The 72,089-nt window shown below is 45.6% G+C and overlaps 3 protein-coding genes and 1 pseudogene across 3 annotated transcripts; 1 reads left to right on the top strand and 3 right to left on the bottom strand.

The window, feature by feature from the left end:
* Positions 1–31,552: 31,552 nt before the first annotated feature.
* LOC105279888 lies at positions 31,553–32,315 on the bottom strand. Its single transcript, XM_011339994.2, has 2 exons — positions 32,125–32,315; positions 31,553–32,012 (listed from the first exon to the last, which is right to left on the bottom strand). The coding sequence occupies exons 1-2, from the start codon at positions 32,313–32,315 to the stop codon at positions 31,553–31,555; spliced, it is 651 nt and encodes a 216-aa protein (XP_011338296.2).
* Positions 32,316–46,641: 14,326 nt separating this feature from the next.
* LOC113563441 lies at positions 46,642–47,499 on the bottom strand. The gene is made up of 2 exons (XM_026975097.1): positions 46,944–47,499; positions 46,642–46,844 (listed from the first exon to the last, which is right to left on the bottom strand). Exons 1-2 carry the CDS (start codon positions 47,497–47,499, stop codon positions 46,642–46,644), a joined length of 759 nt encoding a protein of 252 aa, XP_026830898.1.
* A 5,023-nt stretch (positions 47,500–52,522) lies between these two features.
* Positions 52,523–54,420, bottom strand: LOC113563440. The gene is made up of 2 exons (XM_026975095.1): positions 53,919–54,420; positions 52,523–53,346 (listed from the first exon to the last, which is right to left on the bottom strand). Exons 1-2 carry the CDS (start codon positions 54,418–54,420, stop codon positions 52,523–52,525), a joined length of 1,326 nt encoding a protein of 441 aa, XP_026830896.1.
* Positions 54,421–59,220: 4,800 nt separating this feature from the next.
* LOC105282372 lies at positions 59,221–60,779 on the top strand (annotated as a pseudogene).
* Positions 60,780–72,089: the final 11,310 nt, after the last annotated feature.

The raw sequence follows: 72,089 nt of genomic DNA, 5'->3' as shown, positions 1-72,089 counted from the left end.
ACCTTGTGTATTATACTTTAATGCACTACTGTAACGTTTCTTATTAATAATAATTATTCATATACCTTAACCTATTGATTAGTTGTTATATTAATGCTAGTCATTATAATATCTTCCATTAAATAAAATAATGAATTAATAATTCAATACAAGTAATATTAAAACAATTAATAGCATTGCAATTTAATGCATTATAATTGTTTCTTACTTCACAAATTAGCAACTTAATGTTACAAAGCGCATGAAGTCCCTTAACCACTTTAAAGTGTTTGAAACATTACAAAGTGTACGAAATGTTGTAAACGCTATGTGGTCCATATAATATAACTAAATGCCTAAGTTTACAAGTTAACGCATCATTATAATGTTCTTTATTCTACGATTAATAATCATTCATATATTTTAACTGATTAACTAAATGTTATATGAATTTTAATGATGGTATAGTTAAATAATTACTCTTATTAAATGAATAATGAACCATAATGCCACAGCGAGCTAATAACTAATAATGTAATAATCAAATGCTTATATTAATTGATCTATATGTTTTTCGCAATTGGTTTTTCGTTATTCATAACTAATTATTAATTAATTAATTGATTTTAACTTAATTTATTTAAATCCATATAACTTCTAAACTACTGATAATTTATTAAAATCTTCTACACCAAACGTATTAAAAAATAATGTATATTTGTTTAAGGAATAGTGACTTTTCAATTTTTGCAATATCTCGTAAAGTAATAATGTTAAAACGAAAATTTTTCCACAGGTACCATTAGACTGGCGAAAAATGGTGCTCAACGAAAGTTGTTGGTCATTTCTAAATTAATGAGTTTTTCATAAATTTGATGGTACCGTTGAGTTCCTCTTATTACCCACAATAACGCTATATAATTATAAAAAATTATTTCCCAACGGTTAAGATTTTCATTGCTTAGTTAACAAATAAAAATTTTGACAATTTAAAAATTCCAAATTCCTACGGTCCTTCGATATGGTCCATGGACCATTGTTATATACTTTTTATTCATCTAACCTTATTCCTTCAATTATTATAAACAATAACCTATGGTTTTTTCATAACAAATGCACTCAAATGTTCTATGCATTTTTGTTATACTCGCAGATGACTATATAATCGTATAATTAAATATATCATGAATGCGATTGTTATTATAAAATTTGTTTGTCTATAACAAAATTTTATTATATTCAAAAAATTTAATTTACTCCTATATTTAATTGATCTCCTTAATGTAACAGTGTACATAAAATATATTGTTATAAGGACGCCCTAAATTATTTATATGTATATAGTATGTCTAATAGCTAACGTTATAAAATATCCAAAAATTACTACAATTACAGTATTAAAACGTATTATAATGGCTTTTCAGTGGATTTTCATTTTTATGCATGTTTTTATGGTTTTTTCATTCTTTTATATATATATAAGTATCTCTTCCCGTTCATAAAAGGCTACTACGTAACTTATGTAATAACTATGATTCTAAAGTTAGTATATTGTATTGGTTTTACTCGTTTATGTGTTTTTTGGATTTTTCCTTTTTCCTTCTTAACTATTGATTAGCAACATTAATGATGATTAATAAAATAAAATAGTAATATGTTCAATATAATAGTTGGTACCTATCGAAGGTCGGTAATTGGTTAAGTAGTGAATATGCGTTTGCCGGTAACCTGTCTTATATGGTTATACATTGTCGGTAACAACTTATGATGTACTTTGGTTGACGATAAATGTCAATGGTAAGTCATAATATTAACAATATGTTGGTAGTTTATACCATAATTCTAGCGATTAATTCATAAATGCGTTGAATAAGCAAAAATAAAATTTTTAAGGTTATTGGACATCGCAGGATGTCACACTGGTCCGACGATAAAATTTTCAGTCTGATACTCTGTTTCGGACGTCGAACAACATCGAGCTTGAGATGGCGCACCTACATTTTCCCGTGGTTATCCACGATGCGGATTACGCGTATTTTAATTTTAATCGAAGAACGACTTCTCGAGTGCGGTTAGAGCGGCACCTTTAATCGACATTTAATTAGCGCCACACATGTCGCCATCGCTTCTTCAGCGAAGCAGATGCCGCACATGTGATAATTATTGATTTACCGTGCGTTTCCGTAAATTCTCCGACGCGTTTGCAGCTGAGCGAGGCCCAGCTCGGCGGATAAGCAGCGCTGCAACTTTGAGTTTCTGCTTTGTGTATCCGTAAATACCAGCAAATCTCGTCAATAGTGTGATTGCTGCTCAAGTATAGCGCTTTTGTGCGAGGCTTTCGATTTGACGGAGTCGCTTCTCGCGCTGTGAATGATTTTTTGAGTAGTCTATTGTTCAGGTATTTATTCAAAAATATTAATTCTAAAAATGTTTTCTCTTTTATTAATTTGCAAAATGCCAGATTACATACGAAATGAAATTGTTGACATTCTTCTAGTTCTCGGAGAATGCCGTGGTAATTACCGTGCAGCAGCACAATTGTATCGTCAACGCTTTTCTAACAGATATCAGCATCCAGCTGATGTAGTGATTGCCAGAATCGAGAGGCGTGAGAGACAGCGTCCTCCTATAAGCCGACAATGTCGTCGTGTAAGTGAACGAGATGATCCACGAGTTCTTGTTGTGTTGGCTATGCTAAATCTAAATCCCCATATTTTTGTGCGACAAATTGAAAGACAATCAGGTATTCCAAAATCCACTATTCAAAGAATTATAGCTCTCCACGGTTTCCATCCTTACCACATAACTTTAACTCAGTGCTTAATGTCTAATGATTTCCAACGAAGGCTAGCATTCTGCAATTGGGCCCAAACGATGATACTTCATGATTCAGATTTTTTTAGATTACGTAATGTTCTCTGATGAAGCTACTTTCCACAACAACGGCCAACTGAACCGACACAACAGTCATTATTGGTCCGTAGAAAATCCACATTGGTATCGTGAAGTTAACCATCAACTCGCTGAAGTCTTGTTGTGTGGTGTGCAGTTGTGTTGAATGGCTATTTGATTGGTCCGTATTTTTTAGAGGGAAACGTCAACGCAACCGACTATTTACATTTTCTAAGACATGAATTGCCAATTCTTTTGGAGAATGTTGACCTGCAGACAAGACAACGTATGTGGCTTCAACACGATGGCGCGCCAGCCCATAGGAGCAGAAGGATTCAACAATTTTTACATCGCCGATTTCCAAGAAAGTGGATAGGAATTCGAGGACATGTTGAGTGGTGCCCCAGATCTCCAGATCTGACTAGTCCAGATTTTTTTCTATGGGGCTACTTGAAAAACGTGGTGTACGCAGAACAACCGACTACTAGGGAAAACATGAGGCAACGGACAATTGATAACTGTAGAAATATCCCTAGAAACATACTTTTGTCAACTGTTCAAAACTTCGAACGACGAGTACAACTATGTATACAACTATGTATTGAAAATAATGGACGAATTTTGGAACAGTTGTGACGTGACGTTTCAGGACGTCCGTCACAAGTTGCGTGACTGAGGAAGCACAACTATTCCGCCAAGATCGTTCCTTTCGTTTGAGGGGGAGCGATCCTTTTACCGAGTAACGGCGAGCGGTGTGCTAATCCTTTTTGCGAGTTCGCAGAGTGAATCCATAACTGGAAGATTGTGCCGAGGGCCATCACGGAAGACACCGGAGGAGCCTGAGGCGTTTGAGAGTCGCGGGAGCCTGCGAGGGTCCAAGCCGCAGGAGAAGATCGAGGCCGCCGACCGTCCGAGCTGGTGCAATATACCACGCAAAGAGGAGCGAAGCCGCAGGTGACATCCGCAGCAGCAGAATCCCGTGCCGAGAGACCGAAAGGAGGAGGGCGAACCCGAAGCCTAGGATAAGGTGAGCTATCCTCCTGTCAAGACTTCTAGACCCCCCGTCTGAGCCTGGTCAGCTCGACGAGGAAAATCAGGAAACGGAGGGAGTCGGCACGGCCAGCACGTAAGGAGCACCTGGAAAGCGGCAATCCGTCCTACCTACAGCGAGTGATAGCAGCGAAGGGTGCTGCGATGGCTCGAGGGCGGCTCGGTGGTGGATCGATGCGCGGATCGATGCGCGAGCGGGAAAGGACCTCGCGACGCGCCCCGCGATTCGTCACTGAGAGGGCTGCCGATGGGAACGATCGAAGCGGAAGGGCCCAGCGACCGGACTACTGCGGAGAAAGGACGAGAGTCATCAATGTAAGGTCCACACTCTGCGATATCTATTTCCAGTACACCGGCTAAGACGGCGCCTCGTGATCCAATAATACTGTAATTGATGTTACTGTGAGTAATTACTGTCGCGTAATGGTCCCGTGTGAGTCCCGAGGACCACGGACGAGAAGCGAGGCTTGTCCGCCCCGGTGTCGTGTAAGGGGAGAAACTCACGCTCCGAAAACCAGCTCCAGTCAGATGTAGCGTATCGTTATTGTATCGTTAGTATTAGCGTAATTTTCGTGTCGTCGCATCCTCGAATGTGATTTCATTCTAAGGGTATCTTCGAGTGTGACACCACGCGGTTGAGTCTCGTTTTCGTTTCCGAGCGGAGTGTCGTTCGTGCGTTTCGCTATTCCGAGTGGTCCGGCGTGGAAGGCTGCTCGCGATATTGTATCCGGTCACGTCTCGAGGAGGAAATTCGGGATTGAGGCGAGGTCGCGAAGCGGAGAAGGATTTCGGGCCCGTGGTGTCGGACGTTTCTTAGACCGTTCTCGCGGAGACTCGCACAAATCACCGAGGGAAGTCCCGAGCGTTGTACCATGCGAGATCGAAGGTGACCTAGCGATCGAGGAAGCCGAATCGTATGCTTTACTCGCGTTATCGTTTCGTTTTATGAATTGCGCGTTAGCGTTTGTCGCGTAATTTCGACTCGCGTAATTGTGAAGTCGGTGACGGTTGCGGCTGAAGTTCGGTAGTATCATTTGCGTTTGAGTTTCGGACTGTTCAAATCGTTAAGATCGTTGGTTGATATCAGTTACGTTTGCGTTTCGTCAAAATCGTTAATCTCGTTAAGACCGTCTGTTCATCGTTAAGATCGGTTGTTGCGTTTGAGTTCATTAATTTTGCGTCACCATTGTGACTGGTTTCTTGCGGTGGCGAACCGCTGTATCGCCCGGACTACGCGTCCGACTTAAAGGAAATATATTCTTTTATCTATATAAGTGGCGTCTGTTACTGTTTTCCCTTCCAGTGGCCTCGTAATATTGAAACCCACCCTTTGCCGTCGGCTAGTCGAGTTTAGAGATATATCGCGTGTTTTCGTGAGTGGCGCAAGTGATTGCGCCTGGCGCCCAATTAAGTATATCGCCCTCGGTATTGACGAACTCGATCCCGAGATTCCGACAGTGGGAGGAGAAAGTACCGAGCGGAGTTTCCGAGTGTTTCGAGATTTCGTTATTTCGTGAACTCTCAGATCTGCGACGCCGCGCCTACGCGTACGGCGGACTGTAGGCCAGTCGCGTCGTGCTGGACAAATAATCCACGTCGCACAGTTGTTAAGATAAAACGGTAATTCATCAAGGCCCTGCTTTCGACAGTGATCTTGCCTTAACTGGCCGAATCCACGACGGTCTTGCCTTCACTGGCCGGATCCACGACGGTCTTACCTTCACTGGCCGAATCTACGACGGTCTTGCCTTCACTGGCCGAATCTACGACGGTCTTGCCTTCACTGGCCGGATCAGTGATCGATTTTGCCTTAGTTGGCCGGATCAGTGATCAATCTTGCCTTAGTTGGCTGGAAACGCACGCACGAACGCACGCACGTACATGCTGATGGTAAACAGTAAGATACTAAAAAAAAACTTCAGTGTCTGTTATAAAGCGAGTATTATCATTGTTCCGCCAAAGGTTGAACCTGAGTTTTCGGGATAAAGAGGGCGTTTTAAAAAAATGTTTCAAACGAAAGTTACTTACTTTTTGATAGAGAATCAGAATCTGCAATAAAAAGGTGGAGTTTCAATTTAAAAAACAAAGTTGACCTTCACATGTCCTTGACACGTTCACTCAAGGTCAAACCAATGACGCCTTCTTATGTCCTCCTTCGAACCAAACAACTTTTGTCTGAAACATTTTTCGATTGAACGCAGTGTTTTTGAGAAATTTGAGTGCGACTTTTAAAATGGGACACCCTGTATATATTAATATTATACATATATATATTATATATGTATATGTATACAGGGTGTTTCACTCAAAGGTTTAAACCTTCCGCCCACAGGTAGATCTGGTCACATTAAATAAAAAAGTCCTATACCATTTTGCAATTTATCACGTAAATTTCGAGTTATTAATAAAAGATACTGAGCGAATCAATACGCGCGAGCCAGAGCGAGGGGGGTAAGTGGGTATAACAGGGCTTGCCGCTCGCGCGACGCGATGGCCGCGAGTATCGGTTTACAGCGGCAAGCGGCGGCAGACGATACGACGCGTGGACGATAATTTCTCAGCATCTCATTCACGCGCGCGAGTTGCGGAGGAAGTATTGTCACGCATTTTTTGTTCTGATATACGTATAAGTGTTAGTTATTAATATTAATAATATTAATTAATATTATTAATAAATAAAATTTGTGTGTACATCAGAAAAAATATGATTAATATTAATTAATATTATTAATAATATTATTAATTAATATTTTGGTGCTATTTTTTCCACACCACTTTGTAGTAGATAGCATGGTACGTTTTCTTTTATAGTGGTTTCCCCAAATAGGCCTAATCCACTCTAATAAACTAATGTAAGAATTGTTCGAAGTGCCGTCCTCCATCTCGTATACAGATTTCGGCTCTTCGGCCGGACATGACGCACCGTGCGACGCGCAATATTACACGAAGAGAAAAGGCGTTGACAAGAGCAGAGGTGTACGCAGATCTCTTCATCGGTAAGTATATAACATGTAATCTCCAGTCACTTTGTCTTGTGTTCTTTGTGTTTGTGTCGCGTAATATTCAGCAGGGACGGCTTACAACATGTTTTTACATTAGTTAACTCGTTGGCGCGTTGGAAAAAGTGAGCGAACACCTTCCAAAACTAAACCGTCGTTGTTGACACTTTGTGTCACAAGTCGCGTAACACCGCTAGTCTTGTTGTGTAGCGGCTCTCCCTTTAACATCACCGCCGACGGCTTTGATATATCCGCAAAACTGCGCGTATGTACGACTGCGCACACGACGACTCGCGACGGCTACCGAAGATGTCCGAAAATGCTATGTTTTATCCAACATGGCGCCGTTCATATCGACACAGAAAATTTCGGTCTATCCACTATCCAGTTATATTATACGGGGTGTACGAAAAGTCCCGGACCCCATAATTATTTTGAAAACTAAGCATTTCTGAGGAAAATGTTTCATACGAAACTTGTAGGGTTTTAAGTGGCGCATTACATAGTTATATTTGCGTGACCTTGAAAAACGTTGCCAAGGTCACATGAAGGTCACCTTCAATTTCTTAAATGGAACCCCCTATTTTTCAATACATATTCTTGTAGCTTACCTTGAGAGCTTTTCAAAACACTAAAATTAAGTTACTTCTCATTAAGTACTTTCCGAGTTATGAGGCTTGAAAGTTACAGTTACCGCCGGCATTAGTATTAACCAAGGTGTACCGCGTGGAAGTTGCACGGTCGGATTTACACCTCTTGTGTGTGTGTGTGTGTGTGTGTGTGTGTGTGTGTGTGTGTGTGTGTGTGTGTGTGACAGCAGAGATAAGGACCCCACGGTTCGTCACTCCCGTAGTATTTAATGACTCCAAACCCTCTCTGCTGTGCGTGTATGAGTGTATAAGTGTGTATGAATGTGTGTGTGCGCGCGTGTGTGTGTGCGTGCGTGCGTGCGTGCGTGCGTGCGTGCTGACGCGTACGTTGATGCGCTTCGGCGAAGCACATGTACGTATCTTTTCTTTGTATGCGTATACCTCCTTTGATTCTCGGCAAGTTATAACTGGTACCACTGGCATAGGACCATCCGTCTGCTCCGTGCGCGCTCCGAACATTACTTTTTCTGTTTTAGGGAATGTTGTAGAAATGCAGTGTTAAGTTTCCATAATTGTTTAGCACATTGTCAGAATTCAGAGGGCAGAGAGGGTTTGGAGTCATTAAATACTACGGGAGTGACGAACCGTGGGGTCCTTATCTCTGCTGTCACACACACACACACACACACACACACACACACACACACACACACACACACACACACAAGAGGTGTAAATCCGACCGTGCAACTTCCACGCGGTACACCTTGGTTAATACTAATGCCGGCGGTAACTGTAACTTTCAAGCCTCATAACTCGGAAAGTACTTAATGAGAAGTAACTTAATTTTAGTGTTTTGAAAAGCTCTCAAGGTAAGCTACAAGAATATGTATTGAAAAATAGGGGGTTCCATTTAAGAAATTGAAGGTGACCTTCATGTGACCTTGGCAACGTTTTTCAAGGTCACGCAAATATAACTATGTAATGCGCCACTTAAAACCTTACAAGTTTCGTATGAAACATTTTCCTCAGAAATGCTTAGTTTTCAAAATAATTATGGGGTCCGGGACTTTTCGTACACCCCGTATATCAGTGGTACTATATTATCTTTTCGTTTTGTTGTAATTGTGTAATGATGCCATTGATTTTTTTGTATAGAAATTTTATTATTATGCACTATTTTTTGAGTATTTTATTATCAATAATGCGTATATTTTTATTCATAACTATATTTTGTTCATATAGCCTACGACATACTTGCGCCAGAGGTTTATTAGCTGAACGAAGAAGACGTTTCATATTTCCAAGTTTATTTTCGAATGGAAAACAACTTATTTTACTTAAGGAGCAATTGAAATTCGTCACGTCATCAGCTACATGCAATAAATTGTGTACATTTATAACTTGAGATTGCGGTCCATATAGATACGGCATCATAACAAATCTTTTAAAACATTTTTTGCTATTGCGTTATGGATTAAAGCGAATTTTTCACTGCATACTATTCAACATGCAACATGAAATAACAAAATGTAATCGTATAATGTTTTTTAAAGAATGCCTTTTAAAACAATTGGGCCACAATATAATGTAAAAAATCTAAATTCTGTTGCTTTCTATTTTAAATATTCAAAAATTGTTCTCGGCTTTCGTTGAAATTCAGAAGGAATATGAGCGTGGAGATGCAAAAGTCTCTTTGAAATTTTTATTTTTTGAAGTCGACTTATTCTAATACTCAACGGGCCTCTCATCCATAAATCTATTAATTTTTCATAATTCCATTAAAAAAGAGGTGCATATGATCTAAGACAAATACTTTCGTAAAATCTATCTGAGGAATTATATTGACAAGTGGTGAGACACCGGTATGATGACCACGATCTTCTTGTTCAAAAAATGATAATTTTGTACATTTCGGACACTCCAAATCGGGATAAATTATTCTTGAAGAGTTTCCTACTCTAATTAGCTCTCTAGTAATTGTACACCGTTCACAAGCATTATATCCGTTATGCCCTTTAGTACATTTCAGAAAAGCCCGGGCTGGAGTGTCTGAAATAAATGCCAATAATTGAACTGTAAGGCTTCCAATAAAATGTTCGTGACTACGGTACTGGGCGTGATACGTGTCGCCCTCGAAGAGACAAATATTATAAGCGCTATTTATCCGATGCCGAAATACCGAGCGACACTTGCCGTTACGACGTGTCAGCGTGCGGAAGTCAGAGAATCAATTGTAATCCGTGTTCGTACATTATTCAAATAAACTGTTGTATTTCTTAAATTGAGTGTTGAAACCTACAGTTTTTATATCAGAAGTGGGATCGGGATCGCGAGGAAGATCGCCGGTAATCCAATAGAGATCGCGAGATCGAAGTCGTATCGAGTCGGGAGAGAGATATCCGTGGAGAAGCGGACCGACGGAGGACGTGACGATTTCGACGCGATTAGAGTCAGTGGTGAATGGTGCGAACACGAGCCAAATCCAACATGGATCGCGAAAGATTGGAGCACCTGTCGCTGGAGGACCTCCGTGAGGAAGCACGGGGATATGGTCTACTAATAGCTAGCGAAACGAATTGATTGACGCGATCATGTCGCATATTGAGAGAGCTAGCCCTTCAACGGAGCATCTAGGAGCATCGGAGGAAATAGAGAGGAGCCAAGAAGGGAACTGGCTCCGGAGCAAGAACGTTTTCCAGGAGGAATTCAGAGCGATCAGGCCGTAACCGTTGGGATGTTCCAGCAGTTTTTACAGCAGCAGCAACAACAGTTTACGTTATTGATACAATTGTTGGCCGGAAGAGGAGGAGTGAACCCGGCTGGCCCAGAGACAGGAGCACGGTACGTCGATGGCAGGAGAGCCATCTTCGGATTCCGTACAGCCAGCTAGGTCTTCACCTGCGAGTTTGGGAAGGACCCGGACATCGGAGAGTTTGCCATCCGGGAATTTGGTCACATGCCTGGCGACTCAAATACCTGAGGTCGCAGGGGCGGAGGAGGATAATGTAACCGCATGGATCAGAAGAGTCGACAAATTAGCTCAGGTGCATGGAGCGCCGGGCAGTGTCACATTGTTAGCGGCGTCGAGCAAATTGGTGAATACTACACGCCGTTGATATGAGATGCAGAATGGAGCAGCGCTCGAGTCGTGGAATAGTCTCCGACGGGAATTGCTAAAACTGATTGATAGAAAAATCCCGTTCTATAAGGCTATGCAGAAGATCAAGGCAAGGAGATGGATTCCAACCAAAGAATCATTCGACCAGTATGCGATAGAGAAGCTTGCTCTCATTAACAGATTAGACCTACCAGAGAAGGATGCGATACATCTGCTCATCGGTGGAATCAATCAGGCTTTGCTTCGAGCTACCGCGTTGTTTATCGCAGAGGAGTCAGTGGTTGTTTTCCTGGACAGAATGCGTCAAATCTCGGAGGGTGCCATTGATCCGGACAGAAAATGGTCGAACGTGGCTGGATCGAAGCAGAAGCAGTCGAAGGAGCCGAAAGGTGGTTGTAAGAATTGCGACAAGGAGGGGCACACCTATCAGGAGTGCAAAGGAGCGCTTACGTGTTTCAACTGTAAGGAGCAAGGTCATCGATTCTACGAATGTCCTGCACGAGAGAAGAAAGGAGTCAAGCAGCTGGCACCGACGCAATCTCCGAGGGTGGTTGCAGCAGCAAGTGTGAAGCAGGATCCATCGGCAGATGATACTGTGGCTGCAATCAACGAGGCGGAGAACAGGCTGGAAATCGAGAGTCCGTACGTGAAGGTGAACAAACTAGGCGACAAAGAATGTGAGTTACTTGCTTTGATGGACACGGGAAGGCCCGTTTAATTTGTTAGCTTTAATGTGTACAAGAGATACGTGGAACATACGGGCGATAAATTAATTCCGGTAACTAGAAAATTAAGGAATCTGAGTACTAATCCGATAAATATTGTAGGCGTATCGCGAGCAGAATTCTCGGTCGTGGAGCTAGGAAACGTTAAATTTAAAATCGATTTTCACGTTTTGAAAAACGACGCGTTCGAAGGGGACATAATATTAGGTCGAGATTTCTTGCAGAATGAAAAACTAACTTTAGTATATAAGCCTGCGACAGACAAGGATCCGGGAAATATAAACTTGTTTTCGTACTTGTCTCTCTGTGTTGACGAGGATTCGACGAATCAGTCGTTAAGCGATATAATAGACGATAGCGTGATAGATTTCGAGCAAGAACACAAACAGCGGTTGAAAAAATTATTTTTAGATATCGAGCAGCGAGAAGTAACGCCGATAAACGATGATTACGTAGTGCGAGTAAATTTGAAAGATGATTCGATTTATGCTTACGCGCCCCGACGGTTGGCGTATAATGAGTGAATTGAAATTTGTAAAATAACAGATGATTTATTAAAGCGAGGGATTATTCAACCAAGCGCTTCGCCATATTGTGCCCGGGTAGTACCGGTGAGGAAGAAGAACGGAAAGATGCGACTTTGTGTAAATTTGCGACCTTTGAATAGCAGGGTACAGAAACAGAAATACTTTTCTGTTGATAGAGGATTGCTTGACGGGTCTGTCTCACAGGTCGGTATTCACGTTAATAGATTTGAAAGATAGCTTCCATCAGATCAGAGTACTCCGGTTGTATGATCCGTCCGTTGAGACAGAGTTGCACACAGATGCTTGCAGCTTAGGCTTAGGCGCAATTTTACTGCAAAAGCAGAAGGATAACTCATGGGCGCCAGTAGCGTATTATAGTTGATCGACCAATACTGCTGAAATGAATTACCACAGTTTTAAGTTGGAAATGTTAGCAATAGTAAAGGCTGTGGAAAAATTTCATTTGTATTTATACGGTTTATCGTTCACGATTATAACAGATGATATTCGACTTTTGCATCGCAATATCTCCGCTCGTAGGACACGTAGTAGAAAAATGAAAACACTTTTCTTATGCAAATCGAACCCTATCCATTGAGCCTACTCTGAACTTGATCCGTTCAGCGGTTATTGAGATCTAATAATCTGAGTGTCTGCGAAAGCGTCGCTTCGCGTAATAGTGTCACGGTGCGGTCTCGCTGCGCGTATACTTGGCACGAGACACTACCGTGTCTCTTGATAACATTCTAGACACTTTATGTCAAAAGTGAGTAGTATGAAGAATAGCTATCCGTTAAATACGTAATCAGAGGTTTCAATGACGAAATAAATTTTCAGTTATCTGGAAGATAGCTATTGAAAGGTATGAAGAAACCGGGCATAAGTGGAGAATGAAAAAGGAAGAGAGATATCAGTCTGTTAGTTATCTCTGAAAGAGTTTTTTATTTTCTATGGATATTGCGGATACAAGTGTTGTATAACGATAATTTTGTTTTGTTCGCTACCGCGTCGCTTGAATGAACTTATTGGATTGGATATTGTCGTGCAACATTGTCGTCGTTGACATGGTGCAACGTCGTCCCAATCGCCGTCCGGCGACGTGGTGCAACATCGCCCCGTCATCGTCCGGCGACGTGGTGCAACATCGTCGCCGTCGCCGTCCGGCGACGTGGTGCAACGTCGTCCCCGTCGTCGTCCAGCGACGTGGTGCAACGTCGTCGCCGTCGCCGACCGGCGACGTGGTGCAACGTCGTCCCTGTCATCGTCCGGCGGCGTGGTGCAACGTCTTCGCCGTCGCCGACCGGTGACGTGATGCAACGTCTTCGCCGTCGCCGTCCGGCGACGTGGTGCAACGTCGTCCCCGTCGTCGTCTGGCGACGTGGTGCAACGTCGTCCCCGTCGTCGTCCAGCGACGTGGTGCAACGTCTTCGCCGTCGCCGTTCGGTGACGTTTAGAATAAAATAAAATGAGTACCCTATATATTAAAAAACCTACATACACCTAAATACATTTGAATTTTATTTTATCATGTATTTTTGGCCTTGATTGCCCTTGAATGTTTTTATGTAATGTATTAGGTTGTTCATTAAGTTCTGCGGTTTTTTTGCCCTAAATTAAAACATAAATCTATTGTACTTACACATTTATTCAATCTAGAATGTATTGTTCATCTTGATCGACCACCTTCTGCCAACGTTCTGGAAGGGACATAATGCCGCGTTTGTAGAAGTCGCGCGACTTCTGCGCGAAAAAGTCCTTCAAGTACGTTTGAATATCGTCCACTGAATTAAAGCGCTGCCCGTCGAGATTGTTTTGGAGTGACCGGAACAGATGGTAATCCGACGGCGCAAGGTCTGGGGAGTACGGTGGGTGCTGCATGACTTCCCAGCCAAAGCACTTCAACTTCTTCTTGGTCACCAAAGCAGTGTGGTTTGGCGTTGTCGTGGTGGAAGACAACGCCCTTCCTGTTCGCCAATTCCGGCCGCTTCTCCGCCACTGCCTGCTTCAATTTTTCTAACTGAGCGCAATGCTTCTCGGCGTCGATGGTCTGACCGCGCGGAAGCAGCTCGAAGTACAGGACGCCTCGCCAATCCCACCACACACTCAGCATCACTTTCTTCGGATGCAAATCCGCTTTGGCAACCGATTGTGACGACTCACCCGGACCGTACCATGACCGCTTGCATCGAATGTTGTTATATGCCACCCATTTTTCATCTCCCGTGACCACCCGTTTGAGAAAGGCCTCCAGCGAGTTCCATTTCAGCAGGGATTCACAGATCATGACGCGGTCCAAAATGTTCTTTTCGGTGAGCTCGTGAGGGACCCAAACATTTGCTTTTTTCGACATCCCAAGCCGTTTTAATCTCTGCGCAACCGTTGTATGGGCGATGTCGAAACGCTCCGCGATCTCTCGCGTCGTCAGGTGTCGGTCTGCTTTGATTGCGGCCACGATTTGGTCGTCGTCAGTGATGGATGGACGACCGGAGCGAGCAGCATCGGAGACGTTCACATCTCTGGAACGAAAGCGCGCAAACCAACGCTGACAAGTGTCAGCGCTTATGGCCGAGTCCCCGTACACGCCACATATCTCACGTTGTGCGTCCGTCGCTTTTACTCCTTTGCGGAAGAAAAATAGCAAAATGTGCCGAAAATGCACCTTTTGATCCTCCATTTTCAATGAATAGCGCGTACACGTAACACGTCAAAACACAACAAAGACTCTGGCGAAATGTCAAGCGTTGTCTAACCTGTCACGGAGTATGCGGCAATTCGCGGTTCAGGCGATGCATGCTATTTTTTTCAATGGACAAACGCTATCTATCAAGAAAACCGCAGAACTTAATGAACAACCTAATATTATTGAATTTATATTAAAAAGGGCTACTATCCTATAAAATAAGAAATACAGCATCTCATTAAAAAAAAGAAGTTGACTTTGAAATGTCCTCAACGCCTCCACTCATGAAATAATCGTATCCGTTATATGGTGTCCCCCTTTGTACTGAACATATCGGTATAAACTCTTTTTTCATACGTCTTCAAATTGCACTAATAATTAAATCGGTCACTTAATACGAATCACCCTGTATACAGGGTGTTAAATTGCAAACGTAACAGGTGGAATATCTCGTACACAATGTACTTTAGAAAAAAATGTTTTCTACAAAAGTTATAGGGTTTCGGAGGGAACATAACATAGTAATATTCATATAACCTTGGGCGGCGCCTCCAAGGTCAAGTGGAGGTGAGAATGAATTTTTTAAATGGAAATCCATATTTTTTATTATTACATCTTTTTCTACTAATTAATTTGAACAACTTTTGTCTAAAGCATTTTTTTATTGACCTAATATTTTTTAAGATATTCAAGAAAAACTTGATAACTCTTTCAACATTTAGTTTACGATATTGAAGATTAAATGACGGAACGAAAGATTCAGAAAAGAAAAAATAAAATAATTAATGAAGCAAATAAGAAATAGACTTTATTAATAAATCTTCATTCAAAATTGAAAGAATTTGGTTGACTTCGTTACTTTTTCTAAAAATTCTTTTTGCAAAAATTCTTTCATTTTTGAATGAAGATTTATTAATAAAGTCTATTTCTTATTTGCTTCATTAATTATTTTATTTTTTCTTTTCTGAATCTTTCGTTCCGTCATTTAATCTTCAATATCGTAAACTAAATGTTGAAAGAGTTATCAAGTTTTTCTTGAATATCTTAAAAAATATTAGGTTAATAAAAAAATGCTTTAGACAAAAGTTGTTCAAATTAATTAGTAGAAAAAGATGTAATAATAAAAAATATGGGTTTCCATTTAAAAAATTCATTCTCACCTCCACTTGACCTTGGAGGCGCCGCCCAAGGTTATATGAATATTACTATGTTATGTTCCCTCCGAAACCCTATAACTTTTGTAGAAAACATTTTTTTCTAAAATGCATTGTTTACGAGATATTCCACCTATTACGTTTGAAATTTAACACCCTGTATATGTATATATAGTATATACAGGGTGTCTCAGACCTACCGTATCACCGGTTAATGGTAGATTCCTGAGGTGATTCTGAGACGAATGTTTCTTTTGCAAAATGTCGAGAGTGGCGTAGTTTCAGCGCTACGAAGGGTTGTAGTTATCCTATCCTTGTGTAGAATTTTCCCGCGTTCAGTGACGGTGGGTCGAAGGAGTCCCGCGCATCGCGCACACTTCAATTTGATCTTAATTTTTCGCGGCTGTTCAAATTGAAGTGTGCGCGATGCGCGGGACCCCTTCGACCCACCATCACTGAACGCGGGAAAATTCTACACAAGGATAGGATAACTACAACCCTTCGTAGCGTCGAAACTACCTCACCCTCGACATTTTACAAGAGGAACATTCGTCTCAGAATCACCTCAGGAATCAACCATTACCCGGTGATACGGTAGGTCTGGGACACCCTGTATATATATTTCGTCTATTTTATATTTTCTATAATTTTTCATATTTTATATTAAGGTTCACTAAGCGATGGAAGTGTATGGAATAACACAGATTTTGCCAAAGGTTTGGAAGAAGGATTAGTCGATATACCTCCTCCAAACAATTTGCCGTATATGGATATTACAACACATTATGCTTTTATTTCCAATGAAACGTTCCCCGTTGAAATTATACATGTTACGTCCATATGTAAAAGACAATCTGACAGATGAACAACATAGTTTTAATTATCGTCTGAGTCGTGCAAGACTAGTGATTGAAAATGCGCTTGGTATTTTAAAAGTGAGATGGCGAATTCTTTTAAATACTATATTTCTTAGTCCTGAAAATGCTATTGCTGTTGTCAAAGCGTTGATATTACATAATTTCATAATAATCACTGACAAAGAAATGAATATGCCTAATGGGCAATTGTACTGCCCTCCTAATATGAATCAAGAAAATGGAGAGTGGCGTAACATGAGAGGAAATAATTCTGTTCTTGCCGAGATAACACGTTTGGGAAGTAATAATGTATCACGAAGAATAGAGCAGCAAAAGATTTTAACAGACTACTTTCTCTCACCTGTTGGAAAGCACAGGCACCATGGCAGTATAATAGTGCTTTTAGAGGAATAAATATTAACTTGCCACAATAATATGTTTATTTTAAAAATACAATATATAACAAAACAATTCAACTCTTGTAACACAATAATGTAACAACATTAAGCTATGCAATGCCAAACATATGTAATATAAGTTTATTGGAAAGAGAGATACTCGTAAGTAATAAGTATTCAAATATTTTGGTACTTTTGGCGTATAAGTCGGGATTCATTTTCACTTTATTTAGTTTATAATATCGGTTTCAGATATTAATGGCCGCTTGCCTTTTCAATATATTTCACTAACGCGTAACACGTCTATCATGAATAATAACTTACAATCTTCAGGAATGAATTGTAGTGCTACTTTAAACGTTTCCATATCACTTCCTTTCTCTTCTTCTTTCTCAGATAGTTGAGACATGCAATTAGTAGCTAAATTTGCAAAGCTATTAACATTATTTGCTATTAAGTCCAATGCCTCATTCTTCTTCCTTTTCCGTATCACGTTGCTGGGAGGTACCTTGTTCTCATATTTTATCGTCATCTTTCGCCGAATATCTGACAATGAAAATAAATTTAATATATAACCGAACATTAAAGCACATATTTTTTACCTGAAGATTCTGCTGTTGATTCTTCGTACATTAAACTATCTGAATCACTGATTATATCACATATTTGAATCAAGTGCATCTTTGACCATGTTTACATTTATAGGAATTTGCGTAGCACCAGCTGTCATTTCAACATTCTTGACTGTGCTCGTGTTCAATTCTAATGGAGCATTTTCCTTCTCGTCACATTCAGATAAACTCATATCACATAATTGTGATGATACCCCATATTTGAGTAGGTTCTAAAATTTAAATGATTTTTGCATAAAATGTAACACAAACTTCAAATATAAATACAGCATCGCGCTTCAAAGCTGTGTTCCTTTGCGAAGGGACCGAAACAAAACTCAATGCAAAAAACAAAAGAAAAAATTATAAAAAGAATTTCTTTATAATTCTGTTGTCATAGATATGTAATAATATATATGTGACTATGACAAAGTAAATCGCATTATAAGAATATTACAAAGTTAAGAAATCGATAACACTTAATTATTAAATTTTGCAAAACGTGAAATAAGATCTTAGCTTATTAGACAGACTAAATTTACTTTCTTGGCTCAATATGATCTGCTAAAAAGAGCAGATCTAAATAAAATTCCCATGTAGGTTTATATTGTGTGCAATTACCAGTTCCAGACTTGGGTTGCATAATAATTTTCCTTCTCTCTTTGCAAAAAATATCTCTTAATGATTTAAATTTTCTTGCTACTTCTTCTCCTAAAGAAAAGAAACAATAATTTATTGTTAAAATTAAGATCAGCGAGGTTAACAATCTAATTATTCCATTAAAGTTTCTAGAAAAGCTTTACATCTCGGAATAAAAGTAATTCAAGTTATTTCAGTAGACATTTATAATAAATTTATTTGCCAGAACAAGGAGGACGAAACGTTTTTCCTATCTCTGTCCAGGCCAAGTTTTTCTGATTTTGATTTTTATATATTTTGGCACTTTTGACATATAAGCCGGGATTCATTTTTACTTTTTCAATTAACTCGCGCGTTGCTACGAAATCCCACTTATATGTCATTTTTATTATTTCTTAGATTACAGATTATACAAGGAAACATTTAATCTTGACAGGTATCCTGTCACGATCCTACGATATGTATCAAATGAAAATAGTCGATAGTCGTAATAAGATACGTCTTGATTGGCTGGCCGCTTCGACGCAGGACGCGAAAGGTAAAGTTCAGATAACTTCTATGCGTCCTGCGTATTGCACTCTGCGACCTGTGCGACCCAATCTTGAGACCTGCGACTCGCGTTCTGCGTCTTATGTAGACGAACCTTAACGTTGTGATGTCAACATTATCGGTATTCATGTATAATATATATTCATATATAACATATATGTCATATATAACATATAACATATATCGGCATAAAACTTTATAAATCTTTGTTTCTAAAAATTAAGAGTACGATTTAAAATTGCTTGTGCAATTTAAAATGTTTTTTAAGGATAATAAATGAAGAAGAAAATTTTTTTTTAAAGAAATGAAGAAGAAAATGTTTTTATTAATCTTGTACATTACAGAAAAAGTTATTTTATTTCTTGTACACACAAACTACTATAAATTATTACAATATACAAAATAAGTTATTGTATATTAAAAGGATTCCTTTATACACTACAATCTCTACAATCTACAAAAAGGTTTTACTCTTAAACAGAGATTCTTTAAAGAGAAATTGAAATTTTATTATTTATCTCTCTTTCTGCTCCTTTTGTGCAAGAATAATATTTTACATGTGAGCGTGTATATTACATTTTATTATATGTTGTTCTTTTTTATTGTTCTTTATTGTTCTTTTTAAATTTGTTTTTAATAGTAGAATAATTTAGGGTAATTATTTAGATTAACGGAGCAACCTCGAATGACCTTAACATATGTTATCAAAATCACCCTTCTGAGTGACCTTCAAAAGGTTTTAGCCGTCGCTCATTGTTTATTAAAAAGTTATTAACAAAAGAAATTTCGAAAATATAGTAGTTATTTTGAATATTGAAAGACAAACGACGAATATGAACGAAGGAAGGAAAGTGATTTAGCCTAACTTAACCTAACCTAACCTAACCTGGGTAGGTTAGGTTAGGTTAGGTTATTGTTACGTCCAGAAGACTCCAAGGTTCCTCGCTTCCATAGGAAAAATATTAAACTTAGAAATAAGAAAAAGTAACAAGTAAGAATTAGTCCCCTCTAACGGAAAGAACGACCGGACGAGCGCAGGAGCCAAGTGGATAGGCGTTATGCAAATCACAAGGTTCACGGTTTTCCAACCCCAGCTGTGCTCGGACGGAACACTCGATAGGCAATAAACAACCGAAGTCAGTAGCAAAAAATCACTTAACGAAGACCGCTCCTGATCTAGGAAAACGAAGCGACACTTGGGAAACGTGATCGCTGACGGGACATAAAGTAATCCACCGAATTTAAATACTGAGAAATCTGCATACATGGGGAGATCTAAACTAAAGATACAACGCAAATGGACTAAAGGAAACGCAAGTATGGATTGCAATATGGTAAACGGAGGGGTCTTCACAAGTGCCGCACTTTAACTTTCAAGAACAAAATCATAAATCTATCGGATACCAGCTGCAATTCGGGAAAAACAAGCGCTCCAATAGAAACGAATTTGTTTTACTTTTCTTTTCTTCTGGGAAATGAATAACCCCCACCTACACTCTTTTAGCCTTATATAAAGGGAATAATTTGGTCATACGCTCTCTTCATCTTTGGTCAGCCTACAATTGCACATCGTACTGTTATGTTCCCGTAATCGGGACGTTGCGTTTAAGTAATAGAGTCAGTGTTGGACGCCAACCGAAGAATCTCTGGCCAGGTTAGTCCCTTCAACGAATCGAAGAACGACTCCTACCGAAGACCAACTCCATTAGAAAAGCAGTACCACCAAAAGTAAGCCTAAGTTTCATATCAATTTCATTTCACTCCCCTCCAACCGTCTTCGTGGTTTCATTTTGGTTTCTTGGACAAAGAATCAATTTCGTTTTATTTCGTTTAAGTGTCAAATTTTAATCGCGGACGCAGTAATACGCCGACAGAATCGTTGGCAGAACCTGTGACGTGCAGCCAAGGGCCATCTTACTCCGAACCAACAATTCAACACAATTAACCGATAACACCGAGCGTTACTCACCCCTTTTTGTAAATATTCCGTCACCTGGATCTAGCATTATCGCGAATCCACCTTCTACTCCCGGCCACTCCCCCCTTTCCCTCCCTGATTTGTCTCCACGGTGGTATTCACCCATCCCCTCTCCTGAGTTCGGGCAGACCCCAAACTTGCCCATCCTTTCCTCTACACCCGAACTGAATACCTTCCCCCACCAACTTCAGTCCCTGAGAACCCCGATTTTTCCGGCCTGCCCATCCCTATCATTCCAACGTTAAGGGAGTTTTCGCAGGGCACTTTCCGCCTATTATTAGAGTACTTCCTAGATTTCTTTCCCACCTATTCTCTCCCACTCCCTTCTAACACTATAACCTGCGGACCAGGACCCATAAATATTCCTGCTCTCAGGATCGCAGTCGAGAACGCTGATCCCGACACATTTATACCCTTCATAACCCACCACCGCGTTCACCCTGTATTAATCCCTGCGATTTATATTATTAGAGAATTTATTTTTAATTTGGACATTTAGGTATGAATATGGTAGATTTCTTTTTTTTATCATTATAGTTTTGAAATTTTGAATATGTATCGATGGTATAGAGAGTCTTAATGCGAGCTATTTTTTGAGAATTTAAAAATTATATAAACAACCTTATATTACTGTTCATTATGCGTTCGAAATTATAGTTACCTTATAAACATCCGTACAAGGTCCATCGGTATTTAATTCATCACCTTTTCGAATTATCGAATTTATAATTTAGATTTAAGTTAAATGCGTTCTACGAATATGTTTCCGTTTTACATTGATTCTGTATTCCGTTTGCAAAATTATAAACCTTTGTATTTGTAAGAGTTATTTATTTGAATATACCATGTTAATTAGTAGAAATTACCCAAATTTTATTTAATTAAATACCCTCGCTTCACCCTCTCCTTCGACAGATCGTACAGGTCCTATCCTTGGTAATAGGGATTCATTTCCCTTACCTAAAAAGGACCATCGAGTTGACCGTCTCGAATAATAGGGTAAAATCGACTTTGGTCGTTGACCCGAAAATCGAAGCGTATCGGTCGGCTCGAACACACGAGGTACTGCGGTTGCGTGCTTACGTACCTCGAGAGGCGTCTGGTTGCGCCCTTTCTCGAGCTCATGGAGCTCTGGACGTAACATTATATTTTCCGAAACTGGAGCCCCGGATACATATACGCTCGTTTTTCAGCCCGCTTCGCGGGAGAGTGAGGGGGGGCTTCGCCTCTTCCTCCCGCCGGGATTCGTGCCGTGTACCGGTGATCAAAATCTGTAGGGTGAAATCTGTAACACCGGCTCCGGCGGAGGGAGGGACAAAGCCCTTCCCCCGCCCTCCCGCGAAGCGGGCTAAAAACGAGCGTATGTGTCCGGGGCTCCAGTTTCGGAAAATATAACCTAACTCAAACCTATTTCTGATTTAAAGGTAAAATTCCATCAAATATACTCTTTCGTAAACGTATATGATATCGGAAAATTATGCTCTATTCATTAAACTTTTTTGTTAATAACTTTTTAACAAACAACGAGCGACGAGTGAAACCTAGTGCGTGTTATTCGGGAAGGTGACTTTTGTAATATATGTCAAACTCAAGTCCTTGCTTCGCGTGGACAGCTGAAAATTCGTGCAAAATCATTAAACTTCTTTTGTTAATAACTTTTTAATAAACAATGAGCGACGGCTAAAACCTTTTGAAGGTCACTTAGGAGGGTGACCTCTATAATATATATCAAGATTAAGGTCATCCGAGGTTGCTCCGTTAAACTAAATAATTACCGTTTGTCAAGTGTTTATTTTATAATTTCCAGATGTCTTCAGAAAATATGGAATAATTTAGTTGATATGGAATAATTAAGTGGAATAAGTTCCACTTACACAAATAGAGCCTTCGGTAAAAAGAGCAAGACTTTCATTTTTAGCAGAATCGGATATTACTGCTTCTACATCATCTTCTTCCAATGAAACAGAAACTTCTAATACCGAAAATAAGACAAAGGCTACTAATAAATGGTTAATATTGTATTGAAAAATATGATGTTATTAATTTTGATATAAAAAACCTATTGAACAATCATATTATAGGAAGAGCTATATTATTAAAATATGAAAAAACAAAATCTTTGAACAACAAAGATCGCAATAATTTATGTGATATTATTATATGTCATTTTTCAAATAAAGGGAAACGATTAAATAATGAAACGATTGGCTGACAAAATAATTGAAATTGTTCAAGAAGAAAAAAGATCTACATATTATGTTACTCCTATTATGAAAAAAGAGATCACGTCACAATAGACCAGAGGTTGATGACGACGACGACGATGACGTTGATGTGGTGCAACGTCGTCGTCGTTGTTGTCGCCGTCATCAACGTGGTGCAACGTCATCGTCGTCGTCGTTGACGTGGTGCAACGTCGTCGTCGTCATCGTCGTTGTTGTCGCCGTCATGAACGTGGTGCAACGTCATCGTCGTCGTCGTTGACGTGGTGCAACTTCGTCGTCGTCATCGTCGTCGACGTGGTGCAACATCATCGTCGTCGTCGTCGTCGTCGTCGTCGTTGTTGTCGCCGTCATCGACGTGGTGCAACGTCATATTAGTTAGTGAGAAAGGGATTGACTGCACCAATACCACGAATTTCATTACATAACGTCGAGCGCTATCACATTCATTGCATAAAATTATAAAACTCATAAAAATGATTTATGTGATAGTAAAGCTATATTGTTAAAGTTATAATAAAAAATATTGTAAATCACATAGAGAAATTTTGTTAGCAAAACAGAAAAAAGTATAAAATATATAAAAATAATTTACATTATATAAAAATCAAAAGATTATTAATAAAACTTATTACAAATTGCATCGGAACGATGTACGTGTTAGCATGCAAAATAATTGATAATAAAACATAAAAAGAAATTATGTAATACTAATTATATGTTCAAAAGAATGTAAAACTAAAATATAGTCAAATTTTAAAAATTTACAAAAAAGAGAGATCCCTAAAAAACCTTTTTTAAAAAAGAAAGAATATATACGCCAAGTACATAAAAACTCCCAACTTGTCAAAACTCAAAACTAAATATGAAATCAATAATTAATTAGCCAAGTATCTAGAAGCAGTTTGAGTATTTTACTCAAACGTTTTCCATGCATACTCTCTTATCGCATGACGACATAGAAGTACTTGGCGTGCCCGAATCACCTTAAAACGTCCTGTCCTACCTATAAGAGACACAAAATCATTTGCGAGTCATTATTGAAAATCATGAAGATACAAGATACAATACAAATTAAGATATTGTACAAATTTACAAGAATACATGACCACTGCGATTCGGGCACGCCAAGTACTTCAATGTCGTCATGAGATAAGAGAGTATGCATGGAAAACGTTTGGGTAAAATACTCAAACTGCTTCTAGATACTTGGCTAGTTAATTATTGATTTCATATTTAGTTTTGAGTTTTGACAAGTTGGGAGTTTTTATGTCCTTGGCGTATATATTTTTTCTTTTTTAAAAAAGGTTTTTTAGGGATATAATATTGTCTTTTAAATTCTGAACTTTATAGTTTTTCAGTTGATCAGATTTTTATAACAAATTACTTTTATAATATGAAGTATTTTATTGACCACACTGGCAAATAATTTATTGATGACCAAGCGTAACGTTTCGGCCGAGATTCCAGCCCTTCTCAAGCGCAGAATACAAATAATTACAGAGTCATTTTCTGGAAAACAATTGATCGTTAATAAATAAAGCATTGACTATAAATTAAGCAAACACTTACTGGCAGAAAATGACACTATCGTTTAAAATACACAAAACTGAGAGAACAGTCACCAAGAAGACAAAGACGTGAGCATCTCGCTGAGACAAGCAAACAAGTGACACAACGGAATCAGTACCACATGTTATTGAGAACAGTGTCGTATATACCGGACCAGTTCTCGGTGTCCCTTTGGAGATTAATTGAATCAAAACATCAATTGTTGGTTGACAGTACAAATGATGAGGCTCACTCTAACCCAAGATTTAAGCAGTAGAGACTTGTCCATTCCATATTGGCGTATGATCCTCTCAAAAAATCCAGATGACACCATGATGAGGTCAACGGTGTAAATTAGGTAAACAATGATTGGAATCTCGGCCGAAATGTTGCGCTTGGTCATCAATAAATTATTTGCCAGTGTGGTCAATACAATACTTCATATTATTAATCTTCCTGGCGATCAATCAATCATTGTTAAATTACTTTTAATTAAGGATAATTTGGATAATTGTACAATCAAATAAAAAATTATGACATTAGATTAACACTTGTATATTTACATACAAGTTATAATTAAAAAATTTAAGTTAAGATCTAATTTAAAGATTTTAAATAATTTTCTTAAGAATATTTTAATATACATTCTCATTTTAATTATAATTATAATATATAGAGTATCTCACTTTATCTTATTATAATATACAAGGTGTCGACTTTGGATTATAATATATAGGAAAATATACACAGTTGATTGAAACTACTATCTTTCTTTGAACTCTTTCCATTAACATGACGTATTCACGTTAAAAACTTGCGGCCGTGTCTCGACATAGCCTACCTGAATTTTTATACTATTTGCGATTTATATCTTTATCGTAAAATAAAACATTTCCCATGTATTATTAAAATTATTTTTAATTCATAATAAATTAAATCATGCATGTGTGAACAGCAGCTTGAGGGACAAAATCGCTTTGCATGTGTATGTGCGAATATACGTACGTGAGTATGAACCAGAATACGGAAAACGGAACGTCACGATTCTAACGTACGATTATAATATCTTAGGATTGACTGCACCAATCTTATTCGAATTGGTCGCGATCAAAAGATCGCATTCACATTTTATTATACAAGTGCCGTAGATTTTTTATTACGGCTTTAATTCCTGAGATATTTTAATCATAAGTTGATATGACTTGTCAAATGGCATGAATTCCAGATAAGCTACTTGATAGCGCGCGACGTTTATTCAATGAAATTGGTAACACTCGATATTATACAGTGACTCTCATTGTTCGGAACCTTATTTTTGATTATGTACTTGGCGTCGCGACGCTACCGCGTCGCTTGATTTAATTACTAATTAATATATAGACATACTTATTTGTATTGAAATAATTCTTTCGCATTCGTATTCAATATCATGTATGTATATATGCATATGTCTGTATGTTATATAAATAGAACCAATTCAGTTTGAGGATTTGTAATTTGAAATAATACTTGGCGTGCCCGGGTCGCATTGGACATGCATTCTTCTAAATTTGTACTGCCTTGAGTATTTTCAGTAATGACTCGTAAATCTTTGTATTTGGTATTAAAACAAATACGTTTACAGTTTTGCACATTAGCGGATTGATTATAAATATCCCTTTTCATTACTCACTCAATACAAATACTTTACACATAGAGTTTATACAAATTATAGGTAAGACGTACGTTTTAATGCGACCCGGGCACGCCAAGTATTATTTCAAATTACAAATCCTCAAACTGAATTGGTTCTAGGTCTTGGCTAGTTAACTATGAATTTCATCATATTTAGTTTTGCTTTTTAATGTACTTGGCGTATTTTTTTACCTTTGTAAGGTTTTTTAGAGGGATCTCATTACTTTTTGTAAAAATGTTTTACATTTCATTAATTTTAAATGTTTTTATGTATTTTTGTATTGCCACAATAATATGTCATTTTATTTCTGTTGTGAGATCTCATCAAACATAGAAATGTTGGATAATAAAGATTTATCTAATCGTGCAAATCTTCTTAATACTTCTAATTGTCAAATATAAATTGTGACAATTTAAAATTTTCTCTCTCTCCCTCTCTCTTTTTCTCGGTTTCATTCTATGAGTATAAAATGTTCCAACTTATATCTTAAATTGTCATAATTTATATTTCAAAATTAGAAGAATTATTTCCTTATCATTGCGACGTTATCACGATGATTTCATTTAAAACAAGTAATTTTTAATTTTTTATATAATAGTTTTTACGATTTATATCTTAATCGTAAAATAAAATATTTTTCATGTATTAAAATCAGTTTTAATTCATAATCAATTAAATCGTGCATCTGTGAACGCACCTTGAGTGACAAAATCGCTTTGCATGTGTATGTGCGAGCATACGTACGTGAGTCTGAAACTGATTTCGGAAAAGGAGGAAAACGAAACGTCAAAATTCTAACATTCAGTTACCATATCTCAGGATAGACTGCACCAATCTTATTCGAATTGGTCGTAATCGAAAGCTTGCATCCATATTATATTTTTAAAGTGCCGTTAGATTTTTAAATAAGGCTTTAGTTCCTGAGATAATTTAATCAAAAGTTTGTTTGACATGAATTTGGCATGAAATTCCGGATAAGCTAACGGTAGCGCTCGACGTTTATGCAATTCTTTCCGAGCAGTTCTGAGTTGTTGATAACATTAATTTTTATATTGCCTAGAGTTCTCTGCTATTGAAAATACCGTACACTCAGAAATGAAAAAGTTCTAACCGTTAGAAATTTTTTCTTTTTCCGAGCAGTACTGAGTTGTTGATATCATTATATTTTATATTGCCTAGAGTTCTCTGCTATTGAAAATACCGTAAACACAGAAATGGAAAAATTCTTTAACTGGGAAAGATTTTTTAACTGCGTCTATGAATAAACATTTGCAAAGACTGTTCTAACTAACATGGATTTTGGATTGCGATATGGAGATCCACGCGAGAGGGTGAGAATCCCTCAAGGAGCCCCGGACAGAGACGCATCGTTTTCAGCCCGCTTCGCGGGAGGGCGGAGGGCCAGGGGCTTTGCCCCTCCCCCCGCCGGGATACCTGCCGTGTACTAGGTGATCACAATCTGCGGTGAAATCTGTTACATCGGCTCCGGCGAAGCCGCTTCTCCCCGCCCCCCACCCCGCGAAGCGGGCTGAAAACCGAGTGTAATACTTCGTTGGTTAATAACTTTAATAAAGGTCAAGACCTGACCTGACCTGACCTAACCTTTTTTTAGAAGGGGAACCCGTCATGGGCCCCCTCGCACCCCTTAGGCGGGGTGCGAGGGGAGTGTGAGACTCGTACTCACTAAACCATCTTCCGCATGCCGGCCCTGGTGTATTGAGCTAGCGGGGCTCAGGAATCACCTTTGGAATAACTCCGGGCCCCACTCACTCCACCTGCTTTGACGGCTGTCAGTGCCACAGTCCGCACTGCCCGCTTAATAGCGGGTCCGTGCCCCTCCAAGGAGCGAGGCTTGCCATCGCTCTAAGGAGACCACCCGCTCATAGGGGGTGGTTTTGGGGGCGGACGTTGAGGATCCCAACTCAACGTCCGCCCTTCCCTCCCGTCGTCATGTGCGGAGGTCGCCGGAGCCCTTGAAAAAGGGGCCCCTTTACGACAATGGAGACCCGGGCGAGTGCCCCGCCGGTCCACCACCCGAGTGCCCGGGCAAGTACCCCGCCGACACTCTGTCTCCGCCCATGACCCACTGTTCGCGAACACTTCCGTACGCGCCGACCTAGTTGAACGACTCCTCGCGTCCGGGCAAGTGCCCCGCCTACACGAAATAGGGAGTCGACCGCGATTCCGCAGTCTCGTCCCTAGGGTGCTTCGATAAAGGCACCCTGTCGTCCAACCAGGTTCCCTCCCCGGGGGGCCGTTGAAGACGGTCACCCCCTTCCCCCGCGACGCCGCAATCCTCCGGGACGCTCGGGTTCCCGGAGGCGAATTCTCCATGACCTCTCGCTCTCGGTGATCGAACTCATGACCGCCGGCAGCGAGAGGTCCCGTCCAATATAATGGACCAGGACACGGCGCTCGTCCGCCCACGCTGGACAATGTTCCAGCGTGTGCTGCGCCGTGTCCTGGTCCCCGCCACAATGGTGGCAGCGCGGCCCGAGCTCGCGCCCTATTCTGCACTGGTACTCACCGAAACAACCATGTCCGATGAGTACCTGGCCCATCCGGAACGTGACTCCGCCCCATCCCCTGTCCAGCCACTTCGCCAGACAGGGGTGGATGGCCTCGGCTACTCTCCGACCCGATGTGTCATTCGGATCGGAGAGTTGGCGCTGCCATGCTTGCAGCGCCATTTGCTGGGCCTGTCGCCCGAGGACCTCCTTGGCTCTCGCGGTCAGCCAAACCCCCTGATCCTTTGCCCTCCGCGCCCGCTCGTACGCATCTGCGTACGTGGGCGCCAGGAGGGCAATGGGGGCTAGCCTCGCGAGAGCTGTCGCCGCCCTATGGGAGACGGTCCGGTAAAGGCGCGCGACTCTGGTTGCCACCCTCCGCTCAAAGCGGCGCACCACTAACTTGGCGCGACGGGTGGCCTCCAGGTCGCTAGCCCATACCGGTGCCCCAAAAAGGGCCACCGATCGGACCGCCCCCGCATAGAGGCGACGAGCCATCACTTGTGGGCCCCCAAGATTGGGCATGAGACGGCTTATAGCTGCCGCCCCACGTTCCAATCTGGGGGCCAACTCCACAAAGTGGTCCTCGAACGACCATTGGCCATCCAGTGTGAGGCCCAGATACTTTATCTTGGGCCCCACTGGGACGGGCACGTTCCCCACCATCACTTGTGCTGGAGGTGGGGCCCCACGGAGGCCGTCGTGGAAAAAGACGGCCTCGGACTTGTGGGGCGCCACCTCCAGCCCTAGGACGCGCATAGCTCGGGCCACGCAGGCCACTCCATCCTCCGCAGTTCTCACCGCATCCCCCCATCCTGGCCCCCACGCCACCAATAGCACGTCATCGGCGTATGCAAAGCATTGGCAGCGTGGGGGCAGGGGAGCCCGCAGGATCTTGTCGAATGCGATGTCCCACACGGTCGGTCCAACTACCGACCCCTGTGGGACACCGCGCGACTGAGATCTGATGATCTCTTCGCCGCTTCGACCGGTGTACACCAGCCAACGGTCCCGGAAGTAGTCCAGGACCGTCGCCTCGAGATAGGCAGGGAGGCGCTGATACTCCAGCGCCTCCACCACGGCCGGCCAACTGAGGGAGTTAAAGGCGTTAGCGAAGTCTAATGACACCTCCACCGTCACTCCCTCCCCAGCCGCGGTAACGGCCTCCGTGAGGGCCCGAACGTCCTTGATGGCGTCTACCGTTGAACGGCCCTCACGGAACCCGTACTGCCCCTCACATAGTCCCGGACACTTCCGGGACATGTGTTGGACGAGGCGGGAAGCCACCACACTCTCGAACATTTTCCCCACCTCGTCCAGCAAGCACACCGGTCGGAACGCCGAAGGCGATCTGCGGGCTTCCCCGTTTTAGGAAGAAGGACCAACTTGGCCTTCTTCCAGGATGGGGGAACCTACCCTGCCTGAGGCAGCTCGTGAAGAGCTGCCTCAGGTACGGGGACAGGACCTCCAAGGCCTGGGCCCACGCATTGCCCGGAATCCCGTCAGGGCCGGGGGCCTTATTGCCCCCTAGGCGCTTCCGGGCCCGGGCAATCTCCTCCAGGGAAACCTAACCTAACCTTTTTTTTAGGAGGAGGAACCCGTCATGGGCCCCCTCGTGATCCTGGGGTGGATCTCGAGGGGAGTATGACTCTTACTCACAAAACCTACCTCCACGTGCCAGCCCTGGTGTTCGCAGGGGAAGCCTTGGAACCGCTACGGATTCTTCTAGCTTCCCCCCACCAAGTATACGGTCCCACGCGCCGTGGGAGCGCGTGCCCGCAAATGCGGGCCCGTCCGACCCCATGGAGCGTGGCACGCCACCGCTCTACGGGGACCCCTCGCATGTAGAGGGGTTTTGTTGGACGAGAGCTGACTAATCCCAATCAGCTCTCGTCCTCCCGTCCCACCCGTCCTTGACTGGGGTCACGGTGTCCCTGAGGACATTGCGACAGGGAAGGCCCGGGCAACTACCCCGCCGGTTGACCCCCGTGTGCTCGGGGCAAATGCCCCAGCGACACACAGCTCAAACCAAGGACCCACCGCGTCACGGCATTGCGCGAGAGCAATGCCGCGTATGAGATCGGGAGAGTGAACGCCGGGCCCGGGCAACTGCCCCGCCGACCCGGCTCCCCGTCGCCTCTGTCCTCCACCGCGCCGAGCGGGATCTTCCGCCTCGCGGACCCACTCCGCCACCTCCTTCCGCGACATCACTTCTTCGCAGAAGAAAGCGAACGCGCACCAAGACCTCTCGCTCCCGACGATCGCGCGTACGACCGACGGGAGGGAGAGGTCCCCACCTATCCTGTTTACCAGGACACGGCGCTCACCTGTCCACGATGGGCATGCCTCCAATGTGTGCTGCGCCGTGTCTTGGTCCACGCCGCAGTGATGGCAGCGTGGTCCAACTTCGTGCCCTATACGGCTCAGGTACTCCCCGAAACAACCATGTCCGGAGAGCACCTGAGCCATTCGGAACGTCACACCTCCCCATCCCCTGTCCAGCCACTCCGCCAAACAGGGCTGGACAGCCTCGGCAAACCTCCGGCCCGACGTGACGGTCGGGTCCGCGAGGTGGCGCTGCCATTCGAGCAGTGCCCTTTGCTGGGCTTGTCGCCCGAGGATCACCTTGGCCCTGGCCGTTAGTTTGACCCCCTGGTCCCTCGCCCGCCGGGCCCGCTCGTACGCGTCGACGTACGCGGGCGCAAGCAGAGCGATGGGGGGTACCGGCCAAGGCTGTCACCGCCCTGTGGGAAACGGTCCGATATGTGAGGGCTACGCGGGCGACCACCCTTCTCTCGAAGTGCCGGACGGATTTGTCCGCCCGGCTGGTGGCCGCCACATCGCCCGCTCACACGGATGCCCCATACAGGGCCACCGATCGGACCGCTCCCGCATACAGGCGGCGAGCCTTCACATGAGGGCCCCCCAGGTTAGGCATAATGCGGCTGATCGACATGGCTAGACGCTCCAACCAGGGGGCCAATCCTACAAAGTGATCCTCGAACGACCAGCGGCCGTCCAGTGTGAGGCCCAGGTATTTTACCCTGGGCCCCACTGGGACAGGGACGTTCCCCACCATGACGTGGGCTGAAGGTGGTGCCCCGCGGAGGCAATCATGGAAAAAGATGGCCTCACACTTGTGAGACGATACCTCCAGCCCTAGGGCGCGAATTGTACGGACCACGCATGCCACCGCTATTTCGGCCATGCGCGTCGTCTCCCTCCATCCTGAGCCCCCGGCCACCACCAGTGTGTCATCGGCATAACACACCAGGTGGCAGCTTGGGGGCAGGGCAATCCTGAGGACCCTGTCAAATGCGAGGTTCCAAAGTAGGGGTCCTAACACAAACCCCTAAGGAACCCCGCGTGACAGGCGCCTTCCGCGTATTTCACCGTACCGACCGGTGTATTCCATCCTACGGTCCCGGAAGTAGTCCAGGACCGTATCCACCAGGTAAGCAGGGAGGCGGTGATAACGCATCGCCTCCACCACGGCCGTCCATGGTCGATCTCACGGAAGCCGTACTGCCCATCACACAGTCCCGGACCATTCCGGGACAAATGTTGAACGATGCGGGAAGCCACCACTCTCTCAAACATCTTCCCCACATCGTCCAGCAAACACAATGGTCGGTACGCGGAAAGCTCGTCCGCAGATTTGCCCTTCCCTTTCGGGATGAGGACCAATTTGGCCCTCTTCTAGGATGGAGGGAATTTCCTCTTCCTGAGGCAGCTCGTGAAGAGCTGCCTCACGTGCGGGGACAGGAACTCAAGGGCCTGGTCCCAAGCCTTGCCGGGGATCCCGTCGGGGCCGGGGGCCTTATCGCCCCGCAGCCTCTTTCGGACCCCGGCCATCTCCTCCAGGGTGACCCCCGAGACCTCCTCCGCCTCCCGTTCTGGAGGCGGGTCCTGGGCAAGGGGGGGACGCCCTCTCCCGCTGGGAAGAGCGCGTCTATAATGCCCTCCCTCACCTGGGGCGTCAAGGACTCCGTGATTGGGGGCGCCCAAGGGCGAAGCTTGCCTATAACAAGCTTGTAGGGGCGCCCCCACGGGTCCTCATCTATGCCCCGGAGGAGCTCATCCCAGGCCCTATCTTTGGCCCTGCTGATCGCCCGCCGTAGGGAGTCCCTGGTTACCCGGTACTCCCCATAGGCGACATCAATCCTCGCGGCAATCCCGAACCGACGGGCACGCAAAAAGCGCCTTCTGGCGCGAACGCAGGATCGCCATAATTCGGCGATCTCTGTGTCCCACCAATATGCTGCCCGTCGGCCCTGAGGCCCCCTGACTCGGGGCATTGATGCGTCACACGCATCCGTGACGACACCCCGAAGCCAGGTGGCCTTCTCCTCCACATCATCGGCCGGACACCTGTCCGGCCACGTCGCTGCGAGGAGACTGGCGATCAGCGAGTCCCCGCACATCTCCTTTACTCTCCACCGCCGTGGTCGGTCGCCTCCGGCCGGGCGGCAAGGGGGTGGAACCACACCTAATGGTGGAGTCAGGGACATCGAGATGTAGACATGGTCTGATAATGTCTCGAGTCCCGACTCCACCCTCCACCCCCGCACTCTGCGTGCGGCAGGGGGATTAGCCAGAGTCAAATCAACGATTGACTCCCCCTGCCAACGCACGCAGGTGCTCTCTGAGCCCGTGTTTAGGACACACAGGCCCAGAGTTGCCGCCCAATCGACCAGGGTCTCGCCCCTGACGTCGGTCCGCGGGGAACCCCAAACGCCAGACTTGGCGTTGAAGTCCCGCGCGACCAGGACCGGGCGGGGGAGGCATCATTGGACACACTCCCCCACTCCGGTCAAATAATCGTCAAATGCGGCGAGACCCATTGCCGGAGACGCGTAGCAACCGACCACGGCGGTGTCGCCCCACTCTACTGCCACGAACCCCTCCCCAGACTCAAGAAGAGACATGGGGGAGAAGCCCGTGGCGGGGCACCAAGTAATTGCGACGGAGCCACGCCTGTCGGCGACCCAATGTGGGTGATCGACAAGCACGCGATGTGGCTCCGCCGTAACGCCTAACGCAAAACCACGCTCCGCCAGGCTCTGGACAAACAGGTCCTGAGCCCGGCGGGCGTGGTTTAGGTTGGCCTGGAGGAGTCGCTCGGTCGTTACGTATCGGCCATTGCGACCTCCTCCAGATCAACCACCTCAACTTCCGGGGCCACAGACACCCCGGCTACTTCTGTCGCGATGGGGGGGAAGGCATCCCCGTCCCCTCCACCAACCGCTCTGCTGGCTCCGTTACCGGGGGGGGGGCCAATCCCCTGGCAACTTCCGGGCCACCGCCTGTTGACTCGGCGGCCGGGGGAGGCACTCCTCCCGCCGCCGGTCCACTGCTAGTTGGGGAGAGGGACGGGAGTCCCTTCCCCTCTCCCGCCACCTCTTTACGGAGGCGTTTTGGCGGACGCTGTTCTTTGGGGGGCTCCACGGGAGTACCCCCCGACCTTTTCGCACCGTCCGTCCCCTCCTCCACCTGCATCGGGGATGGGGACCGCGCGGGCGCGGAAGAGACCACAGTTGTCGCCGTCGCTCCCGCCGCAGCCCTCCCGCCCTTCTTCTTGCTGCGGGCGCATGCCGCCCCACCGAGGCGGAGCTCCGCGGGCCTCCCCAAGTCCGCACAAAGCGGGCAGCGGGGAGTCGCCGCGGGTGCAGTCGCGTGCTCGGTGGCCGGTGTTCCCGCACCGGTAATACCGGTCACCCCGAACCTCCTTGTTGGGGCAGCGCTGCTTCACGTGTCCCACCTCCAGGCACTTAAAGCACTGGAGGGGGCGTGACTCCAACAGCGCTACCCCCACCCGCGTCCAGCCAATCTGAAGCCGAGCCTGCCCTGCGACCTTGGATGCCGCGGTAGCCGGGCACCGGACCCAGATGCGGCCCAGTCCGTCCGGTCCCCTCTTGATGGGGCCCGTCTCAACGGCCGTGGGGCTGCAGCCCCCGGCCACGGCAACGGCTTCCGCCACCTCGCGAGCAGAGATCGAGTTCTCGAGGCCTCGGACCGTCAACTCCGTTCGCGTGGTGGGGCGAGCCACTTTTGCCGTTCCGCCCGCCAAGGTCGCGCGGATCCGTTCCGCCAAACGGTCCGCCTTCCCGTGGGCGTCCGGGCCGGGCACCTCCAAGAGGCGGCCCCCCGTGACGGCCTCCTTCATCTTTCTATGGGGAATGTCAAAATCCCCCAAATTGATCGCCGCCTTGATGGCCGCGAGTGCCACCGCGTACTGCCCATCGGGACAAGTGAGGCCGATCGCGGCCGATGAAGGCGGTTTCGCCACCTTCAGTGCGGCCTTGGGGGGGTCGGATTTGGGGGGGCGGGCTTAGCTCCGCCCCCCTTGGTCCTGCCTTACCCCCAGAGGGTGGGACCGCGGGGCGGGTGTTCGCCCCTTTTTTAGCGGCACGTGCCGCTTTACGCCCCACCACTTGGGACCACACCTCCACGTGTGGTGCCACCGGGGGGACCGGGGGAGGAGCCTGGCGCTCCTCCCGCCGGACCGACGAGGGGCCGGGGCGGGGTGGCGGCCGGTTTGAAGTGGCCTCCTGTCCACCGCCCCCACGGCCCTTTCCCCTCGCCCATTTCTTCTTTTGGCCTGCTCCTGGCTGAGTTGGGGCAGATTCCGCCATCACGCACCCGCCAGCCGGTTGTGGTGGGGGCTGGGAAGGATTCGTCCCCCCCTCCACCCGGTCGGCCCTGCCGGACGAATGGCGGCCGGACCCAGTCGGCGGTCCAGTAGGGCCTCGACTCGCGCTATAATGCTCTCCTCGAGGCCCCCCGGACCGTCCGAGCCCTCCACCCTACGCCGGTGTGAGGGCATATCCGTCCTCGGCGGCGTCGGTGGTGGGGGCGGGGGCGGGGGTGTGCCACGCCCCTCCCCCTCCTTGTCTCCGCTCGTGTGGCGGGGATGGGCGGGACGGCACCTCAACGAGTCCACCCCCCCTCTCGGTTCATCGGGGATCGTTCGGGGGGATGACATTCCTCCCCTTCCCCACGTCCCTGAGAGCCTCACGCAACTCCCGCACCTGGCTCTTCAGGGACTCCAGCTCACGACGGAGGGCGCTGTTCTCCTGCGCCCCACTGTCGTCCATCCGGCCCATGAGCACGGCGAGGGCCGACCTCACCTTAAGGGAGGCTTCGCGGAGGGCCTTTACGTAGGTCCCCTTGAGGTGACCCGAAGTTTCTGCCACCCTCACGACCGTGCTCATGCGCTCCACGATGGAGGCCGCGAGGTCCGCCGACGGCGCAGGCGCCAGCTCCCCCATGCGTGCCTTCTTCGCTCGGGCCAAATCCCGAAAGGCACCTCGCGCCAGGACGATGCTTGGGGGGAGGGAGTCGCGACTCTCCCTCTCCTCCTGCAGCTCCATCTCCTTGCGCTGCAGCACGAGGAGCGAGCGCTTCGCCTCGATGAGGCCGCTGTATTCTCTAGTGATGAGGGGGCGGCCCCGTCCGCGCTTTTGCCCCTAGTTCGTCGGAAAGCTCGTGACCGACTTCTCCGACTCCGTGTCGGAGATGGCCTCCGCAGCCCCGACCGAATACAGCGACGGAGCGGGCGATGTAGCCTGACTCGCCGCACTCTTCGGCGTTGCATAGCCGGACGTACCGGCTCCAGCGCCCGCACACTTCTTCACAACGAGAGGGGAGAGCCTCTCCACTCTCGGCACGCAGAAGCGGATCTTGCCTCCCGCGGCGCCTCCTCTCTTCGAGGACATCATCGGGAAGACCGAGGTGAGAAGAGCTGCCACTAGCCCACCATCCCGTGCTGCCTCCACCCCGTCATCCCGCTCCGTCCTCGTCTCCACCTTCCTGCCACCGTCCTTTAAATTGTCATTCATTTTTTGTTTATCCCACCACCTTGCACGGCTCCTGCCCACCAGGGTATACCCCCACCCTCGCAAGCAAGGGGCCCCGAGTTCCCCCGGGGAGTGGGCGGATGTCACGGGCCGGGGAAATAAACATCCCGGCACAGGACTCCAGCCCCTTACTCACCACTGGACCAGGAAATTCCCAGCCCAGGGCTTTCAGGGGTCCCGGGCCTCCGACAACTCGGGCACCGTGCAAGGCGCCGCCACGCGGGGGGCCCCACGGACGGTACTGGTCAGCGTCGCTACAACTCGGCGCGACCTTTCCCGCCGTGGGCGCCAGCATACCGTGTTAGATTAGGTCGAGAGTAAGGTTTTCCTCGCAAGGAGGGGGGATGTAGTCCCGTACTCCTGACCCCTCCCCCCTCGGGCCCCGCCTCGAAATATGTCCGAGCGGCCCCGCTTCTCATCCCCCAGGCTCTCCCCACTCAGTCGCCTCGGACCGCGTCCAAGGGTGCAGCAACTGAGTGAGGGGGATCCACACGGCCCCGTCTCCGTACCACGTACGGTCGTGAACCGCGTGGACAAATCCGCTCCCGTCGTATGCCGGAGTACCGGCGTGCAACCACGGGTGCGGGTGTCTTCCACCCTGACCGAGACGGCATTCCTGCCCGACCAGGACAGAAGACAACCCCCCACTCCCCACAGTGCACGGAGGGAGGATAGAAATCCTCCCCTGCGGTGCCGTGCCACCGGGCGTTTGAAGTCAGGGTCGCCGCATCCCCTACCGACGATTGGGACGGAAAAAGGTCCTTATCGGAGTCGCCGGGCTCCGTGCCCCCTTCGGAGGCTGTGCGCACTTGGATCCTATTCCTCGCCCCAGGGCCTCCCCATGGTCCGAGGACCAATCGGTACCGCCGCCAAGGGTCATCGAGACAGGGAACCCTCCCTCCACGTCAAGGTGGCGCACACGGGAGAGAAACCTTTGTTTTTTTTTGTTAGACGATAGAAGCTTTATGACCATCCCTCCGGGTCCGGTGACCCTTCGGGGGTGTCCGGGGACTCACTCTAGGACGCGAGTCGGCCAAGGCCCGATTCCTCGCCAACCAGAGCATACCCCGGTAAACCACCGTCACAGGGCCTGCCCAAGGTTCAAGGGTCCCGAGAGCGCCGCCGAAGAAACGTCCCCAGAGGGCCCCCCTCCCCTCGGTCCGCGTTTCGTTGAGGGCGCACTGAAGGTAACCCCCAACAGCCCCGTGTAGGGCCTGTTCCCCCCGTAGCAGAGTGAGGCCAGCCACCACTCCACCACGACCTTCCATTCGAAGGATTTGCGACCTCCAGCTAACTCATCCGGGTTAACCAAAGGTAATCCCACCCCGAGGAGAGGAAAACCCACCCCACGGAACCCCAACGCGCGACCGGCTCTCGCCCCCGATCCCCCCAGAGAGAAGCCCCAGCACGGACATTGTATCACTCAGGGCTCCCCCAGGAATAGACAAGGACAAAGAATCGTAAGGATGGAGAGGAACAAGAAGGTAGGAATAGGATTAGGAGTGGGATTCACAGGTAGGTAGGTATCAACAAGGACCACATAAATATTGTACATATAGCTATTGTAAGTTATGTTTGCTGTGTCGTTTCTATTGTCGTTTTTTGTTTTTGCGTTTATTGTAATCTCTTTTCTTTCTTTCAGGTTCCAGTGTTCCGGTCTATAGGTTGTTGCAGGTAAATGTTTCGTTCCAGTGTTGCAGGTAAGTATCTATTATTATATGTTCAATATTGTATATTAACTATTGTTTCTTTTTTTGTTTCAGGTGCTGTTCCGGTCTGTCAGTGTCCAGGTGCGGTAAGTAATAAACGAAGTAACAATGCCTATTGCGATAAAAATTAAGTTTTCCTATTTCAGGGTAACGGTTCCGGTATAGTTGATATAGGTAAGTACATATACACAAACACGATCCTCCATCCTCCGCTCTCTCTTTTCCCCAATAGTTTCCCATCGGTTATCCCTCGTTATCTCCTACTCTCGCGGAGTTCTCTCTCTCTTCTTCTTTCCTCCTTCTCCTTCTTCAGCATTACATTTGACGCGAATACGCTAAACGCCGTCCATTTCTCTTTTGTTTCTAAAATCTCCTCTATTATATTGTCTAAGGTAAGTGATCCCTTTACTTTCTTCCTTAACTGCTTTCTTTCTTCTTTCCATGCAGCACACACTTCGATTGTATGCTGAGCTGAGTCCATCGGTGATATACAATAATAACATCTTCATTCACACTCTTTTCAATTTTGAGTCGATATTCCCCAAAAGAACCATGTCCCGTTACTATTTGCGTCATATGAAACGTCATCTTGCCGTGTTTTCGCTCTATCCATTGCTCAAAGCACGGTAGTATCGCCTCTCTGACACTTTGTCCCGATTTGCTCCCTCCCATCAGTCGTTCCTTCCATTTTCTAATCATGTTAGCTTCCTCTTGTTTTTTAATAGCATTTATCGCGCGCTCTATTACGGCTTCCCCTCGTGTAACAATCTCCTGTTTTCTATCGTACACTTTTCGCATTTTCTTCGCTGCTAGATCTATTGATAGTAATCCCTCGAGTATTTCGGCCGCATCATACGATACCGTCCTATATGCGCTTATAATTCTTAACGCTAGTTTCCGTTGTAGTTTCCTCATCGTTACCTTCATTCTTTTGTTTGCCTCTAACTCGTCGGCCCAGATCGGGGCGCCATATAGTAATATCGCGTAGATAGTATTCGCGTAGAGTTTTCGCTTTTTGTCGCTCGGACCCTTTAGGTTTTTCATAATTCTGACTAGTTTAAAGGCGACCGCGTTCGCCTTGTTCATTACCGTGTTAAAATGTGCATTAAATGTCCATAACGGGTCTATGGTTACTCCTAAGTATTTTATGCCTACGTTTGAACATTCGATTCGTGCTCCATCCATTTCGATATGAACCTTTTTGTTCCATCTTTTCCTATTTTCTGATGGGAAGACTATAGCTTCAGATTTGTGTGCCGATATTTCGAGTCCCAGCTGTCAAATTCTGCGAATTACCCTGCTCAACACCATGCTTAACTTAAACATCGCTTCTCGAATTGTTTCCGCTAATACCAAGACAATTGTATCGTCCGCGTATACCGTCATATGTTCGTCCTCCCCTAGTTGCATGTTCGTTATATATTCGTATACTAACAAGTAAACCTACGGAAGTGTCACTCTCCGATTTTTCTGAAATTTGGATATGTTATAATACATGAAAAACTAAGGGACACGTATTTTTTTTAGCGGCGGAAAAACATATTTAGGGGGTGAAACGATCCCCCAAAATGGGGGGTAAAATGGAAAAATTGCGATATCTTTGAGACCAGTGAAGCGATTTTAATGATTTTTGGTATGAAAGTATCTTTCGATAGAAGACGAAAATCGGCCTAGGTATGTTAGAAGGGGAGTGAAAATTAGGGGGTGAACTACCCCTAAAGTGACCAATTTCTTGCTGCACAAAATCAGTTTTGATCTGATCGAAGTAAAATCTATTAAAACTTTAAGAGGAAAGCTAATTAAGAAACACGTATTTTTTTGTTTTGTTTTATATAAATATTCAGGGGGTAAACAATCCCTAAAGTGCCGCGTTCGTTTGGCATTGCGCATGAAACACCTTGTGAAACTATATTTTTTAACTGTTCGATCTTTTTAATATATTGGTTTTTTAAGTCGCTGAATCCGAATCTGAAATCAGATTTTCAAAATTCAATATGGCGGATCCAATATGGCGGACGACAACTCGAAAAATTACTTGAATAGACAGTAACTCGACATGCGACTTTCAAAATACAATAAAATCAACTTTTGACATTTATTGTTAGTTATGTGAAGTGAATTAAACATGTTAAAAATATTAATCGTTTATAACAAAATTGTTTAAACAATGTAGCTAAAAAATGAAATGAAAAATGATTAGAGTGAGTCGTCCCCTTACAGAAAATAGTGAGAGGCAAGGGGACTCACTCTAATCATTTTTCATTTCATTTTTTAGCTACATTGTTTAAACAATTTTGTTATAAACGATTAATATTTTTAACATGTTTAATTCACTTCACATAACTAACAATAAATGTCAAAAGTTGATTTTATTGTATTTTGAAAGTCGCATGTCGAGTTACTGTCTATTCAAGTAATTTTTCGAGTTGTCGTCCGCCATATTGGATCCGCCATATTGAATTTTGAAAATCTGATTTCAGATTCGGATTCAGCGACTTAAAAAACCAATATATTAAAAAGATCGAACAGTTAAAAAATATAGTTTCACAAGGTGTTTCATGCGCAATGCCAAACGAACGCGGCACTTTAGGGATTGTTTACCCCCTGAATATTTATATAAAACAAAACAAAAAAATACGTGTTTCTTAATTAGCTTTCCTCTTAAAGTTTTAATAGATTTTACTTCGATCAGATCAAAACTGATTTTGTGCAGCAAGAAATTGGTCACTTTAGGGGTAGTTCACCCCCTAATTTTCACTCCCCTTCTAACATACCTAGGCCGATTTTCGTCTTCTATCGAAAGATACTTTCATACCAAAAATCATTAAAATCGCTTCACTGGTCTCAAAGATATCGCAATTTTTCCATTTTACCCCCCATTTTGGGGGATCGTTTCACCCCCTAAATATGTTTTTCCGCCGCTAAAAAAAATACGTGTCCCTTAGTTTTTCATGTATTATAACATATCCAAATTTCAGAAAAATCGGAGAGTGACACTTCCATAGGTTTACTTGTAAGTCCCACAATCTAGGACCCAATATCGATCCTTGCGGCACCCCTTTTTCCATGCGATAGTATTTGATGTTTCCTTCTTCGTCGATCCATAGTAGTGTTCTTTCACTTAGGTAGCTTTTGATTATTGCCGTTATATATTCCAGAAAGCCCCTGCTTGCCATCATTTTATTTATCTCTCCCCATGGAATCGAGTTAAACGCGTTTTTAATATCTATACTACATGCCAAACAGTACTTTCCTTCTGCCGTGCCTTCCTGTACAATTCTTTTAACCGCGGTGATGGCGTCAATCGTAGATTTACCCTTAAGAAATCCGTACTGATTTTTTGAAATTTTTGGTCCCTTTTCTTCCATGTAGGCGTCAATTCGGTGTAGAATTACTCGTTCGAATAACTTTGCAACTTCGTTAAGTAGACATAGCGGTCGATATGAAGACGGTTCTCCCTCGGGTTTTCCTGGTTTTTGAATAAGCACCAGTCTTGCTAGTTTCCACTGCGTGGGAACTGCTCGTTCTCGTATACAAGTATTGATTATGTTTAATAATAATTCCGGCGCCAATCTCGCAACCATTCCTACCGTCACGTTCGTCACTCCATCCGGTCCTGGCGCTGGGCGACCCTTCGTTATCATCTTTTTAACCACTAAGCTTAGCTCTTCTTCGCCAACCAAATTTAGTTCCTCTTCTAGTTGTACATTTCCAGGCATTGCAGTATCCACTTCACGGTTCAATAAATTAGTTTCAACGGCACAATTTAATAAGTTAACATTCGTATCGACATCACGCGGTAATAAATTAACATCAATATTTTCGTCGTTTGGAAATAAAACCTCTAAAATCCTATTTACACTATATATATCTAACGCTTCGCAGGCATTCCTACCGGTCGCTAGTTTATTAAGTACCACCTGATAGGGCTTTCCCCATGGATCCTTTTCCAGAGTTTCCAAGAGCTCCTCCCAGGCTTTCCTTTTTGAGTCCTCGATCTCTATTTTTAACTTACTCCGTACCTCTCTATACTCGTTTAATGCCGCATTAAAACTTTCTTCCGAGATCCTTTCCTTCTTCCTTTTGGTCCGTAGATATTTCCTCATCGTGCTTATACATGTTTTTCTTTTCAGGTCCACCGCGTCATTCCACCAGTATACCGATCTTCGCTGGCTGCCTTGCACTCTCTTCATGGATTCATCGTTAATTTGGGTAAGTATTTTTCCAATCCGTTTACTACCTTCTTCTACATTCTGAAAATCGTTTCTTTTTTTCCAGGTATGCAGTAGGATGCTTTCTTCCATCAGGTTCGGGTCCAAGGATTTATATTTCCATTTAGGTAAGTATTTTGCACGTGTTTTCATAATTTTTCGCGTTGAAAAATATCGCTGGTCGCTCGTCCGCATCCGCGTAAACATTTCCCTTGCTTACGTTATACGGTTCCGCTATTATCGCAATTTCCACCTTAGATTCTATCATAGATTTAAATAATAGATCCTGCGCCACTCTGCAATGATTTAGGTTAGTTTGTATTATCTTCATTTCCGGTCTCGCGCTCTATCCTCCGTATAGACTTCCCGTTGCCTTCGTTTTCCCTATTTCGATAGCACACCAGGCTTCCTATTCGGTGATTCGCGTCTCTTCCATTCTCGTTGCACGCCGGGCAGTGCGGTTTATTTGCACAGTTCGACGTTCTATGACCTATTTGTCCACATTTAAAACATGCTCCCGATCGGTCCACCTTACCGGGACACCTGTCTCTTATATGCCCGTTTTCTAGACACTTGAAGCATTGAATCGGTCTCGCCTCTATTAATTCAATTCTCGCTTTCGTCCATCCAATTCGTATTCTATTGTCTCGCGTTACCGCAATTGCCATTGTAAGCGGGCACAAGACCCACACAATTCCAACCCCTGATTTCGTACGTGCAATTTTCCCCATTCTAATGTCTTCCACATTTCCCTTTCCTGCTCTAGCTACCGCTTCCTTAACGTCCTGCTCCGTTGTGTCGTCGTCCAATCCGATTATCCGCATCTCCGCCTTCTTTGTCGGTCTCCTGATCTGCACCTCGGATTCCGGAAACACCTTCTGTAATTTCTCCGCTAGTGTATCCGCCTTGTTCTTATTCCCTTCTCCTTCTATCTCCATTAGAGTAGCTCCTGTTACTGTTTTCCTCATCTTTATGTCTTCGATCCCTAGCTCCTCCAGCGAGATTTCCTTTTTCGCTTTCGCTAGTATATCCGCCCCCGTTATTCCTTCTTTTAGACCGGCCATCCAGACTGCTTCCGCCTTCGGTGGTCGCCTCCTCATTGTTCGTCCTGTTTCTCCTTTACTCGGAGTCCAGCCCGACCGTTGTTCCGTTCTCTCCAATTTTCCTTCCATACTCCTAATTCGTCTATTTTTCCTTCGCACTGTCGTCCATTCATTCCGATCCTTCAGCGGTGGGAAATGCTCCTCTGTCCGTCCTCCATCTGTCGAGTCGTCCTCTGCCGTTGTGCCATATTGATCCTGCAGTTGCGCTCTCTCGGTGCCTCGTATCCTCGTCCATGCGGGTCTCCTCGGCCTCTCCATGTCTCTGTCCTTCTGTGTCCTAAGTGTTTCCCGTTGTGCCATCAGTCTCTCTATTTGTTCGGATAATTCTTTGTCCCTGAGTTCTGCTGGGTCTACCTTCCTAACCGGTTTCCTTAATTCTTCCACTCTCCGTATATCCGCCTTCCCTTTCCTAAATTCTACCTTCGGAGGTGGCATCTTCCGTGCATCCGCTTTTTCCTTCGCTAATGCCTCCCTTTTTTCTGAGTCCGACTCCTTCGTTGGTACCCAGTTGTGCTTCACTTTCAGTTCCTTTTCCATCTTTTTATTATCCTCTATCAGTATTTTATTCACTTCCTTGTATCGTTTACTATTTGCTTCTAATTCTTTGTTTTTCTGTTCCAGGTTCATCGCCACAGCACGCAGCTCCCCCATCTCAGCGTCGCGTCCCTCATCGATTGTACCTCCTTGGATAGTTACACATTTCTTGGTAAGTATATTCGTTCCTTCTCTAAGCCGTGAAATAAGTTTCTTCATCTTACCATTAATCTTTCCTTGTAGATTTTTTGATTTTCCGCGTACATCATCCAACTCGTCTAACCATTCTATCATTTGTGACCCAATACTCGTCGGAGTGTCACCTAAGTAGATTTTATCGTCCCGAACACGCGTGGATTTCGTTGCGGTACTGTCCGAATCCTCATCATCATCTGTAATCGTTCTTGTTTTCCGCTTTTTTCCTCTATCAATTTCATAATCCATTTCCTCTTCGGAACATAGAGAAATCGTGTCAATCGGTTGCTGCGTCTTCTCACCTTCCTTCTTGATATCCTTCTCTGCCCTAAATGTCCTATCGAGAATCGAGTCCTTTTTCAATCCAGTCGTACCAGTATCCGTCCCACAGCTGCTTCCAGCCGTCTTCGCAGTCACTTTTACTTCCAAGGACCCCGCGGTGCAATCCTTGGTCTGCCCGTCGCCAGTTAACGATCGGGAGGAAGCCAGGCAGCTATCACTCCCCCCGGACCGTTCCTCATCATTCCGAACTGATGAAGTCGATTTACCTTTATGTGTGCTTTCCATCATATTCGTATAAATGAGGTGAGGGTTTTTGTCGTCAAGGGACCCTCATCCTCTGTATCTCTTTCGAGTCGCTTCGGTTATTACTTAGCTAGTAAATGTAATCGCTATATCCTCGTGACGTTTCAAACAGATCCCGGGAAAAAACATATATATCGGCGTATCTGCGTGTAGGTGTATATGTGTGTGTGCGTGTGTGTCTGCGTATGTGCGTGCGTGTATTTGTGTGTCTGCCTGTGCTTGTATACATGTCTTAACTCTTTCCATCCCGTCATCTTCGCTGTTTAAATTGTGTTATTCGCCACCTTTTGCACTGTACTATGCCGTATTCATGCTTGTTTAAGATCAGTAAATTTCGTTATCTTCTCTTTAATTTTCATTTATTATTCTTCAACGTTGAGTTACATTATTTCCGTTACGATTTAGTCGCGAAAAGTAAATCCGCTTCGTTCAAATACCCGAAAACATGTTGTCAGTTCGGATGACTTATTTCCAGAACACGTAAACACGATTCCGCTCGCTCCGTGTTGTCCATGCCCATAAAAGGCAATTTTCTAGCCGAAATTAGGGCAAATTCTGTTAGTCTCCGTGCCCGGACGTGAAAATCCGGGGATACACTCGGATTTTTCGTTCGGACAAAGGGCAGAAGCGACTACGACGCGATACCGAGTGGATCGTATAACGCTCGTGTCATCGTTCCGAACAGTGTCAGAATCATCGCGCGGTGCGCTCTCAAATCACGACCGTCGCAGAGTTGTTCGGCGTCTCTACTACGTTGAGGTCTCCTACGTTGAGTGCCATTGAACTGCAATTTCGAACTGTTGTAATAACGAACGGTGCAAGAGTGCCCTCCGTCGTCGATCGCTCGTGAGGACGTGCGCGGCAAGATCTCCGCAGAGCAAGATTTCCTAGACCTCCGATCTCGGATTCATGTCCTGCCGTTCAAACGATCGAGCCGTCGGACATCGATCGCTACAGCGTGGTCCAGCACTCTCGACCGAGATCAAGTGGTGAAGTCAAATAAAGCCTTATTTCGACCAAATCCTTGCGATCAGTCTTTTACGCTCCGCTCTCCTGACACCTCTCCTCTCGCGTTCAAGAAGCTCCGACCAGCACGTATCTCGCGCTCATTGCTGAGCGATCAGTGAGGCCGGCGTGGTCAACCGACCGGCCTGCCTTTGGTACAACACAATGCTTTATTATCTAATAGCGTAAGATAATATTGCACTCACCCCGCGTCCTTATCCTCTCCCTTCCCTATGTCCCTGCTCACTTTCTCTTTCCTGGTAGATCGCTTGCTCCTCCGCGGCTTGGGCGTCTGACAGTCAGCCATCGCATTGTGATACGCCTGCACTTGGCTACTCACCACCTCCTCAAATGATCTTTCGACACTATTCACTTCGTCCTCCTCTTCCACGTCACTTTTCTGTCCTGTCAGTGGAGGGTCTATCTCCACATTCACTTCCACCACGTCCATGTTCACTCTATCCTCCGTGATATCCACCGTCACAACTCCCTCACTCACTTTTCCACTCTTCTCCTCCTCGCCAGGTTTCGTTGCGCTATTCTGACAGTTTTTGTGTCCCATCCTGTGACTGCACTCCCTTCCTTTCTCCTTGCACAGTACACACCTACTTTCGTTGCCACACATTCTCGCGAAATGTCCCGATTTTCCGCATTTATAGCAGTTTCTACTGTAATCCTTATCACTTGTACACTTTATCTTTAAATGACCGTATTCCAGACACTTGTAACACTGTAACTACCTTTTTTCTAATAGCGTTACATTCGCCATTGTCCATCCGATCCTCACTTGTTTCATCCTCGCAACATTCCACGCTGTTCTAATTGGCAGCCGCAACCACAGGGTGCCCAGTCCATTCGCCGTTTTCCTAATTCTTCCACAGACTATTTCCTCCTTGTCACATCCTCCTATCTCCGCAACTGCCTGTTTTGCCTCTTCCTCTGTTACGGAATCGTCCAACCTCCATAACTGTATCTCCGCTCTTCTCTGGATTCTCCTAATTTACACCTGTGACTTCCCCAAGATGTTATACAATTTACCGGATAACTCCTTGGTTATCTCCTTCGCGTTTTCACCCCCTATCTCCATTACTCTTCCTCCAGTGAGCGTTGTCCTCGTTTTAATTTGGTCGATACCCATTTCGTCGATATTTATCTCCTCCTTTGCTTTCCTGAGCACTTCCGCGTACGTCATCCCTTCCATACTTACCGGGATTTGAATCGCTATCGCCACCGTCTTTTCTTCTCTAACCCTTCTTGGGATCTTCACTCTTCTTTCCTCTTTCCTTCTTTCCACTTGTCTTCTCTCTTGCATGTTATCCTTCCTCTTCTCCTCTTCTCGCCTCGGTTGCACTTGTTTCTCCTTCGCTTCGTTCCCCTTCACCTCGCTCCCCGCTCCAGCCTTGCACCATGCAGGTGGTGCCGGCAGAGGGACTCTTTCTTCAACCTTCGTTCTTCTTATCTCCTCCTGATCCTTATCACTCTTTATCGCTAACAGCTCTGCCACTTTCCGGTCTATTAATTTATCGATTCTGTCAACGATCTTTTTCTCTATCATCTCGTCCGTTATCCTATCGTACTCGCTCTCTTTATCCATGCTCTTTGCAACATGCCGGGGACTCTCTCCTCCTTACACCTTCTCTCTGATCAACGGATGATCCTCCTCTTCCGAACTCACTCGGCGCCCTTCCGTCTCTAGTCCTTCCCTCGGTATACTCCATGATCTTCTTTCCATCTCTTCCTGTCTCCTTGGACTTCTCACTTCCTTCTTAAGCTCCTCTATTTGTGTTTTGAGTTCCGCTATCTCCCTTTTCATCACTCTCTTCTCTTCCTTATCTTCGTCCTTCGACCTTTCCAACAGTACTGCCGTGGCTACACTTACCTCCTTGACTATGTTCCTTAACGTCTTGACATATGTTCCTTTCAGATTACTGGATGTCCTTGCAATCTTGTCGACAAGCGCCATTTTCTCCAAGAGTGTTATAGCTATCTCATCTGAACTACCTTTCTTTACTCTTTCCATCCTATCCTTCTCTTCCTCGTTCATCAGGATCTTGCTTCCTAACCTAGGGTACATTTCTAGCAACACTTTGTCATCCTCGAGTTCTCTTTCTTTCCTCTCCGCTTCCACGAGTCTTTTCTTTGCTGCCGCTAGTCCGACGTAGTCGCCCGTTGTCGGTGGACGCTTTCGTCCTCTCCTTTTAAACTTCCTTTTGGGGGAATCCTCTTCCAAGACCTCAACAAAGTGTCCCGATTCCGATGCCTCATCCTCTCCATCTCTGGAGACTTGAGACCGAGCCGGCGACACTTTTCGTCTTTCTTCCTGTTCCTGCGTCTTCTCCTTGATCACCTTCCTCGTAGCGCGCATTCTTTTCCTTTTCGGCGTTCTCAGCTGGATCCTCTCCACGTAAACAGCGATATGCTTCAACAGCTTCGCGTACGCTTGTATCTTATCAATTTTCTTTCTTTTTTCAGGGTCATCGTCCGTGGATACTGCCGTGTCGTCAACGTTGTGGGTCTTCGCAGGCACTGTCACATCGGTGGAGGGCCCTGCGGTGCAGCCCTCCCCTTGCCGGTCACCAAGATGTCCAGGAGAGCGCCAGCAACCTTCACTCTCTGGACCAAGGGAGCCCTCACCCATCCGATTGGTGAGGCGGTCGTCATCCATTTTCATTGTGTCTTCCATGATGTGTAGCGGTTGTCGGAGGGTTTTTATAGAGGACCCCCGACCTTGCAGTTTCGAGGAACCTCCAGTTCCTCCGTAGGCGGGCTTGTGAGTGTGTGTATGAATGTGTGAGTAAAATAAACTAAGCTATTGTGTGTGTGTGAGTGTATGGATGTGTGTGGATGTGTGTGAATGCGTATGGATGTGATGAATGTCTGAGTGTGTGACTGTAACCCGCTACGGAGGAATTACGGAAACTCGGGTACCTTGGGAGCGTTTATTCCCATACTACGCCTCCAAACTTGAAGGACGTAGCCCCTGAGGGCAACCTAACCTAACCTTTTTTTGGAAGAGGAACCCGTCATGGGCCCCCTCGCTCCCCTTGGGCGGGTTGCGAGGGGACTCTTACTCACTAAACCTACCTCCGTCTGCCAGCCCTGGCTGTATGGGGCGCGAGATCGGCCTAACGGCACTTCGTTCGCGATCCACGTTGCCCGGTGTACGTCCCTAGCGCCGGTGCGTTGTCCTTTCGGGCCCTAATCCCCACCCACGGAGTGTGGCAGACCACCACTCCGCGGGGACCTCCCCTCTCGTGTTGAGAGGAGGTTTTAGGGCGACGGCCGACACTCCCAAGTCAGCCCTCGCCCACCCGTCCCTGATACACCCCGTTGGGGGTCGCGGAGTCCTCGGACCCCTCAACGATGATGGCCCGAGCAGATGCCCCGACGACCAGTCACCCGAGTGCCCGGGCAAGTGCCCCGTTGGCACTCTGCCTCCAACAGGGGTCACGCGCCTGCAGCCCCAACTCCACTCGAGTTGGGGCCCTTCCCCGTGACTCCGGAGGGAGGTCTCTCCGACTTCCCTCCCGAGTCTCCGCCCCTGCTGCTCGCTCTCCCGCCCCGAACGCGACGAGGGGGCCGCCGGTGTCGCTACGACAACCCGCGGCCCCTCCGCCGTCATCCGTGGCCGGGACCCCTCCTTCCGACCCCAGGTCGGCGCTCGCGCTCGGCCTTCTCCTTCCGCAGCATCACCCGCTCGCAGAAGGAGGAGACCGCCCTCCAGTTCCTCTCGCTCCCGACCATCTTCCTCATGACGGTCGGGAGCGAAAGGTCCTCCCCTACGACGTCCTTAAGGACACGGCGTTCCACACCCCACACCGCGCATTCGGCAAGGGTGTGGTCCGCCGCGTCCCTTTTCGCCCCGCAATGGTAGCAGTGCGGCCCGCGCTCCTTCCCGATACGACACAGGAACTCCCCGAAGCATCCGTGTCCGGAGAGAACCTGTGTCGTCCTGTAGGTCAACGTCTCCCATCCCCTGTTCACCCACTCTCAGAGGATGGGCTGGACGGCCCCGGCGACCCTCCGACCCGATTCGCCCGGGTCGGCGAGTCGCCGCTGCCACTTCAGCAGCACCGCCCTCCTCGCCTGGTCCCTCAGGGCCCCCTTTGCCCTGGCCGTTAGCACCACACCCCTCTCCCACAGGTCCCGCCGGCGGAGGTACGCGTTAGCGTGCCCCTCCGCCAGCAGCTCCACGGGGGGAGGTGCCCGCCAGGGCCAGCGCCGCTCTGTGAGAGACGGTGCGATACGCCCTCACGACCCTCCCGGCCAGCCGCCTCTCGGCAGCCCTCACCACCTGGAGGGCCCGCCGGGAGGCCGCGAGGTCCCCCGCCCAGACCGGCGCCCCGTACAGGGCGATCGACCGCACCGCTCCTACCAGCAAGCGGCGCACCCGCGTCTCCGGGCCCCCGAGGTTCGGGAGGAGGCGACTCAGCGCGTTGGTCGCCCCCTCCAGCCTCGGGGCCAGCCCGCCGAAGTGTTCCCCGAAGGACCAGGTGCCATCCAGGATGAGGCCAAGATACTTCATCTTGGTCCCCACCGGGACGCTGACCCCGCCGACTCTTATCTCGGCCGGAGGCGGCAGACCCCGGCGATGGTTGAAAAAGAACATCGCCTGGGTCTTCTGTGGCGCCACCTCCAGCCCAGCCTCCCTGATGGCGCGGACCACCACCGCCACCGCCAACTCCGCCAGGCCGGACGCCTCCCCCCAGCTCGGACCCTCGGCCATCACACAGGTGTCGTCGGTGTAACACCTCACGTGACAGCCGGGCGGCAGAAGGACGCGCGTGACCCGCTCGTACGCGAGTCTCCACAGGTACGGTCCCAAGACCGACCCCTGCGGGACTCCGCGCTCCACCTCGCGGGTCCTGGTGCGCCCGTCCTGGTCGATCCACTCCAGCGACCTGCCCCGGAAGTACTCCAGGATCACCCTCGCGAGGGAGGGAGGGAGGAGCTGCGTGTGCATTTCCTCCACTATCACTTCCCAAGGGAGGGAGTTGAAGGCGTTCACTATGTCTAGCGACACCGCCACCACAACTCCCCCCCTCGAGACAGCGGCCTCCGTGAGGGCTCTCACGCTCAACACGGTGTCCACCGTGGAGCGGCCCTCCCGGAAGCCGAACTGTCTCTCCTCCTCACCCGGAGCACCCCCAGGGAGGTGCCGGAGGAGACGGCCCGCTATCACCCGCTCGAACGCTTGCCGATCTCGTCCAGTAAGCATATCGGCCGGAACTTGCGCACCGCCGCCACGTCTCCCCCGCCCTTCGGGATGAGGACCAGCTTGGCGCTCTTCCAAGCCGAGGGGAAGCGTCCCTCCGCCAGGCACCGCTCGAAGAACGCCCTCACCCTCGGGGCCAGGACCTCCATTGCGAGGGCCCAGACCCTGCTGGGAATCCCGTCCGGCCCCGGAGCCCGTTGGCCCCGAAGCCGGCGCAGGGTCCCCGCCCACTCCTCCGAACCGATCCCCGGTATCCCCTGGGGCCGCTCGGAGGTCATCCACTCCGGGGACCCGGGCACCCACCTCCCGCAGGGAAAAGGGTGTTCAGGACCCCGCGCAGCTCCAGGGGATCCATCTCCTCGGTCTCCGGGGGCGTCCATTGCCGCAACTTGCCCATTACGAGCCGGTACGGACGCGCCCAGGGATCGCCCTCCACAGACCGGAGGAGCTCCTACCAGGCCCTCGCCTTGGCGTCCCTGATCGCCGCCCTCAGGGAGCTCCGTCTCTCCTGGAGCTCCCCGAAGCGCGCCGCAGCTCCGCCAGCCCCGCGCTTCACCAATAGGTGAGCCGTCGCCGAGGCCGGCCGGCTCGGGGCATCGCAAAGTCGCACGCCTGCGTCACGATGTCTCCGAGCCAGCCTCCTCCTCCACCGTGCCCTCCTGCCTTTACGGCCACGTGGACGCGAGCAGGGCGGCGACCAGTCTGTCGCCAGACAGCCCCTTGAGCGCCCATCTCCGCAGTCGGGATCCGCCCGTCCCCTGTTGGCGGGGGGCGGAGACACCACCATAGATATATATCTATGGTCCGACAGCGTCTCCACCCCCGACAACACTCTCCACCCCGACACCCGACGCGCGAGGGCCGGGGATGCCCAGGTCAGATCGACCACGGACTCCCCCGCCCACCGCACGCAGGTGCTGTCCGAGCCCTCGTTCACCAGCTGCAGGCCCAGACTCGCCGCCCAGTCCGCCGGAGCTCCGCCCTTCGCGTCTGGCCGCCGGGAACCCCAGAGCGCGGACTTCGCATTGAAGTCCCCGGCGACCAACAGCAGGCCGCGGGGGTGCCGAACTATGCACCCCCCAGCCTGTCCAGGAATCCCTCGTACTCGGCGAGACTCAGGCTCGGGGACACGTAGACCCCGACCACGGTGATGCCTCCCCATTGCGCCGCCTCAAACTCCCCCCCGACCGCCAACACTTGGAGGGGAGGGGAGCCCGCGGCGTCGCCACGAACTATCGCGACGAAGCGCCTCCGCCGACAGCCCAACTGGGACTGTCCACGGGGGGCCTGAACGGCTCCGCCGCGACTCCCAACGCATAACCGCGCTCCGCCAGGCTCTGGAGGAAAAGATCCTGAGCCCGGCGGGCGCGGTTAAGGTTGGCCTGGAGGACCTGGCCCGCCATTACTCCACGTCCATGGCCGGCTCCTCCAGGCCCCTCTCGTCTTCATCGTCCTTTTCCTCCGCCTTCTTCCTCCCCATCGAACGGGTCGCCCGCCGGGGCTTCGGCTCCTCCTCCCGCGGAGGAGCCGGCCCTCCTTTGTCCCCATTGGCCGGCGTCGGCTCCAGCGCCGCGCCCGCCGACGGGGCCGCCTGACTGGGAGCCGGAGAGGTGACACTTTGCGGGCGGGGAGCGGCCTCCGTCGGCCGCGCTCCTCCCTGGGCCCTCATCTCCGCACCCCTCTGGACCCCACTACTCCCTCCCTTGGAGGGCGGAGCACAGGCCGCGCTACCCAGCCTGTGGTCCGCCCTCCTGCCGAGACCCGTGCACAGGGGGCACTTCGGGTCAGCGACGCATCCTCGCGCTCGATGACCCGCCGCGCCACACCTGTAGCACAGGTCTCGGCGGTCTTCTCGACTGGGGCACGTCGCTTGCACGTGTCCCTTCGCCAGACACCTGTAACACATCAGGGGCCTGGGCTCCAGTACGCTTATCGGTGCCCAGGCCCAGCCTACCCTGATCCTGCCCAGGTCGGCGACCTTTTCGCCGGCCTGCGCAGGAAGCCTGATCCAGGAGGTCCCCAGACCGTCCGAGGACCTCTGGATCGTCCCTATCTCGACGTCTCGGGGGTCGCAGCCTCCTGCGGCTGCGACCGCTCGTGACACCGACTCCTCCGTTGCCGCGTCTTCCAGCCGTCGGACGCGCAACTCCACCTTCTTCACGGGTCGGGTGATCTTCACCCCCGACCCCTCGACACCTTCTCCAGGCGGGAGGCCAGTTCGTCCGCCTGGATGGCGGACTCCGGCCCAGGGATCTCGTAAATGAGGGCCTCCGTCAGGGTCCTCCTCACTCGCGGCGCGGCGATCCCCAGGGCGTCTATGTCGACGCCCTTCTGCGCCTTCTCCACGGCCCCCTTGTAGTCGCCGTCGGCTACCGTGATAACCACGGCAGCCGTCTTGGGCGACTTAGGGGGCTTCGGCCCCTTCGCGCCGGGTCGACCGCCGGGCGGGGAGGGTTTGCCCGTCGCGGGTTTGCCCCCCCACTGGCCCCTCTACCTGGGGCGGGTTTGCCCTTACCCGCAGGGGCCGGTGGCTAGGCGGTTGACCTTACGGCTCTCCTGCCCACCACCTTCGACCACGGCTGCTCCTTCTCGCTGGCTGGAACCCGGCTAGCCGGGCCGGCCACCGCCGAACTGGGCCGCTGCTCTGCCGGAGGGGAGTTAAGGGCGGGCGGGGCTCCGCTCGCCCCACCACCCCCCTTCTTGCCCTTCTTCTTCTTCTTCTTCGTCCCGCCGTCGCCTGACTCCTCCGGTCCTGCTTGGGGGGACGGCTCCGCTCCCTCTCTCACGCCCCGCCTCACCAGGGGCGCCACCGCCTCCGCGACGATCCGTGAGACCATGGTCCCCATGGAGGCCATAATTCTGGCCTCCATGGCGACCAGGCGGTCCTCCCCTTCGGCGGAAGGACCTCCTCCCTTCTGCGGGATGGCCTCCGTCCGGAGGCCTACCTCCACCGTTGCCGGACTCCTCGGCGGAGTCACCAGCCTCCTCCCCTTGACGCGCAGGACGGGGGAGGTAGCCACCCGCTGGCTCTCCCCCCCCGTTCCAGGCGTCCCCATCCCCCGACGTCCCCACGGTCGCCCGACCCATGAGGGAGATGGTGTCCCTCAATTCGCCTATCTGCGACTTGAGAGACTCCACCTTTCCCCTCAGGGCGGTGTTCTCCTTGCTGAGAGAAGGGGCTTCGGTGCCCATCCTCTCCGCGATCACGGTGAGTGCCGCCCTGATGCTCGCCGCGGCCTCCTTCAGGGTCTTGACGTACGGGCCCTGAAGGTGGCCCGACCTCTTAGCCACCTTCACCATGGTTTTGAGATGGTTCATCACCCGAGCCTAAATGTCGGGCGACGGATACTCCCGGAACCACTCCATCTGGACTTCCCACGAGTCCCGCTCCCTCTTGTAGGCTGGCGACAGAATGGAGGCGAGAACCTCCATCTCCCGCTCCCACTCCCTCGACAGCCGATCCTTCTCCCTGGCGGCGCGCTTCGCCTCCGCCAGCCCGACGTACTCCCCGGTGGTCGAGGGCCTCCCGCGCTTGCGCTTTTTGCCGGCCTCGCTCAACGACGCGTCCGTGTCGACGTCCCCCGGCAGGGACGCTACGTCGCACGTCGTCGAGGCAGTCGAATCCCGGGAACTGTCCCGGCTGGCCCGACCGGTCCGACTGCCCGATCGCGCGCTCGACCCACCTCTCCTTACCATTTGGCGGGTCCGCGGCCGTCGCGTCCCCCCGCGGCTGCCGTCGGCCGCGGAGGAGGAGGCCACCGCCGGGTTCAAAATGGCCCTCAGCGAGATCCCCTCCTCCACGTCCGACACCACCACCACCTCTCGAGGCGTCTCACTCGCCTCCACCTCCACGCCTTCCGGCGTCTCCGCGCCCGTCTTCCCCCCCGTTTTCCCCGAAAAAGAAATCGCATTATCCATATTGCAGTGTTAAATTCTTCGGGTTCGGCCATCATGGCGTCCCCACCGCGGTGGGGAACCTTCCCCCGGTAAATTTACGCTAATGAAGTGTGGGACAGCCGAGAGGCGGTTTTCGGGTGGCCAACCCTAGTCCCACCGAGACCCGAAAAGAGTGGGGTTACCGGTGAAGCCGGCCCCCGGTACAAAATTTTGGGGCTTTACGTCCGGCGACGCCGTGCAGGCCCCGATCCGAACGGGGTCCTACACGGCCCCGACCCGGACGGCTCCAGTGCACTCACCACCGCCTGGCAGCCACGCGGTTATGGGGAGACACTGGCCAAGTGCTCCCCCGCTCCCCCGCCCGGCACCGACGCTTCAACCCCCGCATTGGCTCCGATCCTCCGCCCGCCGCTAACGGCGCCCCATCACAGGGCGCCCCCGCCAGCCCGATCGCCAGGGGCAAGCCCCCAGCGGTCGAACCAGCGGGCTCCCACGTTCCGCATTCGGCCCGAGACGCCGGGCGCACTGCCTGACCCCCCGGGGAGAAGAGGCCTGGTACTTGGCCAGCAACGAGCGGCACGGTCGGGGAGCTTACTACTCCCCCCTTGGCTAGTCTGCGGGGAATATCCACAGCAGGCCGACCGGGGCCCAATCATTCAAACACTCATACCGTGACTCGGGTGCCCCCGGGAACGTCAATTCCCGTATCTGCTACACCGTAGCAGGCCCCTGGGGGGGCCTTTTTTTAGATGGAAGCTTTATGACCATCCCTCCGGGTCCGGTGACCCTTCGGGGGTGTCCGGGGACTCACTCTAGGACGGGAGTCGGCCAAAGGCCCGATTCCTCGCCAACCAGAGCATACCCCGGTAAACCACCGTCACTGGCCTGCCCAAGGTACAAGGGTCCCGAAAGCGCGCCGCCGAAGCAACGCCCCCGAAGGGCCCCCCTCCCCTCGGTCCGCGTTTCGTTGAAGGCGCACTGAAGGCTACCCCCAACAGCTCCGCGTAGGGCCTTACCCCCCGTAGCAGAGTGAGGCCAGCCACCACTCCACTACGACCTTCCATTGTGAAAGATTTGCGACCTCCAGCTAATTCATCCGGATTAGGCAAAGGTCATCCCACCCCGAGGAGAGGCGAAACCCACCCCATGAAACCCATACCGCGACCGACCCCCGCTCCCCCCCCTTAGATAGGAGAATCCAGGCACGACCAATGAATCACTCCGGGCGCCCCATCAACAGGAGAAGCAAGAGCCGTAAGGATAGAAGGGGAAAAAGGGAAAGGAATTGGGAATTAGGAAAAAAAGGTAAGTACATATATGACAAAACACACACTTCCATCCTCCGCTCCTTTACACACCGTGGCACCTGCCACCTCCCCTCTGTCTCTGAGACCGGCGATCTTATCCGGCCCCTCCGCTGTTCTCGCTCTCCATCATTTTCCTCATGTCCATTTGCTTTCTTTTCCTTTCCCTGTACGCATTACAGCTCGTGCCGCCGATCCAGTGTCTTATATCCAGGCCGAGGGATTCACAGGCCACGCACTTCGCACTGTTCACACAATCTTTAGCCCTATGGCCAATCTCCCCACATTTGTGACAAGTGCCCGAACGGTCCACTGAGCTGTCACACGTGGCACCAGTGTGACCGTTTTCCAGGCACCTGTAGCACCTCAATATTCTCGGCTCTATCCTTTCCACTCGAGCCCACGTCCATCCTATACATATCCTCTCCTTCTCCATCACATTTCTCGCCACCTCCGCCTCACATGATACCCAGACCATCCCATATCCTCTCCTCGACCATCCTATTCTTCCCACTCTGACCTCATCTATCTTTCCGCCTCCCCTTTCTGGACACCGCCTCCCTAATTTCTTCCTCCGTCATATCTTCCCCCAGTCCGCTAAGTCTGAGATCAATTCTCCTCGTCGGCCGGGTCACCTTCATCGGGTCTCCTTTGAAAAACTCCTTAAGTTTCCCTGCCAACTTGTCCGCCTTCTCCTTCTTGCCTTCTCCTATGATTTCAATCAAGGTCGCTCCTGTTGCAGTTTTCCGCATCCTCGAATTCCTGATTCCGAATTCCTCGAGCGAGATGCTTTTCTTCGCCTTACCAAGAAGCTCTCTTCCCCTCTCCTTCTCCTCACACGAGATCACCACTGCTTCCGTCACCAATGGGATCCTCGTATTCTTATCCATCGCTCTCCTTTCCTCTGCCTTAGCTCCTATACTCCCTTCCTCTCTACCTGGTTTCCTTGCTCCTTTGTGCCTAACCACCGTCCAGTCCTCATCTCCCTTCGTCTTCCTGTTCCCGTCCTTCGCCTTATCCTTTCCTCCTCCACTTCCGATCCCAGTTCTTTCTTCCACCCCACTAATTTTTCTTCTTTCTGTTTCAGGTCGCTGCCGTGTGGGACTCATCACCGCTTCCAGGTACCCCGTGGGCTTCTTCCTCGTCGCCGTCACTGTGGATTTCTCCGAGCCATGGTCTTCGTCGCGTTGTTGCAGGTAAGTAACCCTTTTTGTTAACTCCGCTACTTCTCTTTCGAGGTCATTGTTTTTCGCTTTCAGCTCCTCCATATCCTTTCGCATCTCCCGGATTTCCTCCAATATTTCCCCACTCCGCGAACGATTTATCCCCTCCACCGCCGACACTAAAGCAAGCTTTTCCACCACTACCTTCACTTCATCTATCGCATCCAACATCCTCGAGTATGCTTTCTTCCCCATCTTACTTCCCGTCTCTAGCACTATTTTTTGCATTTCATGCATTCGTTGTTGTACCTTCCTTCGATATTTCGTGCTCTCGTCTTCTCCTTCTCCGTCTTCTTCACCTAGATCTTCTTCCATCATTAACCCTGTCATATCCAATTCACTTCCTTCCTCTTTCCTCTTCGCTTCACGTTTTGGAGTGGAAGCTTTCCTCTTCTTACTCTCAATCACCACTTCATCTGTACCCCTTCGTAAATCAATCTCAATAGCCTCTACAATAACCACGTCGTCATCTGTTGCAGGTATCGTCGCTCGCTGTTCCGTAATCGTGTCATGTACAGGGTGGGGAAAAATTATTGGTCAAGCTTTCGCCAGTCGATTCTACTCGTCGAGATCGCCAACGTTGCATCATAAACATGGTGCCGCAAAATTAACTTTCAAGGTCATTTTCAATGTCAAATTTTTTTATTGGCTTAGTCGATTCTACTCGTCGAGCTGAACAAAAGTCTCAAAGGGACTATATGCCGGAAATCAATATTTCATAGAGAAATCTTCGTTTGAAGTTTTTATAAGCCAACAAATTTCGTAAAATTAATTGTGATGAATGTAAAATCTTCTTAATCTACTCTTAACACTACCCAGGAACAACGAAGTGGGCGTGGTAGAATTCTGTTCCCTTTGGGGTGTTGGTTTAACGTGAGTAATCCCCTTGCCTTTCACGTGGGTGCGTGCGTGGATGCGTGTGTGTGTGTGTATGTATGTGTGTGTGTCTGTATTCAAGTAAGGTAGTGTTCAAAGTGAGCACCATTCTTTTCAATGCAAACGTCTACTCTGTTTTGAAAAGAATTGGTTGCTCGAAGAATTTCATCGCTACTTAAAGATTGAATTGCTTCTGTTATTCTGTTAGTCATGTCATTCCTTGTAGTTGGGCGATCACGGTATACTATGTCTTTTATCCTTCCCCATAAATAATAATCCAGGACAGTGAGGTCCGGTGATCGAGGTGGAAAATCGATTGGACCATATTTGCCTATCCACTTATTGGGAAACATATTATTTATCACTGCACGAGCAACTCTGGATGTATGTGACGGGCATCCATCTTGTTGGAACCACATATCCTGGCGCTATGTCGAAATCGGGCAATACACACGTAATCATAACGTGACCACCAACGATAATTATGTACACGAACGTTTATCCAATGTTTAATCAAGCAATTTACTTTGTAACTGTACATTTGAGCTGTTGATTGCAATTACCGATTCATCGTCACACAAACAGGCTTGTGACTTTCTCTCTGTCTACTCCGTCATCTTCTTCCCGGCTGCACTCCAATCTCGCGTTATTCTTCATTTCGAAATACATATATACATATTTCGTGAGACTTCATATCTAGCATATCTAATAGCTATGTCTTATTCAAATGAAGAAGCATATGATATGCTGCTACTTTTGGGAGAGTGTCGAGGTGTATTCGCTGCAGCAGCAAACTTGTGGCAAGAGGGTTTTCCTAATCGTACTCCTCACTCGCGCAACGTTTTTTCACGATTGGCTAACCGAATCAGAACCGAAGGAGTCGTGCAGTCTCATCATAATAAAGGTCGATAGATTAGGCGTGCTGTTAGGGATGAAAGAAAAGCTAACATTCTTGCATCGGCAGAATTGAACCCTCATGATTCGTTGAGGCGCCGAGAAATAGATTCTGGCGTCAGTTATAGTAGTATCCAGCGAATATTCAGTCAGCACAAGATTCACCCTTACCGAATGTCTCTTCATCAAGCTTTAATTGATGCTGATTTCCAAAGTCGGCTTACATTTTGTAATTGGATAAGAGAACAACACATACTTTCCACCAAAATATTTTATTTTCTGACGAATCCACATTCAAAAACGATGGTAATGTCAATACGTGGAACTGTCGTTATTGGTCGCACGATAATCCTCACTGGTTGAGAGAAATTGATCACCAGCATATTTGGAAAGTAAATGTTTGGTGCGGCATTATTGGAAATCAAGTCGTAGGTCCTGTTTTCTTTGATGAAAATTTAAACGGCGCTAGATATACAGCTTTGATAGAGACACAACTTCCTGTGTTACTAGAAAATCTACCTCTACAATTGCTCCAGGATATGTGGTTCCAACAAGATGGATGCCCGTCACATACATCCAGAATTGCTCGTGCAGTGATAAATAATATGTTTCCCAATAAGTGGATAGGCAAATATGGTCCAATCGATTTTCCACCTCGATCACCGGACCTCACTGTCCTGGATTATTATTTATGGGGAAGGATAAAAGACATAGTATACCGTGATCGCCCAACTACAAGGAATGACATGACTAACAGAATAACAGAAGCAATTCAATCTTTAAGTAGCGATGAAATTCTTCGAGCAACCAATTCTTTTCAAAACAGAGTAGACGTTTGCATTGAAAAGAATGGTGCTCACTTTGAACACTACCTTACTTGAATACAGACACACACACATACATACACACACACACGCATCCACGCACGCACCCACGTGAAAGGCAAGGGGATTACTCACGTTAAACCAACACCCCAAAGGGAACAGAATTCTACTACGTCCACGTCGTTGTTCCTGGATAGCGCTAAAAGTAGGGTGATCCGAATGTTTTTAAACATGCATAACTACAGAGATTTGAGTGAAAAGGTAATTTGACCTTAAAATAATACCTAAGGATTTACTTGACACCATGACATAACAACATACAACATATTTTGTACTTTATGTCAAAGTACTGCAGAGTACTGCTTTGGAGCCTCATAACTCGAAAAGTACTCAATGAAAAAATATTTTATTATAGTGTTTTGGAAAGCTCTCGAGATAAGCTACAAGAATATGTAATGAGAAATAGTAGGTTCTATTTAAGAAATTGAATATGACCTTCATGTGACCAGCAAGTAACTCTTCAAGGTCAAACCAATGACACCATCTTATGTCCCCCTCGAAGCCATACAACTTTTGTCTGAAACATTTTTCTCTAAAATGTTCTATTTCCGAAATAAAAGGGCTGTACGGGTGGTCTGAAGCACCCTGTATATACACAAAAAAAAGAAAAAATATAAATATATTAATAATAATAATAATATATAAAAAAACCTTTGAATCACGCACAGTTCAAACGGTTAATGAATATTTCTTTGGATATTTACTCATAACCATTAAAACATAGTAATATTGCTATGTATATATATATATATATATACATGTGTATATATATATATATATACGTGTATATATATATACATAATGATATATATATATATATATCATTAAAAAAACCTTATAAAGGTGAAAAAAGTACGCCAAGTACATACAAAATCTCACCTTGTATGCAACAAAAAGTTGAAAATGCTTTTTATAAAAATCAAAACTAAATATGAAATCAATAGTTAACTAGCCAAGTACCTCGAAGTAATTCAGTTTGAGTATTTTATCCAAATGTTTTCCATGCATACTCTCTTATCACATGACGACATTGAAGTACTTGGTGTGCCCGTGTCGCAGTGGTCATGTCTTCTTCTAAATATCTTTTAAAAGTCTTATATAAATTTGTACAGCATCTTGATTTGTACTGTATTTTGTATCTTGATTTTCAATAATGACTCACAAATCTTGTTAGAAATAAAATGAACACATTTACAGTTTTGCAGATTAAGAAAGTCATTATAAATATCTCTTTTCATTACTTAGTCGATACACATAATTTGTATGTAAAGTACAGATTATAGGTAGGACATGTTTTAATGCGACCCGGGCATACCAAGTACTTCAATGTCGTCATGTGATAAAAGAGTATGCATGGAAAACATTTGGATAAAATACTCAAACTGAATTGCTTCGAGGTACTTGGCTAGTTAACTATTGATTTCATATTTAGTTTTGATTTTTATAAAAAGCATTTTCAACTTTTTGTTGCATACAAGGTGAGATTTTGTATGTACTTGGCGTACTTTTTTCACCTTTATAAGGTTTTTTTAATGATCACATTGCTTTTTGTAATTATCTTTTAACAAAACTGTAGTAGTATTATTGATGTATTTTTATCTTATACTATCTTACCGGTTTGCATTAATGCTGCAATACTGTATCCGATACATAATGTACTAAGGCCCAATTTTTTCACCTCTCGATAACTTTATCCAAAAGATATCTCGTAGAATCAGTTTTCTTCACTTTTGTAACCTGACAGAATATGGTAATTTATAATAACATTCTAGACACTTTGTGTCAAAAGTGAGTAGTATGAAGAATAGCTATCCGTTAAATACGTAATTAGAGGTTTCAATGAAGAAATAAATTTTTAGTTATCTGGAAGATAGCTATTGAGAGGTATGAAGAAACCGGGCAGAAGTGGAGAATGAGAAAGGAAGAGAGATCAGTCTATTAGTTATCTCTGAAGGAGTTTTTTATTTTCTATGGATATTGCGGATACAAGTGTTGTATACCGATAATTTTGTTTTGTTCGGTACCGCGTCGCATGAATGGACATATTGGACTGGATATTGTAGTGCAACGTCGTCATCGTTGACGTGGTGCAACGTCGTCCCCGTCGCCGTCCGGCGACGTGAACCTATCGTGCGTATGTGAACGCCCCTTTAGGGACAAACTCGCTTTGCTTGTGTGCGTGCGAGTGTACGTACGTGAGTCTGAACCTGAATCTGGAGAAAAATGAAACGTCACAAGTGTTGCATACGATTACGATATCTGATGATGGAGTGCACCAATTTTTTTCGAAGTGGTCGCAATCGAAAGCTTGCATCCACATTATGTTATAAAAGTATCGTTAGATTTTTCATTACGTCTTTAGTTCCTGAGATATTGTAATCAAAAGTTTATTTGACATGAATTTGACGTGAAATTCCGGATAAGCTACTTGGTAGCGCGCGACGTCTATGCATTGGCTCTCATTGCTCGGAACCTTGTTCTTTATGTACTTGGCGTCGCGACGCTACCGCGTCGCTCGATTATATATAACTATTGAGTCGTATATGGCAACGGGTTTAAGCTGAGTGCTATAGATCTCTGGAAACACCTGCGTCATGTAACGCAATCAAAGAAATTACTCCATGGAGTCCAGCTTTAACACATTCCATTGGAAGGAGTCCCACGAACTCAGCCACCGGGAAAATCCCGCAATAATTCCAGGGCTGATGTTATTACAGGTTACTTCACAGGGTACCTGAATATTGCTGACTGAAGCAGCAATGAATAATAATAAAACCGAGGTTATAAGAGTCAGTAGCCGACAACCCTGGGCAGCCATTAGACTTTACTTAAGTAATTAAAATATGGTGTGACATGGCATTCGCCTACATAAATACAAGGATATATACATATAAATATATCCACACACATATACATATACAGGGTGGCTCATTTTAATTTATACAGTCGATTTTTTAAAAAACTAAAAGAGATACGAAAAAATGTTTCAGACAGACATGTCACGATTTCGAGGGGGACATAAGATGATACCATTGGTTTGACCTTGAATAGTCGTTTGAAGGTCACGCGAAGATCACCTTCAATTTCTTAAATTGAAACCCCAACTTTTTATTGCAGATTCTTATTCTCCATCGAAAAGTAAGTAACTTTTGTCTGAAACATTTTTCCGAAAAATGTCATCTTATGTCCTTAAAATGTCCTCAAAACTCATCTTGAAGATCATTTTAAGGACATAAGATGACATTTTTCGGAAAAATGTTTCAGACAAAAGTTACTTACTTTTCGATGGAGAATAAGAATCTGGAATAAAAAGTTGGGGTTTCAATTTAAGAAATTGAAGGTGATCTTCGCGTGACCTTCAAACGACTATTCAAGATCAAACCAATGGTATCATCTTATGTCCCCCTCGAAATCGTGACATGTCTGTCTGAAACATTTTTTCGTATCTCTTTTAGTTTTTTAAAAAATCGACTGTATAAATTAAAATGGGTCACCCTGTATATATATGTATCTATTCCCGTTCATAAAAGGCTACTACGTAACTTAGGTAATAACTATAATTCTAAATTTAGTATATTGTATTGGTTTTACTCGTTTATGTGTTTTTTGGATTTTTCCTTTTTCCTTCTTAACTATTGATTAGCAACATTAATAATGATTAATAAAATAAAATAGTAATATGTTCGATATAATAGTTGGTACCTATCGAAGGTCGGTAATTGGTTAAGTAGTGAATATGCGTTTGTCGGTAACCTGTCTTATATGGTTATGCATTGTCGGTAACAACTTATGATGTACTTTGGTTGACGATAAGTGTCAATGGTAAGTTATAATATTAACAATATGTTGGTAGTTTATACTGTAATTCTAGCGATTAATTCATAAATGCGTTGATTAAGCAAAAATAAAATTTTTAAGGTTATTGGACATCGCAGGATGTCACACTCGTGCCCGAGCACTAGAATCTCGTCCCAAAGGGGCGGTTGTCGCCGAAATACGTCGTCGGACGCCGGCGCCTTCCTTGGGACGAGTCTAACGCGACGGCTCGCCGCCACTATCTCCTCTGCGATGATGCGAGATGCTCCTGTGCGTTGGGGCCCCGAGAGGTCCATCACACGCACGCGATGCACCCGACCTACAAGGGAAAGCGACGTAGAACGCAAGGGAAAAGCGAAAGGAGAGAGAGAGACATGCAAAAGGTAAAGCGAGAGGAAGAGATTGACTCACCATCGTCCAGGTAGACCTCGCCGTCCATCCTGCGGTTGGGTAGAGTCGAATCTCTACCTCAATCTGAAAAGGAAAGCATATGCGCGTCTACAGTGCGGCAATGGACAGTGAACGTCAGGGAATGCATAGGATATTTAAGGTAAGTATACACGTTCAGGTAACACGAACATCCAAAAGACATCGCAAAGACGTCCATTGGATTTCTTTTATAAAGATACCTAAGGAACGTCTTTACGATGTCCTTTGCATTTTCGTGGTACCTGGGTTAAGGTAAGTATAGGGTTGTCTCGGGTAGGTATAGGATATTCAAGGTATCGTATTGTACATGGTATTGTATCGTTATTTAAAATATGTCTGCATCTGCGAATACATTGAACGGAAAAACACACGTAATATTCATAAATAAGATGAACAGAGAGATGACAACGAGATTCATGTATTTTAGCAGTTTTAGCAATTATTGGAGCACCGTGACAAGTGACAAATTAAAGGGAGCAAGTAGCGACAATCGTAGCGTATTCCACTTCATGTACGCGGCATTGTCGATTGCGTTGCGTCGATAAATTAGAGAAAACTCGCCCGGATTTATTTTTCTACCCAAAAAATGAATATTTTACTTCAATATTTACTAAATGTTGCATCACGCTTCAATTGCACATGGTAAGGTTTCGTTATTTCGAAATATCACTGTACCTGTGGATACATAATTCAAAAATACATGTAACAATCATAAATGACATGCACAGACACATGGTAACGAGATTAATCCATTTTAAGAATTTTCCACATTATTGGAGCACTTTTAGTAGTGAAAAATTAAAGGGAGTAAGTTGCAACAATTCCAGCGTATTTCCCTTAACAAACACGTCACTCTCGACATGATTACGTTGATAAACTAGAGAAAACTCGCCCCGAATAATTCCTCGAGCGGATAAATGAATATTTAGAGTGCACATTTATATCGTTTGCCACAATTATTAAAGTACACGTCGTATCGTGTCGTTATTTCGATTTCCTATGTAACATTTGATTAAGGACATGTTAATGCACGTAACACATACGTATTTTTAATTGAGAGACATAGAATTAACATTTCTTAAGTTTCACGTCGTTATGCAAAATTATCACAGTACTTTGAGTAGTGACAATTAAAAGCATTGAATTATAGGCAACGTTTGCACATTCCACCTTGTCTACATGTTACTCTCCACTGAATTATGCTATTAAATGATAGATATATAGGCCCGAAGCTTTGCTCTGCCACAAATAACAATGTGAAGTTCATTTTTTGTTGAGATACTCCAAATTTACTTAACAGAGTGTTTTCTTTTTTAAAGTTGCACAACTCAGCGAAAAATGATCGCATCGAGCTCGATAAAATCATTTTAAAGATAACACTCTATATTTTCATTTGCATTTGGTCCCATTAGGCTGCGATATCTAATTCACGCCATGCACCGTCACAAACTCGGACTTTCGGTTATCACTTTTGCATCCTCTCATTTTGTCATCCGCCATTTTGAATCAAATGGCCGACCATAATTGACGTTCAAATATTCTTAAAGTGGATACTTGAAGCTTCATTTTGCATTTTTGAATATATTTTTATCTTCATTATTTACCAAGTTATGATCATTTGAAGGTTAGTAAATTTTTCCCTAAATTTTAGTGTACCGCTTTTTTTGGGAGTGAGTGTAGTTTAATTATAATTTTATATATTAATATTTTACAAAGTACAAACAAATTTCGCAGACTTTAACTATAAAGTTAATACAATACAGAAAAGTAGGCTATACTTCTTTCGACATGGAAAGTCAAATACAATTACTAATACAATATAGAAAAGTACGCTATACTTCTTTCATGGAAAGTCAAATAAAATTACTAATACAATACAGAAAAGTACGCTATACTTCTTTCGACATAGAAAGTCAAATAAAATTACTAATACAATACAGAAAAGTACGCTATACTTCTTTCGACATGGAAAGTCAAATAAAATTACTCAAATAAGTCATCCAATCAGTATATTAATAATGTATGCGTACTCAAAGTACATATATGTATATAAATATCTGCAGCAATGAGAAATAGTTTAGGTTGCGCTATAAACTTTCTTTATAGTGATCCTACAACATAACGAGAATTGTACATAAATATCAGATGTATATGTGTATGTTTTGCATGTATTATATTAGTCTAACAATAATATGTAGATATAAATATGCTTTCCTTTTTTGTAACTTTCGTACATGCAATTTTCTAAAAACATAACCTCAATCTTGTTATAAGTGTTTTATATATTTGAAAAGTATATTATTAAAAATATATACGAAAATAAATTAATATATTAAACTTTATCCTATGTTTAATTAAGTATAATGAAGCTAAGAAAAAAGTACCTTAGATAAAAGTGATGTGACCAGAGACACGTAGCAACATGTACGGCCGGAGACACAAAAGTGAGGCTAGTACAAGCAAATACCTCACATCGATTCGACATCGATATGACATCTTTTCGATCATCATTTCTCGCGAGATAAACACTTTTTTACTTGAATTTATGAATATTTTTGAATATAACTAAGCAAATTTTGCAACAACTTGTTATAATAATTGATAATGACGTTTGTAAAATCAATTCCCACATAAAACGAAAACCTCCATTGGACGTCCAATAGACGTCTGTCATGGAGGTTCAGACCATCCAGTGGACGTCCATTAGACATCCAGGGGACAGCCACTAGAAATCCATAGTTCCGTTTTGCGCACGTCCAATGGATCTCCATTAGACATCTTCACAGACGTCCATGGGACGTCGATTGGACGTTTTGTGGATCATTAATGGACGGTTCATGGAGCATCAATGGACGATTAACCGACGTTCCATGGATCATTAATGGACGGTTCATGGAGCATCGATGGACGTCTATTAGACGTTCCGTGGATTATTAATGGAGTGTTCATGGAGCCTCGATGGATGATTAACCGACGTTTCGTGGATCATTAATAGACTGTTCATGGAGCGTCGGTGGACGTCTATTAGACGTTCCGTGGATCATTAATGGAAGCTTCATGGAGCCTCGATGGATGATTAACCGACGTTTCGTGGATCATTGATGGACGGTTCAAGGAGCGTCGGTGGACGTCTATTAGACGTTCCGTGGATCATTAATGGAAGGTTCACGGAGCTTCGGTGGATGACTAATGGATATTCCGTGGATCAATAATAGAGGATTTATAGAGGGTGGATGGATGAAATAAATGTAAATAATATAAAAATTTATAAGAAAAACTTTATATTTATTGAAAACATAATTAATAAATACAAAATCACAACAATCACATAATCACAAAATAATAATAATAATAATAATGACAAATATGATACTTAAAAGATAAAAGATTTCTCTATATACACTTTGCAGCAACTGATGATGCTAACATATGTATCTATGCCAATGCTAAATTTCAAACGATTTCAGCAGAAATTTATATATATTGACATAGATGCGTGTTCGATTATCAGCTGCGGCAATCTTTGTATACAAAGAATTAGTCTGGTCTCTTACTGAAATCATCTAAAACATATTTGAACACTGTTATAATATTGTACATCTGATATCATATTTAAACCAAATGTGATTTTCCGTTCTACATCGCAAGCGATCCAGTAAGTTACTATGAAATTGCAGTACACAAATTTGTAGTACTTTACTCATAGACTTATAGGGCCACTTCGACCAAACTCCGATTAATTTAATTCGTCCAGTAACTTGCAGAGCGAATAACATAAAAATCTCTAATAATATAATAATTCTCGTATAAATAATATAAATTTTATGTTGATCGCCATGTAAGAGTTAATGATCGACGATTAAATTAACCGGAGTTTGGTCGAAGTGGCCCTTATATTAAAGATAGACCGGCCCTCACCGTAGAAAGCAGCGCGGCAACGTCATGGTGCAGACATAGCCTGTGGAGTAGACCCGTCCTTCTCTTTTAGCGCTGGTGCGAGAAGGACGGGTCTACTCCACAGGCTATGTCTGCACCGTGATGTGTCGCGCTGCTTTCTACGGTGAGGACCGGTCTATCTCTATAAGTCTATGACTTTACTAGATCGCATGGCATCTAGCACGAAAGATCGCATCTCATATACGTCATTTATTATAATATCGCAGAATTAAAATGTACAGTCTTGTTGAAAGTCTTTGTTGAAGTTTAATTTAAATAACAGAACGAGCACGAATATAAAAGGTAAGTGTATATACATGTAACAAATAATTATTATCAATGATGTATATATTATAATCTTTCTGTAGAAAACATAGCGTTAAAGTTAGCATATTGACAAAAAAACTGCGATAAAGAGGCATTTTTATGTACATACAAAGATGCTTTTTTATTGTACAGTTTCTCTGTCAACTAGTCTATCAACACTATTTAATTTGACACAAAAAATGGAACTTTGGGGTTAGATATATGTATATGCATCATTGAAATGTATGTCTAAGCATGTTATTGTTATTTCGTATCTTATTATATTGAATTTTTTTCTTTTTTAGGCAGCCTCAGATATGCGGTTTAAGTTATGGAAAACTTTCATATAGCGCATTTCATCATTGGCAATACAAGGAAAGCTAAAAATGAAACTACATGCAAAGCGTAATATAGTGAGTAATCAAAAGTAATTATATATGTTATTGTATCTGTAATATAATTATATGTAAACAGTTAAACGGGACTTACCAGTAAAATCTTACCATATGTGTAATATTATAATAATGATTAATATTGCATACCTTTTGTTATTATAATACCTTTCCTCTAATTTTAATTCCATTAATCCGCAGAGGCGTCGTCATCACATTGGGTCTTCCGCTTTTCCTCATTTTGGTGCCTCGCCTTTGAATGTTGGAACCACTCCATGATCCTCAGCTGGATTTTAACATGATCAGTATCTGGGATATTCTTAAGTATGCAGCCTACAAACATTTTTTCCATTTAAATTCACATTTTTAAATTTGATACAAACATTTTCTCCATTTAAGCTTTTTAAATTTGATTAATAATCAGAAAAATGTATATATTAAAATAACAGTTATATGTATATGTATTTCTTAATCTCTCTGTCAATACGTGTATTTCAAAACATTTTTCAAATGTTCACAAAAATTTTTGCATATAAATACTGGTATGTAGTACTTACTGAAAATTACTTTTATTATTTCCAATTTCTGTAGTGGTTCCTTTCCGCATCGACCTTCCCAATTATATTTTTCCGCCAATTTATTGGAAAATATCTTGTATAACGTCTTCTTTACTGCATCATTGACATTAATTCCTCCGATGGATTTGACGTATGAGCGCTGTGAATTAAAGTAATAATTTTGTTGAATATACATAATATAGTAACATATTTTTCTTAACAATTCTCTCGAATCATTTTCTTGAATTATTATTAATTTCAACAATTAATAATCTTTTAAGTAAAAAAAGAACAGTTTTTTATACTTAATTTATTATTTCAAATCATTCATATGCGATTCATATGCGAAAAATAAAACTATTAAAAAAGTATTATTGTAATTTTGATTGCGGAAAAGTTTATTTTAAATTGATTATATAATGCACTTATATGCTTAATAATAATTGCAAAATCTAAAATCTTGATATTGTATTTAACTAATTTATCTTACTGATATTAATTTATATGCGTTAACTTACTATTGCAGCATTGTGTCGGGAATCACGTTGTTTCAAGATGTCCTCCACCTCCATTAATTCTTCTGCAGTTTGCAACGGAAATCGGGTCTCCACGTCTTCAAAAGGAATCTGCTCCGTGTTTCTGTTCGCTTCTGGTTCCGTATTCGTCCTTTTAATTAAAATATCCAACAAGGAAAGTGTTTGCCTCACATCGTATTTTACAGTCACTATTTCTCTTGTCAGTCTTTTCAAGTAATCCACTGTAAATATAAATAACATTATTTAGTATTAAAAATTTTAGGAATAAGTGAAAAATGTAATATCTATTATTTTTATAAATACACACAATATTTTTACGTATAACATTTCAGAAATACTGTGAGAGAGAGTTATATAAAAAACTTATCATGTTTTAGAATAATATATTTTTTTCGAACAAAATTATTAATATTACAGTATGTATTCTGATTTTGAAGAATATTTACTTACAAATTGCATCTTGTGAAGGTTGATAATTTAAATTATCATCATTTTGATCTCCTCGTCTCTCTTGTCGTCTACAGCTTCCGCCAATTTCCTCTATTGTATCCACATGCCGATTTGACAGATTTTTTTCTCTTGGATATGCATTATTGTGCGCTTCTTCATTTCTTGCGTACGAAATGTTATCCACATCTACGTATGAAATATATAATAAATATATTAGTTAGTTTGAAATAAAAATATCTAAAAATTATGTACAGTCTTTTAAATTTGCGTGTACAATAAATAATTATAAATATAAATTTATTGATATTAAAAAATAAAGAAAAATAATATTTGAAACATTAATATTAATATCTAAAAATTATGTATAGTCTTTTAAATTTGCGTGTACAATAAATAATTATAAATATAAAATATAGGCCAATATACGTAATTATGTTATAATTATTATAAAGAGATTTAACGAACCTTGCAATAAAGATGATTGGGAGCTCTAATTTGTACCTTTTTGTAACGATTTCTTGTTTCCTCTCGCAAAATTATTGTTTGACCATATAATGGATGAGCTTTCACTTCTCTCCTGCACTCGTTGACCTTTCAGTACAAAATGAAATATGATTTTTAATAATGTAAAATATAAATTTCACATATGTATCATAAACATAATAGATTCCTTCGTATACTTACGTTTTGGTGGACATGGAGCAAGTGGCAAATTTATGTGTGGTTCTTCTTCTTCGCTTTCAGACGAGGATTGTTTTTTTTGGGCTCTAACTTTTCTCTGAGATTTCGCTTCTTTGTCGGTGTCCATGTCTGACGTGAAGAGTACCGTTTTTGCCTTTTCATCGGCCTTGCGTAAGGAAGCTGAAAATATTTAAAATATTATTAGTAAGTATTATGAAACAAAAAAATTATTTAAAAGCTATTTTACTAACTTTAATACTTATGATACTCGCCAAAAATGCGATCAATGTGTAAAGAGGACCAATCAGAAGTTGGCGTTTCCTCTTTTTCAATTGCCTTCCGAATTCTCAAATCTGTTTTGTAATGTGAAGGATATTTGCATACATCCTCACTTTCTAACCAATGTTTAGGTATTACTTGGAAACCGTCCCAGAATTCTGCGACGATAAACCCTGGATTCGACATTTTTCTGAAACTTAACAAATGTCATGATCGTATCATAAACACACACACACACACACACACAAAGAAATCTATTTAGATCTTTGCGCAAGAAATTGATTTTGATATCTTGTGTGTACATTATGATACTTAAAATTATTCTTAGTAACAAAATATAACGAAGCGTAATATATATGTTATAATTTATAAATGTGCAGTATTTATTAGCGGTATTACTGCAAAAATTCTTTCATTATCATTCTGTGTATATGGTAATTTTATAAATTTGTAATTAATTTTATTTAAAGACCAAACTTGAAGAGCAGATAATTTACTGACTTTGAATA

The sequence above is a fragment of the Ooceraea biroi genome, chromosome 14, assembly GCF_003672135.1.
Source record: "Ooceraea biroi isolate clonal line C1 chromosome 14, Obir_v5.4, whole genome shotgun sequence".
In the NCBI taxonomy this organism is placed as follows: domain Eukaryota; kingdom Metazoa; phylum Arthropoda; class Insecta; order Hymenoptera; family Formicidae; genus Ooceraea; species Ooceraea biroi.
This window is presented reverse-complemented; position numbering and strand designations above follow the sequence as displayed.

Excerpts from the sequence above, each read along its gene's own strand:
- LOC105279888 (XM_011339994.2), bottom strand. The coding sequence starts at position 32,315 with ATGTGGGGAAGATGTTTGAGAGAGTGGTGGCTTCCCGCATCGTTCAAC. Across the intron at positions 32,013-32,124 it reads CCTGGACTACTTCCGGGACC|GGTCCTCAGGATTGCCCTGC; the intron begins GTAGGATGGAAT and ends CGCATTTGACAG.
- LOC113563441 (XM_026975097.1), bottom strand. The coding sequence starts at position 47,499 with ATGGATAAAGAGAGCGAGTACGATAGGATAACGGACGAGATGATAGAG. Across the intron at positions 46,845-46,943 it reads GATAACCAAGGAGTTATCCG|AGGAAGAGGCAAAACAGGCA; the intron begins GTAAATTGTATA and ends ATTCCGTAACAG.
- LOC113563440 (XM_026975095.1), bottom strand. The coding sequence starts at position 54,420 with ATGGTGAAGGTGGCTAAGAGGTCGGGCCACCTTCAGGGCCCGTACGTC. Across the intron at positions 53,347-53,918 it reads CGGAGGCGGTGGCGCCCCTG|GCGGACGAACTGGCCTCCCG; the intron begins GTGAGGCGGGGC and ends TCCGCCATCCAG.